At 37.9% G+C, this 60,948-nt stretch overlaps 1 long non-coding RNA gene across 1 annotated transcript; it reads left to right on the forward strand.

Moving 5' to 3' along the window:
- The first annotated feature begins 28,682 nt into the window (after positions 1 to 28,682).
- Positions 28,683 to 60,592, forward strand: LOC129209671 (uncharacterized). Its single transcript, XR_008578140.1, has 7 exons — positions 28,683 to 28,795; positions 30,452 to 31,079; positions 38,106 to 38,205; positions 41,380 to 41,440; positions 42,566 to 42,698; positions 43,135 to 43,225; positions 60,366 to 60,592. It is a non-coding gene; the product is annotated as an uncharacterized LOC129209671 (long non-coding RNA).
- The last annotated feature ends 356 nt before the right edge of the window (positions 60,593 to 60,948 follow it).

Raw genomic sequence — 60,948 nt, forward strand, 5'->3', positions numbered from 1 at the left:
CTTTCTCCCTCATTAGATTTGCCATTTGCATCCTTTACTTAATTATAAGGGTCATGTTGCACATCTATTCTGTTGTTCCTGCTTCAGTGATATTATTCATTCCTGGCATTTCTATGGAAAAAAAGAAGTCATAAATCTTTCTGACAGAAAAATTCTGGCAATTTGTTTTCAGTTACACTTCCTTCTTTTATACATACATGCTGAGCTACTTGAACCCAAATCATGGCCCATGCAGAGGCTTGCACGAGTTCCTTCTCCTTCCACAGACTCTCGTCCCCCTTCCTTGTTTGCGTTTCTCCCATTGAGGGCCACAGTGCGGGCGCAGGCGTGATGAAGGCAAAGGGAGGGGTGTGAAGATGTGGCTGGAAGCCCAGCTGTGCTTGGTAAAGCATCGACACGTGGAGCGCTGGGATCAGCTCCTCGCTGACTCCCTTTGCTCGCTGTCCTGGCGTGTTGGTACAAGGTTGTGCCTCTCCCCGGGGGAGAAGGTGGGTGAGAGGAGGCAGGAGCAAAGCCCGATTGGTGCCCTGGTGGAAGTGCCTGGCGGAAGCCTCGTGGCTGGCTTGGAGGGAGCCTCTGAGGACCCAGGGGCAGGCAAGATCTGGAGCGTGCAAGTGCGGCAGTGAAGCGTGGGCACCTTTCTCCAGCTGCCTTGCCAGGGTGACTTGGTGATAGTGCTGCTGGTGAAGGACTGAGGTTTCTTCCTTTCTATGTCCTGCTCTTTCCTTTGGCTTTGTACATTTGTGTGCAGTGCTTGACAGCCCTGGTATACAAATCAGACACATTAGCAGCTTTCAATGAACAGCACCACAGGTACGACTTGAGGACAAGAAACACCCTGTGTGCCATTACAGAGCCTCCAGCTTGGCGGAGTGACAACAGCTCCTATCGGTACTCGTATCCACACGGGAGGCAGAGCAGAAATTATGAGTCGTTCCTTGAATTTACTATAAGTAATGGATGTAGGTATGACAATAACATATGATGCTGAAAGCAGTACATTAAGGAGAAATCACTTTTTAAAGAAGGATCATGTAAACCAGCATTAAGTTCATTTATAATTAGGCAATTATTTAGAATTCATTTACCTTTTAAAATAATTAATTGCATTCAAAATAGTAGTTTGTAATGCATCATTTTAAATTACACTTATGAATTTAGATATATCATTAGAATGAAAATAAATATAGAACTTAATAGTTGTGAAATAAACCTAGGTTATATATTTGTGCCTTGTGAATATAATAGAAAACAAAGAAAAATAATTTCATATTAAAATCTAGGTAACTGCAGGGCATTTACTAAAACTAATATTATCTTAGTTAACTTTCAAATATAAAAAAGGGCTGGGTAAATAACTCTGTATGAAATCTGAAGTATAATTTATAATGAATTTGTACTAATGATATCTAATGTGCCTAGTTAAAATGAAAGCTTTATTGAGAATAAATGTTACTCATTTACTTCAAAGGGAGTTACCAGACATATGTAATTTGTTGGTAATTTAAAAAAATAGAACAATATTGGCTAATAAATGCATGATTTACAAATTCCCCTTATGAAAATGAGATGCATAGAGTATAAAATTTTATTTAATTGTGTAATATTAAAAAAAAAAAAAATCTCCACTTAGAAATTCCTGAAAACCTCTCTCTATGATAAATTCTTAAATAATAAGAACTGCTACTTAAATCAACAGATGAATAGTTTTAGTGAAACATTAAGTTAGCTGATATACTGGTAGTATGAGGTATAGCTTTCTGGAAATGTTCAAGAATTACTATTTTAAGTTCAGCTAATTTGTATGGCCAAAACATACATGGGTCCTGATTCTGTAGAGTGCTGCCAAGTAATTTAAGCATAAGCAGATTTGTGGCCCATATATGTTTTATTCCTAATTTTTAGGTATAAAACATTAATATTAGCATTAGATCTGTTTGGGTTCATTAAGAGAAAAATGCAGCAGAAAGAACCACATTTTATAAAACAGTCATTGTTTTTAATGAACGTATAATTAGTTCTACTGCAATAAAGTGAAAATCTATCCTGCAGATAGATTTTCCTCAGATTTTCTTCACAGGCGTGAAACTCCTAATTTAGTATGGCATCTTCTAAAATATTTTCCCCCGTATATCTTTTCACATTTTACAGAGGAACCATTCAATCATCCTTATGGCTTACAATATAAAGATTTGTTCCATCGTTTCAGGACTTGTAGAGACCTTTGCTCATATTACTGGTTCCGTGGGGAATGTTGGCTTTTTTTGTTTCATTTAAAGTGGAGCAATGCTTAGTGTATCATTCCTGTTTAGAATTCACAGAATGGGAGGTCTTGCAGTCTTACACAGACACACATTGTCACGTCTTCCTTAATTTACATTAAAGAATCTTTAGCCAAAGAAAAAGAAAATTCTTATCTCATACTTACCTCAATCTAATGTGTTTAATAGCAAATCCTCCCGTGCATCTACTTTTAAAGATATAAGTGTTATAACCTGGCTTCCTGGGATATTCAAGCAATTGCGTAGTCACCTCTGTAAAGTGTACTGATGTTTGCAGCCTTTGCAGATGGTGAAAGGACATTCCCGCAGGGAAGTTTCGCTGGGAAGTCCAGAATACCAGCTCACAGTATTTTGATTCCATACCCATAGTTTGTTCCTCATTTTATTCTTCTTCACTTGTTTCTCTGCTCCAAGCTAAAGGGGAAGCATGATTAGTACCTGCACTGTGTTGTATACTGTCAGCTTAGGACGGCTGCAGACCTTTTCATCTAATCAGCACTCATGTGTCAACTAATGCAAGTGTAACTCTAAACATGTTCTGATCATCCCCCAGAGAAATGACATTTCATCTCTAGATGTACGTTGTGAGAAATCCAAAATGTTTTTCTCATTGGACTGAACACTGGATGAATATCAAGAAAACCAGTTAAATTCAAAAGGTCAAATTAGACAATTCTGAGGTGAACAGATGTGACTGTATAAGGTTACAGCTAGGTACTTCATGTGCACTTTTTAGACTTGTGTTGGGATTTGCATTTCTGAAACAGTCTCATAGGTGCTGTTATGCAAATTCAAGTGTAAATCACCAGAAGACCAAAAACTAAGCAAGTCTAAAGCCTCAGTAATGCACTTATTGCACATTAGATGAGTCAAAGCCAAGCCCAAAGACATACCTTTTAGTGGAGTAAAACCCAAATTAGATTGTAAATCTAGAAAGCTATGACCTGATAAGTAATCTTGCGATTTTTTTGAATGACCTTTTTTTCAGTTAATAGCAAATTATCTGAGGAAACGCGCTCTTGGATGGCACGTTCTACTGAGTGAAATGCGAGACCGTTTCTCTAAAGAGTACGCACAGTTCTCCGAGCCATTGACCAAGGTGTACTGCCAAGCTCTGTAACGATTTGGATAAACAGAACTGTATTACAGTAAACAAAGTGCAAGGTAAAGTAATGTATTTTTATTGTGGGATTAGAAAAGGATTAGTGTAATTTGATACAGATATTGTGTGATGAGGTGAGAATGTTGTCTAAGTGAAAAATCCTGAAAGAAGGATTACATTCTCATCCCAACAGTTCAGAACGTTTCAGATAGATACGCTGTATTTTCACTAATGCTGCAGCTATAAAAAGTTCTGGGTATCCAGGTTGACTGTACTGCACATATTTTGCAAGTGTTCTTTGGATTAATGGATGCCAGTGCTTCAGTGTATGAATTCCTAACCTGCTGGATTCTGCTGCAATGCACAAAAAATTGTGGCACTTCTCATTGCTGCGCTCTGCAGTTAACAAATTCCTTGAATATATGGAATTGATCAGAGATCCCAATAAAAAAAAAAAAGTTTTTAGATTATATTAGTCTAATTTCCTAGTTCCAGCATTGGAAATAAACTCAATATGGTAGTTTGTAAGGATTAAATGCAGAGGACAAAAATTCACGTAAGTAGAAAACTAAATATAGCAAATGGTCCCATATTTATATCTCAGTAGTCAGAATACAAATAAACATCCTTGGTGAAAACACATCAGTGCTTCCAATTAAGGTAATATAATTGCATGCTTTGAAGTGGAACAATAGAAAATTCTGACAATCCATTGTATTAATATGAGGCACAGACTTCAGAGACATATAAAAATAACATTTAATCTGTATAAAGCATCTGCTACTATATACTTTTTGTAAACATTTGTGTATTTTGTGTAAACACACACATTAGATCAATAAATAGATACCTAACTAGATAAATATATATTATGTGAAATCTGGTCCAATCTTTCAATGTTTTCCACAGCTCATAGCTTTAAAAATTCTGAAGTTTTTACACATTAAATTTAAGTGCATTTTTAGTAGGCACAGGTGCTATAGTGCAAACATGTGAGGCTAAGGCCCTTTACCAAAGAAAGACTCAGCACCCTCACGGCCATAACTGCCAGAATTTTTACAAACTGAAAAGTCAGTCTTTATGTACATTTAGTCCTTGTAAATTCTTCCTGGACTACCAGCAAGGGTGAAAATTGTCCTAGTGGGTGTTCTGAAATTGATATTTTTTCTTTAGGAGTATAATGTGACCAGCAGCTTGTTGTAGACACGTACAGATACCCAACCTGTTTGCTTATAACAGGCTTTTCTGCTTGATGTACGCTGCAAAAGTCTTTTAAGATACTAGCGCAATATTGCAACTCTCTTTTGAGGTCACAAAGTGTTGCTATCCCTAGTTTGGAAATAAAGTTTCTCAAAAACAGAGGCAGAAAGCATATTATACTCTACCAAAATGCTTGAGGTTTTGCCATGAATCAGGACCTTGCCTGTGCTAGATTTTGTAAATCTATAGACTGTGGGATTATCCTAAATCCATCCATGGATCCTGTGGCAGAGAAGGAAAAAAAAAAAATCTTTTCACTGCTAGCCTTTTGCTAAGATCCCTCTTAGCAGCACCAGCTGGGTACTCCTTGGTAGTGACCAGCTTGAGTCACATTGGAGCAGGGGGCCTGCTTGTGAAAGTAGCCGTACGGGCTGATTCCATGTGTAGGCAGAGGTGGGAAATCTCACAGCCCAGGTTTGATAAATCTGACCAGACCCTAGAACGGTGGTGAGGGAGCACAGTAGCTCTGTGATACGGCAGAGCCTAGAAAGCCTGCAATAAGTTACTGATGGAAGTATTCAGTCACGCATAAAGTGAGTAATAAGATGCATGCATCTCTGTTCTACTGAAATTTCTCATTAGCAGTTGTAGTTATTTGTAAATAAAGATTATCGATGTCTCATCAATTATACTAATGGTTGAACAACATAAAAAAATTACTGGTGCTTTTTCTTGTCGTATCACATATTCTTTTTTTTTTCTTTTCTTATCTGGAAATTTGTGATAGAGCATTCTTCAGTCAGAATCACCAAAATGGGTGTTTACATTTCAGTCTGTGCTCATGGGGCTTGTTTGTCTTCGTTATAAAATTGAGATCTTACAAGTTAAACATCTCCAACTAAACCCAGCTGTTTTGTCATAAATATTTATTTACGGACAGAGGTTTACATTAGTTGTTTTTAAAAGATATGAGCTACAGTTATCTTCTTCGTGTGCACTCCCGCAATAAAGTGTTCTGGGCAGCTCGTATTGATTTGCTCGCAGTGTCTTTCCATGGGAAGGGAAGGCGGCTTCCTAACAGAAATGAGTAATTGTTGTTTACTCTGCCTCTTTAACAGTCTGACCATTGAAGCAGTTTGTGTAAAATACTGTTTGGTCACCAGTGGGGAAACTGGACCAGGATACAACTCCAGGCATGCAGATTTCACATCGGGAAGGCAGAGGGAGATAAAGCGCGTTCATCCCCAAAAGGGGTCACTTAAATCATTGATATTGCTTCTGAAGGGCACAGCACAGGTTCTTTATGCCAGTGCAGAGCAAAGGGGAAAGGGCATGTAACATACTACCTCTCCAACTTGGAAATGTTTTAGACCCTCTTAGCACTTAATGGCAGGTTACAAAAAGAGCAGGGCAGAGAATCAGAGCAATGGGTTGACATTGACACCAGGTGCCTGCAGTTGCCTCTCTTTGCTGCTCCCTGTACGTGGGATTGGAGAGCGTGGCCTTCCACCAAAGCTCCCTGCATAGCTAACCTTCTCCCGAGGGTGCAGGGAAAAGGGACACAGTGTGCTTGGTCTGGCTGTGCCAACCCCACGCTCTTCCTGTGGGTTTCTATTCCCACAGAGAGCGTTGGCGCTGTTGCCTTCCTGGCCAAGAGCCTGGAGCAAGTGTCAAAGCTGACTCTAGAAAGTCTTTGGGTGGTTTCCACGCTCCTTCCTTGAAAAGATGCTCAGAGTCAACATATTCGAGTAAACCCAGCAGTTTGTGAATGGGAATAAATGAAATGAGGATATGGTAAGCTGGGATGTAAAGTGTGAGGGATAACAACATCAGTGACTGCTATCACTGGTTGGAGGACTGCAGAACCTGCTATTGCGCTTGCTGCTGCCTCTGCCTCTGCTTTCGTGTATCACAGTTGCCATGTGCTGCCACAATTATAAGGGTTGTCCTTGCTTTACATTCTGGCTTTATTAATATAAGGGGATTTTTACTGAAGCTAGGGTGAATTTTGTTGCTGAAGTGTATGCCAGCTGTATTTTAAAGCATAATATCTCTTGCAGCACCTGAGGTGGCCTGGCCTGAAGCTACAAAGCAAAGACATTGTAATGATATAATTTTAGGAGGAACTGCTCTACATCTTCTTCTCTTTTGCACAAATTTCTGTTGCCAGATAGTTGCCCTTGATGGCTGGCATAAATTTACTCCATTTTTTTGCACATGATCTAATGCCACTGTAGCTGAAGGAAGATGCAATTGCATGGTTAGCCTGTAATTTGAGCAATATGTTCTCCTGGCCTGATGGAATCGCAGAATAATTCAGATTGGAAGGGACCTCATGAGGTCTCTAGTCCATCTGCCAGCTCAAAGGAGGGCCAGCTGGAGGTCAGACAAGACCGCTCAGGGCTTCGTTCAGCTGGTCCTTGGAAACCTTCAAGGAAGGAGATTGCAGGACCTCTTGGGTCCCTGCTCCGCTGCTTGGATGGCCTCGTGGTGCCTCCAGTAAGCAACAAACCTACCTGCACAGCGAGTCTGGTAGCAGATAGGTGCCCCTTTCCCTGCAGGAGAAGGTCTCCCACTACTGTCACCTCCTACACCCTGTTGGTGATGCTGCCCCAGATAGAGATTTCTTCCTCTGGTCTGCTACCAGGGAACTGAAACTATTTTGCAATTGCAGGTCTGCAGGTGGAGAAGGAGCCTTCTGCCTGCTGCCAGAAGTTGTAAGTCTTCGGCCTTCCCTACCTTGGGAGTGAAAACTATTGCTTTTTTGTTCTTGTAGCTTCTATGTATTTTTAAGGTATTTTTAGTGTTTGTGAAAAGGACCCAATTAAATAACCTAGTAATGAATTCCTACAGTAACAGTATCTTTGCTTTTCCCTATTGGTACTGTATTTCAATCTCAATCTTCAAAAATCTTAGTTTGCGGGTTAAGGCAGCAGTTCAGAGTCTTTGGCCCTAGGACAGCACCATCATGACAGACGCTTATCATATAGCATGTGCGTGTCAGACTTTCAGAATGTGTTTAAACACAGGCTCCTACGACAATACACAGAGAATGCCTGGGGGTGATAGTGATTGTTCACTACTCGGTATTACAGTATGGGGGTTGGGTTTTTCAGTAGCTGCTATCTGAAGAAAAAGAGAATACAGAATTTTAAATAGCAAGTGCTTATAAAGAATTTATTCCTTACAATATTTTGTCAGTGCAACATGCCATACCAAGACACTCTAAATTTAAGAAAATGAGAAATAGGGGTTTTTTCTTCTTCTTCTTCTTTTCTCCTCTGTGCACATCTCAGATGCTTAGTAACAACCTTGAGAATTAAAAACTAAGTACTGGAGTCTAAGTGTAGTTATGCTTTAAGTGTGGAGTGTCACCCCTTAAAGTTAATAGAATTACTTCACATACACTTCATTTTAAGTGCAATGATAATCTTATTTTTATCAGAAGTAATTATATGGTAATAAGCCTGTAGCTCAGAAATGAGAATGGGCTTGTGAATATGTAGCAAAATATTGGAAATATGGTAAAGTAGATCATTAGTGACAAAGTAATAATTTTCAGTGCAAAAATCTACTAAAACCCCCTTTTTTTATGATCAGGTAAAGGGAATAAATGTGAGCATGAAGGTGGCATCTTCAGCAGCTATTTCCTCTGAACACAAGGCATAATGTGAACACAGGACAGGAATTATTTTAAAGTACCTTTGCAATACCACTTGACAAAAGCTTGCAACTGGCAGTATTACTTTGCGGTTTATGGAGGCTATTTAAAATGTATGTAAAGAAAGAAGTGTTAGCAATAATAGCCAGAGCCGGCCATGTTACTGTGTAAAAGACTATATGCTGCATTGCTGTTGAATTTGGGTCATCGGGCATATTAATGTTGTTACAGAAACAAAAATACTCTATGTTCAAAGGTTTATATTTACACATTTCACTTACCTTTTAGGCCATGTTTTTATTTATACATTCCTCACAGCTTTTGATTGAAGAAACTTAATAGATTTTTATATTCTTTGGTAAATAACAGACTTCAATTAATTTTAGTTGAATTCACCTGAAAACTTCATTGAATTCTGCTAACTAAGCTGCTGTCCTTCGGACGAAAGGATACTTCTATTTTTGACTGTCAGTTGATCCATTAGTGAGGGTGAACAAAGTCCTGTTTCTCAGTTCAACCGCACAGCAAGCTCTTTTCTTTTCTTTTCTCCCCCCGCCCCCCCCCCCCAATCAGTCGTCTTACTAAGAAAACTATCTGTTAAAAATATTTAGGGAAATGAACGCACAATGGAAAAGGTCTGTGTTTGAAGGGCAGTGTGGAAGACAGCATTGTTTGTTAGAGAGGAGTTACTAGATATTAATTAAAAACAAAATGATGGAGCTTCCAAAAATAAATATTGAAGTACTTGACATTTTGTTTCTTGTCTCCTCCTGAGGTATTTTTGTACCACTTCCTTTCCTTCTCGAATAATATAATCTTTGTTTCCTTTACAAAATACTTTCATTGTTTTCCACTGTACTTAATTTTCAGAATGGAAACATGACCTAAGAAGAGTATTGTTGTCTGTCAAGATAAAACACAATGCATTCCTGTGCTATCTTTCCCTTGTTCTGTCCCTATTGCTAGGCAGTTATTTGTGGTCCTTTCCAGCTCTGTAAGTAGTGGGGCACTGGAGGAAGAACAAACCCGCCAAATTTTAGCTGCGGGGAATAAATACCTTGAATGTGGTCACAAGTGGAATCAAAGGTGGCAACAGTTTCACCATCAATAATTAAAAAGAAATGAAGGAAAACAGAAATACACCAAATGAACAGGCTGGACCAGAAAATAGGGAAAATTCCAACTATTTCTCTCGCTGGTATTAAGGTCAAGCAGACAACTTGTGTTTTAATACTCCATCTTCTCTTGGTCAGAACTTGCTCCACCTACTTTTATTAGGTACCGGTTAAGTTCATTCTTCATTTTATTAACTCATCCTTATGCTAAACTGCTAAGCTTGGCTCCCAGTGAACTTTTGTGCGAACCCTGCCAAAGTTCAGGGCCTGAAGTCAGAGATATTTCTTATTCTTTTCCACGGACTGTCCCTACACTTTGTAGGGTGTACTTAGAGAAAGTCTGTCAGCAGTAATCTCATATTACCTCCTCTAGATTTTTTTTAATTTCCTCGCTGTCTTTGCTTTTCATTGTGGTCAGTCCACATATGTCTGTAGCAGTATTTGTCAGGACGGTTGGGCTAGTTGCATCCTGATAAACGTGCAGGGAGTACACAGAGGTCAGCCACAGGCGTGTTTTGCAGTGCAAGCAGCACAGGGCCAGATTGCTGTACAGACAGAGGATTAACTATGTGAAAATACAGTTCAGACAAGACCCTTGACAAATTTTATGAAAATGATCTGCAATGAAGAATTTGAGGAGGCACTCAGAGCTGCAGTCAGCACTAAATCCCTTGTATTTTACAACCCAATAATCAACCCTCTGCTGTGATTATCAGAGTGGAAGAGGAAGAGTGGTGAGAGTAAGTGGCTGTTGGTATGGTGCCCAGACCTACCAGGGCCCTGAAGCAGCTCCAGCAGGAAGCTATCCCCATTTGACATCCTTGCAGTATAAGCAGACAATGAAGATTTGGGGAAGAGGAGATGCATGTAGAAGGTCTTAATTCAGTTGCCTTTGTCCTATGTTTGTTCTGATCGGAATCCTTTCTTCCCTCTTTTGTCTACTGTCCTAAAGCCAATGAAAAGATAATAATGCAAGGAGACATAGTAGAACTTTGTCATCTGAGAAAAACGTCATCTAACAGTCTGCAGCTTTACCAGCATTGATTTATTCTCCCAGACACAATTGTCACCAACTACTAGGGCTGCCAACAGTTTCAGTAAAATATCTTTAAGAAAATGTCTTAGTTTTTCTTTTCTTTTCCCTTCCTTTCTTTTCTTTAGAAAAAGTCCCATTTCTCCCCAGCAGGAGACAAAGTTTTCTGGCAGATTAAAAGGTCTGCATCTGTAAAACCAGCTACGATAGCAAACTTGGGTGAAAATATGACTGAACTGGCTTCTTCAATTTTAGTTAATGAATTTTTTTCCAGTTCCTTTTCAGTTTGGGAGCTCTTTGGCTTTTTTAATAAACCAGATACTCCTGGGGAGGTGTGAAATCCTACGGGTGGGAATTCATCCATTAAGAATTGCCTACGTAATTACTACACCAAGACCATGCATGAAATCTGAGACCTGCCCAGACTTCCTCATGCTTTTGGCTGTATCCTGCCTGAATTACTGTGGTCTCACGAGCCCTTATCCACTCCAAACCTGCAGAAAGGAGAGCAAGCGGTGCCCCAGAGAGCTGGCCATTACATAGCAATGGCATGAACAGTTTCCGAGCCAAACAGGATATTAAATAATACAGATATTAGGTAAGTTCACCTTGACTGTAAAAAGAGAGATGAGGACTGGAAATGTTCTTTGTCCTGTAACTGTTGTGCCACCATCCAAGTGGCAGTGTGTGATAAAGAGGTACAGCCGAGGCTAACCTGCTTTTAAGCTCCTAAGTGACTGTCTCCTTAGGATGAGGCTGAAGTTAGCAACCCAAGTCTGTCCTCTATCTTCAACCCTGTCTTCATTAGCTATTTGCGGTCTTTAATGAGCCCAGCTCAGCTGGACTACGGGATCCAATTTGGAGGGGTCACTCTTGTTGACACATGTTGCTTTTGTCCTTATCTGTTGAACTTTTTGCTCCAAGATATCACCAATCACAAATTATTGAATAAAAGCGTCCAGAAAATCACATTTCAGATGGATAAAAGTAAAGACGGTTACTGTAGGCAACTTTCAAGGTTATAAAGGTTAGACGTGCTCTTTCAATGGCACAGAACTAGGGGAGTGGACGAAAGATAAATATGTTCAAAGGACAGGCTACTCTGCACACAACATGGAATTCCAGCATTTCCTTTTGAGTTATCTAATGCAGCCTTTCAGCGGCAGGAGAGTGGTTTGTTTATAATGAAATTCAGCTTCTCAGATTCTAGGAAAAGTTGAACACTTGCTGTTCAGTGACTTCGAAAAGATTTAAGGATCACTGATCAATTGCCATGCTTTCTGGTACATGAGGGGGAGGATATCTGATTAATGACCTATGACATAAGCTTCACCTGTCCAAAGGAAACTGCATACCAGCTGAATACTAAGATGACAAATTAGCAAAGCGTTTTATACAGTCTTTATTGAAAAAGCATATGTGGTCTGGAGGTCAGTTTAGCAAGTGCAAATACATGGTTATTTTTAATTTCACATAAGCTTTTCTTATCCTCTGGAACAGCACAGAGGATTGGGAGGGAGTCTTGCCACCAAGTTTGGAGTGTGGACACGCTTGTTCTTGTTTCTTTTATTAGTCTGAATATTTTCCCAATGTTAATCCTTTTAGAACTCAACACTAGAGCTTTTTTTTTTATTTCTGCTTTTAAAAAAAAAAAAAAAAAAAGAATGTGCTACAACTGACTCCTTGTTTATAAGCTTGAATCTAGTCTTTTGTTTAGTGAGGACAGACAGATTAGACACACATCTGAATGACCTATTATGCATTGTAAGGGCTGTGTTTAATTAGAAAAAAAATAACAGCTGCTTAATTTATGGATATGCACAACAGGACAAACAATTTCAACATGGCAAGCAGAACACTCATCATTCATAGAGTTGGCATCATTTCCTCATGCGTCGCAGTTGCAACAGGAATCTCTTTCTTTCAGAGTTAATATTTAGTGCTTTTGAAAGGTGCCGGATGGTAACCCTGGAGACTGCGCCCTGTGCTGGGTGCTGGAACAGGTGCAGTGCAGGCAGCGCAGGCAGCACGGCAGCGATGGGGCAGCCTCTGCTCCGGCACCAGCACTGTCTTGCTCACCGCGCTAGGAGGGAAAATCATCAAAGGAGAGAAAGCGAGGGTGCCAGTGTCCCATGGCCTCTGTTCTGAGGTCTTCAGCAGTGGTGTCAGTTTGGAGATAGACAGCTGACTACCAGGAACTGGGCTCTTCTCAAAAGGATGATACTGAACACTCAGTAGATAGAAATGAAGCTTTTGTCACTACACTGGCACCTTCTCTTTTATGAGGAATTTGCTCATTAAAGGAATAATGTCCCTTTTAAGCCATAGATTTGATATGTGCAGGAAGAAAACAACTAAATTACTGGAAACACGACTACACGGTCAGGTAGTCCACGCTCTCAGTTCTATACAGGCGTTGTGCTGCACTCATTAATCTTGTGTGAGTGCCTTTCAGTAGGTTATTAGGAAACATCTGTTTAATTTTTATTATTGTGTTTCCTTATTGCATTTTCTTTTTTATTTTCAAAATATTCTCCCTAGGGGCAAGAAAGCATGTGTAGTGGAGGCTATGTGTTTGACAGTATTATTGTTGGTGTTGATTGTTCTATTTTGTTTTCTATTTTTCCTTTCCTTTTTTTTTTTTGTTTTTTAATAACAATATGTATTTGGTAAAGATTCTAAGATCACAGAAACGCGCATTGAATTAATTTCTGTCGTCTTTTGTTGAGGATGTTCTGTCTTCTAGGTAGACGAGTTGTAGCTCTCTTTCTGAGCATTGTAATACTGAAAGGGTGAAGCTGTATTTTAAGGTTGTGGATCTCAGAATTCTATTTAGTCTTCTAAAAATCTTGGGCCCAGACTATTGTTTATCTGAAAAGTACTAACTGAGAATTTTTCTTGATTTAAGAGTCAATAAGAAGTCACTGAGAGAGAGGATAGATTTGCTCAGGGCAGCTCATGTATTACAGCATTTTGTACTAATTGGAGTTTCCTAAGGTGTGATGGCTTCGTGCCCAGGAACCACATGGCTGTTATATAGCTGAGAGGTGACACATGTAAATAAGCAAAGGCTGGGCTTCATCTGCCAAGATAGGATGGAGCCTTGTAGCAATCAGTGACAATAGAAACTGCTACTTAGGGATAGTGCTATGTAACTTAGATGCATCAAGGAATCCACATATCCTCAGGCTATGTATTGAACTGGCTAATTTGGGGCCAACAGTTTCAATCAAAGAAGAATGCACCTTCCTGCAAATTCCTCCTAGTGCCCCTCAGCTCTCTGTCTTTTTTACATTCAAATGCAGGCAGGTGTTTTATAAATGAACTCATCTTATCTAAACACTTCGTATACTGGAGAGGTGATAAAACATAGAAAGAGCTGAATATCATCATTGTTTTATTGACACATAGGTCTAGATAATCTGACAAATTCACCTTGGTGATTGCAAGTAATATAGAAAAGGACTGGAAAGAATTTATTCTTGTGGGATCCCACAAATGAATGAAGCAAAACTTCTCATTATTACTGTTTCAGAAGGATGGAAATCCAGATACACTTGTCTCCTCTTTCAAAACATGCCAAGACAACTTCTGACAAACTGTTGAATGCATTTGTAAATTAAGGGTGGATATCTTCCACCTATTTACAATTATCCATCACTATTTCTTAGCTGTTTCAATTTCATCACTAAGTTTTACTCTAGGTTGTTTCAGGTCTAGAATATTAGCAACCCTTTAATTCATTTAGAGTTAAATTTTGTCTGTCTCATTTTTGACCCTTTTAAAGTATATATAGATTACCACTAGACTATAGTTGGACGTGCAGGGTGGTCCCAGTTTATATTGCTGACTGATTTGAACTCTTATACCAGTAATCAAAGGGGTTTCTGTCACCTTTAACCATCCACCCACAGCTCTGCCACTCCCTGGTGTGCAATACGGTCCCTTAGTCTCTCTGGCCCATCAGCCCCACTACCATTGCACTGCTTGAATTCTTCACTATGATGATAGTCCTTGTTATAATGATACATTCATTACTTTAGTCAGGAATGTCCTAAGGTTGGGATTTTTTCTGTTTTTCTTAAGCTAGGAAAGATACAGGCTGAATTCAGAAGTGTTACAATGCAGGATGTGATGAATGTGATGAAAAGCCAGGACGGAAGGCATACAGAAGAGCTCAGCAACTCTGGGCAGAGCAGCCCATGGGATTTGGGAAGGCTTTCCAGTGGATGTCATCTTTAAGTATAACAAGGTGATAAGGGTGACTCAAGTGCTTGCCATTACTGAGTGGTCTGTTTCAAACAAATCTTTACTATAATCAATAATGTCTGAATAACAACATCTGGTATTGCAGAATTTCAAGGGTATCTTGTAAGCTTAGAAAATGAGAATCAACCATGGAGCTAATTATATAAGCTGCTCTCTTGGTACATCTCATCTGGATAGAAGTAGACAGTACTGGGTATTTTTTAAAAGCCTGGTCTCACAAGATTTCTAGCTTCGTTGGGGAGGTCCATTAAGTATTTAAAAGTTAAGGAAGTTACTGAACCTACCAGCCCTCTGAGACTAACTCTTCACCAGCTGCAGAGACCATTAAATATCTGTATCATATGCTGCATTTTATGAGAAAATAGCTAAAGCTTTTTTTGCAGTCTGAGGGCACTTAACCTCTGAGCAGGATAACGTAGCCTGTGAATTGGGATGCCGAGGCAGTATACCCGTTCTTTCCCAGTCTTTAGTTTTCAGGCAAAGCCTATGTATCCACTACTCCAGGTCAGTGTGTGTATTATTGTTACAAAATCTGATGTGCAAGTCTTGGGCTTCATTGAGGTGAACTGCAAAACTTCCTTTGATTTCAGTGGCAGATCCTCCTTATACTTAGATGGAGACAGTAGGCTAAAACTCATAAAAAGATTTAATCAAATTTCCTGTATTGTTAAGTATACCCTAAATGATTAAACTGATGGAATTTTCTAAATGCAATTTATTTTTCACCACCTATTGCTGCTGGTTCAACAATTGAACTTCCTGTTCAATTTGGACAAAAAGAAAGGACTGATTCTTTTTTTTTCTGAACTGCATAGTATTGTACCATTGGGGTTCACATATAATGCAAAGGAATGTTAAAAACCTAACAAATATTGTTTTAACAGGTGTCATTACCTGTGATCCTATAGTTTTTGCACATTGATGAGCATAAATCATAAATACCATCATAATCTTAAATAGCTTGATCAGCCTTAGCACATTTCTTTCTGTGGGAAATTCCCTATTACGTAGTGGACAGCACTACCTGTTAACATGCACATATTCTGCTTGCCTTACTCTTAGAAGTGAATTTCTTGTTGTAAAGAAGGAATAGTGCCATGAAATATGCTCTCGAACTTCAATAGAAGGGAAAAATGATTAAAAAAATCTCACTAAGATACAGACCTGATTATGATCTTTGGACATAATCCATTGGGAGTTTTTCATTATTATTTTTTAAAGTTTAAAAAATGAAGTTTAAAATATGGTCTGAAAAAAATGAATATAGAGGACATGCTTATGCAGTACTGCATTGTAGAAAAAAAATGAAGAGAATGGAAGTCTTCAGCATAATAATATCTGATAAACCAGAAAAACTGCATATATCAAGCAAACTGCAGTTTACAAGAGGCAGACTTCTTTATGTGTGTGCATAAGGAACTAAGAACAGACTCATGCTTGAACATAAATGAGAATTTAGTTGACAACCCCCACAATTATCTGTGTAACAATGCAGTCACATAATTAGTATTAAAATAAATGTGCAAGCCAAAGAGTAGTATAGAAAATGCAGTTTTACTGCAACAAAGACTAGTGACAGGAAGATACTAAACTACAGAAATGTCCTTAGAGTCTCTTCTTTAATCATTCTCACAAGATATTAATTTTACTCATAGTGAAATCCAAGTGTTTTGTTTCAGCAGCGTTAGCGTGGGAAAAGCAGTAGCTGAAGGGTGCTTCTTGGAAATGGTCACTAACATGATAATAATTGTGTAAGCAACCAAATGTCTTATCCTAATATGAAGAGTAGATGAACACAGTATGTACTGCAAAGATACCACTTTTCTCAACTTTGGCTGTACTGCATCTCAGATAGCAGTCTGCCAATGCAACCAGAATAATTGGCAGCCAAACTTGCCTGTTCGCATAAGGCTCTCCTGTTTCCCAGTTCTTAATTCATTTCTACCCCTATGACATACACTAATGCTATTGGAAATAACTATATATCCACCTGCCAGTCTCATTGAGAAGAAACTTCTGCCAGTCTAATTGAGAAGGAACTTCTTGGCTTAATTATAGGAAGGAAAGAACCTGGTTATTTTAAGATCAGTCCAGAAATTGTCATCTTGCTGCTAATTTCTACTCTCCAAATAATTGGTATTATAATGCTTCCATTTTGTGAGGCCTTGCAATGGTCCTGAAGCTATCATCCATCATTAAGGTAAAAGTTAGTAGGATACAGTTTTAGAGGAGATAAAAATTAATCCCTCATCTATAAAGATGTGTGCTACATAGTTCTAACATAAGTATTTTTAAATGTTCACTGTCTAAACTCACACCTTATATCACTTTATCACTGATGGCCCTTATATCTAGATCAGTTATACTTGCAATAAGTAAAGTCACCACCTATGTGACTGCTACTCTCCTCAAGCCAAGTGAAACATTCCAGGGAATGGCTATCCCTATAAAGTCTGGGTGAAAAAAATGGGATTTCATAAAGATGCCACTGTTTACTGTTCCTAGGTTTTGTACTTTTGCTTACTGTGTTCCCACTTACTTATTTCTTGACCTTTCCTTTTGTTTCTTTTGCATACCAGTATGTTGTTAGGATATTGAAGTTTGAATCAAGAACCTTTAGCACATCATCACTGGAGACGCGAGATGCCAGGGAAGAGGAGGATAAGACAAGGCTTCTGAACAATGCAGTAGTAATTCCATATTAAATGTTCAGATGTTACCCACAAAATTTTATTTTCTAAACACTGAGCCAAAAATACTGTGTTTTTCAAAGGACAAAGATATTCTTCCTACTCCCAGCAAAGCTGATCCCTCCTCCTTCTGTCTTTTTTAAAGGAAGTGGAGCACCTGCCATAGAACTGAAATTAACTGAAGCTAACAGAAATTGCGTGGGAAAAACACATTTTAAATTTTGAAGGATATCTTGAAGACAAACAATCTCAGAGGTAAAACATTAGAATGGTTTCAGTGTTCCACTGGAAACATTCCTCTGTTTCATCTAAATTCTTTTGTAAACCAGAAGACTTTTCGCTGACGTTCTGCCAAATGCGTATTTTGCCTTTTGAGGGATCTGGAGCAGACAACTGATCCGGTTCCTGTCTTGAAGGCCATGGGGATATGTTGTTGGCTCTAGTCAGCTACTTGAAGGATATTCTGGGTTTCACCTTATCTTCAGTAACTCTGCAATCAGCTGCATGGAGGAGGGTAATCAGCCACTGAGTCTGCTGGACTTAGAGAGACTTGGAAAACCATCCCAGGGTTTGGTATTCGGAGGAAGGGCTTTTTACTCATCAAAGGAAAATGGAAGTTCCTTTTTCCAGCTGGGAGATCTGGTAAAGATATTTGTCCTATGTAATGCAGGATTTTTCACCTGATGGTGTCTCTTTAGTAGTTTTTGTTTAAACAAAAAGCTTTCCTTGCAGTAAGGGAGTTATTTTTAACCTCCAAAGCCAGAAGAAAATCTTCCTCCTTAAACAACATACATAGTATACAATTGTGCAAAGCTTTTGCTAATTGTAAAGCTATTTAATTCGTTTTAATATTTCTTTTTTCTTTCATTTTGCTTTTGCAATTGGTCTTTATGCTAAAGAAGAAGAAGAAACCTTGAGAAAATAAAAGGCAACTGCTGTTTTCTGTAAGTGGTTTTAATTCATTAGATTTCTTTATCCCTTGCTCACCCCCTTCCTCCCCCATTACAACAGCTTCTATCTTATGCCACAAGCAAATATAATTTCTGTTGTTGCTTCTTCGCAAAATCCAATTTGTTATGATGTATTATGCATGCCAGTATAATTGCAGAGGAGGAGTTAAACTGAATGACAGTTTAAAGAAGTGCATTCCTTTGGCTGTGTCACTCACAAAGAGCAGCAAAAAGAAAAGTGGGACAAATTGATGCCCTGATGAAAGTATTAATCTGCTAAGATTTCAGATGAAACAATGGGACTGTCCTAATCAAGCCATATCCTCTAGAGAACAAAATGATGGCAGGGACTTCTGATACAGAGAAGATTACTATAGCCTCAGCAGCAATATCAGTTATAATATCTACCATATTCTTTGTGTACACATTACTAGCAATTAAAAAAGTGCTTGTCAGTACCAATCTTAGCATAAACCATTTTTCCAAGAAATGTGAGAGCTTTATGAGAGCCTATATAATGAGTTAGTCTTTTGCCATTTATTTTCTTAGAAAGAATAGAATAAAATATGTAATAATAATAATAATAATAAATAAGAGCAAAATAGCAAGGTAGGTAAGTATTCCAAGTCAAATCTCTTTAAAGAAAATGTGTAAGATTTTCACTGCAAATGAGGATAGAGGTTATAAATACAACAAATTACACCTTTGTAATTCTGATGCCGGGGAACATGATGTATCCATTAAAATAATGGTAAAGTGTTTTATACTTTTTATTTTCTTCAACAAATTGTGGTGGTAAAAAAACAGCTTTTAAAGTCAAGTTGTGTTTTGTTTTCTTTTACTCTCTTACACCACCGAGCTACAATTCCTTTGTTTTAGAGATAACTGTTCCGAATATGTTTGTGTCATTTATTTCTGCACTATTTCCTGTGTCTGACCCAGACACCCAGATCAGATGGTAACAGATGTGTGGGACAGGAAGATTTAAGCAGTAACCTTTCATGCACTGGAGACTTCTTCATGCTTGAAACTTTCAAGGTTACTCACCACTGCCTACTGTGGGAAAGGACCCTGCAATCCAGGATGATTCTTCCTCCCCTACAGGCTCTCGTTATCTTGCCCCAGGTCTTCAAAAATATTTAAAGAGCTCCTCATGGTCCACGCATGAATTTATGTTGGTCTAAAGTAGTTACACTGGTCTCTACAATACAAAGTTCTGCATGCAACAGGAAAGTAAGATGGACCTTTCATAGTCTTTAATCTAGGAATTGGATTAGATAAACCAACTCTTCAAATGAACAAACAGAAGTTTTGATGGTTGAGTTGAGTGGGAATGGGCAGCAGAATGGCCAGTTGTAGCATCATATCGGCTCTCTTCTTCAAGGGCACTTTAGAATAAGAAGTCCTGTCCATTTCTACTGAGCATCGTTAACTTGCCTGTTACTCCTGGAGTCTCTGCTATTAATTATCTAAATATTTGTATGTGCAAATCACCAATTTGCTCATTCAGTCGTGTTAACCTATTATTTGTGGAAGCTTGGGCTTCCTGTAATTGTGGAAATTATGCCCCCAATCTCTTCACCATGTCTCAGTACCTAAATTCTACAATCCTTATAAAGGACAATGTGACATCTGAGAAAAGTAAGTATGCCAGATCCTCCTTCCTCGATAAGCTGGTTAGGTGTGAATACTACCAGATGAGAAACCAGTCTGACATTGTAGGTGCAACATTATGAGATCTCCCCAAGAATCCTGAAATGGAGGAAACAATAATTTGTTTTCTTTAAACTTTTATTTTTTAATGGAAATGTCAGTATACTGCCATCACCTACTGTTCCAAGAAACATATTGAATTTTTCTCCTTAGATCTGTGTTCAGACAGAATCAAGTCCCTGCATACCTATGGACTGAGCAGGATCCTATGATAATAGTTTTATCCAAGTGAATATCAATTCAAAGAAAAAGACCTCACTCATAAAAGCCTTTTCTGAGTGCTAGTTAGCAAGTCCATTATAAATAGAATGTGTTTATTATTTCCTTAGAGTTGTCTTATCAAATCCTCATAGAAAAGAGATCTATCTAAAAGTGTCTTTAGAAATTGCAAACAGACATACAAATTGAAGCAAAGTGTTGCTATTCATGAAAATAATCTTTTTACAGGATATTTTTGTACAAAGAGGAATATTATGTTTGGTAATTTCTTTTCAAAGAGACACTTTAGGCTTCTGTAATAAATACTACTGTTATCAACACACATGCACAAAAGTCAAGTGACTACAAATTCTTACAGAAGTGTCATGTACTTTAGTAAATATTTCTTACAGTCACAGAGTTGAATGGTCCTGAATAGAATGGAAGTACTCAGAAAACAAAACACAACCCTTCCAAGTTTTAAGCCTTTTTTGTGCCTCCTACCCCAGCTGGTGAAAAAGTAATGTACCAGTATAAGTATTGCATATGTTTTCAAATCTGATGACCTACATTTTTAGAACACTCATCTTTCCCACTGCCTTCAGTGGGTATGTGGGTGCCAAGTGCTTGGAACAGTCAAGCCACCAGCTCAGGCGAGAGCAGTCTAGCCCAGGCAGCCTCACAAAAAGCATCACTCCCAAAGAAAAGGTGAAAGAATCGGTACACTGATGCATTTCAGAAATATTCAGCTGCTGAAAGGACTGTATGAGCCTGCGAAGATAGTCCTGGCATCTGTGTGGCCACCAGCCTCAGGATCATGGATCCACAGAATGGAGATTGCCAAGGCACAGTATTTCACAGCTGAGAGAAGCATAGTTCTCTCTCTGAAGTTCAGGTACTAAATGTAAAGCTGAAAACAAAAAAAAGTTGACTTAACTTTTCCTTTCCATTTAATAGCAGATGAGACACTGCTCATAAAAATCGGCACTGACTTCTGATATGGAAATCTTGGTGCATATATTCATTGAGTAAAGAATGTAATTGATTTTAGAAATCAATAGTGAAATTAATAGAAATCAGTCAGTGGTCAATTAGTCCCAATTTAACAACAGTATTATCTCTGGGTATTTTTATTTTTCTGTTCTTTTGTTAGAATGTCTTTTTAGACAAAGTAGTTATTACAGATTTCTCTATAAAGGTCACCCATTTGACCTCACTGGGTGAAACACTTTTGGTCAGATAGTTCATTACACATAGAAACAGGCAGATGTGAAAGAAGTTTGGGAAACCTTTGAGCAAGACCTATAAAATTTGACTCAGGCAAGCTTTTCTACAGTGAAGAATAACTTTGTTCTTAAAGTCCAGTTCAGAAAACAAAGCACTGCCATTTCATGATGACTTCTGTACCTGGAGTCAAAATACTTTCAGTGCAACAGGAGTGGAAGGTGGGTCTAATCCTCCCAGCCCAGCCCACGCGGCTTTAGACTCTTCATGCTGCTCTGAATGATTTCTGGTAACCAGTTGTCCAAAGAAACCATACAGGCTAGATGGGATCACAAGTTTATCAATACAATGAACTTCAGTGTTCTTTAGGAAGATTCCTTTTCTGGAAGATGGAAGGAAAGAAAAAATGATACAGCAGCCTTGCACTGGGTTATCCATAGAATAATCCCTACAATTGAGTTAAGCCATTTCACAGGTGATTTCTGCTACCTTGTAAGTATGGCATAACAAGAAGAGGCTCCACACATTATTATAGGAAAGTGAATTATTCACCGTACGGTGCCTTTCCCTTATTGCTCTACATGTTATAGCTCAAAGAAGAACAAAAAGCACCTTTCTTTCAAAGGTATTGTATTCCAGTTGGTATTTAGAGTAGGTCATCTGAAAATAGCTGTTGGCATTGTTTTTTCATCTGGTACTTGGATGGATAGGTGTCAGTTTGAAAAGGCTTCCTTCCCTGGCTCTTAAATATAAGCCAGAAGTGTAGTATCAACCCCCCTTTTGTAATCCTTTTATGCATATCATATCATGCTTTATCTATAAGTGAGCATGATTATAAATAGGGTCTTGAGATATATTAATCACAGGTTAAAAAAAAAAAAGTCAGTATCAAGAATTACAGAAGTTAGTCTGGAGTATTTAATACAGAAAACTCATTTCTTGTTTTAGAAGCAGCTGGTAGAATTCTTTACATTTTTAAGTACCAGAACTTCCCAAACAAGTTCAGTTTTTATCATCTTGTACTATAGACTATAAATGTCTATGGAAATAGCAGGATCACAGCTATTAGAGATTTTAAAAGACCTCTTCAGTCATTAAGTCATCCCTCTTTCAACCAAAACTATGTTGTTTTCTGTAGAACAGGTACTAATGCCTTATCATGGGAGACTTCTACAATAGGGCACTGCCTGTTACAGAAAAAAACAGATAAAATATGAGAATGAATACTTGGCCTCTGCACTTTCCTCCTAAGTCTGTGCATTATTCAGTTGCATAAGGGAATGACCCTGTATATATGGCAACTTCTTCAGAAATGCCTCTCCTTGCTGTACAGTGTGTATTCCACTGGCAAGGTTTAAATCTGCACCTGCTATGACATCGATACAGTTTCACAGAACAGCCCTGGCAACAATATGTTAAAGATGTTCAGAAGTCAAATATGGGTTTCAGTGAATCACAGCTTCTTTCCTAGACTTTGACCTGGAATCACCCCACACGAAGGCGAGAGCAGACAAGGACAGAGTGGTCCCATTGCTGTCACTCGCAGGTGTTCCGTGCAACTGGTGCAACTTGGCGTAGTCTTGAATGTGCCGTGATTTTTATACAGGCCTTTAGGTCATCTTCTGGCCTGTGTAATCCCGAGCAAAGAGGGAGATCCAAGGGTGGGCGGCCCTGGATGGCGGGCGGCCCTGGATGGCGGGCGGCCGCAGCGACTCACGCGGTTTGCTCACGCTCGTGCTCTTGGCCCAGTGTTAGCACTCTGAGCAGTGAGTGGCGTAAGGACGTTAAGTTCTCTGGGGCGATGGTTCAGCAAGAAAATTAAACATGAATCCAACTTGAAGCTCTGCCATGCGTCATGCAGAATCGGGGCCTGATTCAAGACTAAAGACTTATTCTTCTATTTTCTGTGCCTTTATGATTCATCTGAGTTTATTTCTTTGTTCTGAAATTTATTAAAAGAAAAAGTGCATATCAAAAGGGAAACAGGTTTCACAATGTTAGCTTTGAAGCCTGTAATCTCCCACAGAAACCCGACAGAAACTTCCAACATGGTTTGCCCCACAGAGAGCAGGTGAAAACATGATTTGGAACAGCGTGACAATAGCTCTCAGCTCAAAATGCATCAATTAAAAAGAAAATCCTTCTGCCCACAAATTCTGTCTGTGTTCAATTAGAATGAAAATGTAACAGAAAACTAGATGGATTAAAGAGTACTTGTTTTTCTTTCTCTCCAGTAGCCTAAATTCAATATAATGCAACTTTGTTGTTTTGTTTGTACAGATCTAGTCGCTTGCTTGGTCAGGCGTTTCTGTCCCAGCCTTCTTCAGCTACTAAAGCTGCTAGTGCCGCTTGCATTCTTTTCATATTGTGTATACAATAAATTTGTATTCTCTATTGTTTGTTCTAAACTTCTGACTTTATTTTGCCAAGGCTATCTGTTTTTAAATTAGTAATTTTCACTCCCTCATGCAATTCTTCTAAATTACTTTTTGGAGTACTGGCTATTAATATTTTAGGTAGCTTTGATGTTTTACTTTATAGTCTTCAATTTTATTTTACATTTCACAGGTTCCTAGTTGCAAATAATCCTACAGGCAATTTTCTCACATTGCAACTATTCCTTGAAAGATATGCTAATGTAGCAAGGCACTTGCAATACTGGGGGTTAAGTTAATCACCCAAAATGAGCCGTATTACTGTCAGTGGTATATAAAGACATCCCATAGTGAATTACTAGGCAGACTAGCATTAAAGCTCCTTTATAAAATACCAGAACCTGAAGGTGTGCAGAAATAAGCATTCATTTCAGAAACTATTCAGCTAAGGAATCTGGGTTTTGTTATTTCTGGACTTGAAGGTACCAAACAAATACAACGTTTGTCTTTCCTTTACAAAATCTGCAATATTGTTTGAAAAGCCTTTGTGAATCAAAAAAAGGAGAAAAAAAAAATAGTAATTACTGCCTTTATGTTAATATATTTGCACAGAAAAGGGAGTTGCCTGCTCTCTGTTGAAGCTAAGCAGGGCACTCAAATAATAAATTGATAGATTAGATTACATCATTTTAAATAAAAATTGGAACAATTCTCATAGCCTTAGACTTATTTGCAAATAGCCAGAAGATATGCGCAATAGACATATATGATAATTTATCCCTTATATAGCATAATTCACAATATATGTTTAAATAGTTCTTCGAAGACACAAAATTTTAGGTTCCTACATAGTAAATGTCTGCCAGATATTTCTGCACGTCCCTAGAATTCCCAATGAAGTAAACTTCAGCTAGGATCCATTGGGATGTGAATGATGAATCTGTTGTCCAGAAAAATTGAACACTGCGCTGGAAATGTACCCCCTTGCACCTAGAACTAACCAGATGCTATCAAACGAGGTGCTCCTCTGCTCCACCTGAGCACAAAGAAACATTTAGCTATGCAGGCTGAAGACCACAGTTAGGATCTTCTGCCAGGTCTGATTTTTTGTTGGTTGCATCATGTGCCATGTCACAGTGCCGTTCTGTATGGACAGTAGATTAAGGAGTTTTGGATGGCCTTAATCTGTTCTGTCAGAAGGGTACTTTTCTCAGCACACTCGCTACTTAGAGCGAGGCAGAGGTACAGTTCAGGGCTGCATTTTAAAACAGCGGTACAGCAGTACTTGTAATGATCGAGATTTCTGTTTCTTGTCTGGAAAAAAATTGAAATAAGATTTAGTTACATTGTAGTGATATGCATTTTTATGAGAACAAATATATTTCAAAGCAGAAAAGACAGGGAGTGTGCAGGAAAGGTTTACGTGGAACACAGTATTTATTTGCCATGCATATTTGATATGCGTTCATTAAATACGCAATAGAAATGTCAACATAAAGTGCTGTTTAGATCCTCCTATAAAAACAAACTGCATTGGTATTAAAATTGGAATGCACTAATCTTTAGTTAAATACAAGCCTTATTTGCCATCCAGCAAAGAAATGTTTGGTTGGGTGTTGTTAAATAACCATATATTTAACCTAATTTAATTTGCCCTTCATTTATAAAGTCTGATAGAGTGATACTGTGTCAGTGTAACCAGCACTTTCACATGCCATCATCTGCCATTTTATGGGGTTTTTCCCCCAGTCTCGCCCATTGACATTCAATCACTAACAATTATCATCAGCCCATGCCTAACTCAAAAGTATTTTTGCAGTCTCGCTGAACCATGGCCAATCCTTCTTACAAAGAGGAAAAAGCATCCATCTCTTCAAATAATATTTTTGTGTGACATACAGTCATCTGACATAACCACAACAGATAAATCGTTTCACTAGTAAAGTAACATTTGAGATAGATGGCTGCATTTGTGAGTTGGAATTTAGAACTAAATGCTAAACATATCTAAGTTAGGGTATTTTGGTTTGGGTTGTTTTGAGGGCTTTTTGCTGGTATATCCTGGCTGACTTAAAAAGTTATTCCTTTCACTGGATTGGACTCAGGCTTTTAAATAGTGTTTATAACGATGGCTTACATATACTGAAAAGATTCTTCTACAGCAATCACTGGAAAGGTACTTTTAATCAGAATATCCAATTAGGAATATAAAATACACCATACAGGATTGTCATCCAAACCTTATGGGGCCCAGCATTTTATAGGGAGCTTTAAATTGGGGTTTATGCCCTGTGGCATAATAATATCTCTTCCTCATAGGCTTTGCAATTATTTTGTTCTCTGTAATGCAATCAGGAATGTTCCTACTGCCTATGTATCTAGTATTTTGGGAGGAGTCTTACCGCACTATACTATTAACTTAATAATACTTTTAGAAGGAGTTCCATAGGTGTACAATTTATCTAAAAACTTTCTAAAGTCTTTCGGCAGGCTTACCCAGCAATCATTCAAGTGCCTGCAGTGTAATGCAGAGGAACCTGAGCTAGATTTTAATTCAAACACCGGTAACAATCTAACCAAGGCAGCACTGAGCTCAGCACAGCCAATTTACTTTGCGGAGAAGCTGGGTAAATTAGCTCACGCTGAGCTCTGGGCTGCCGCAGCTGACTGCTGGCAGTACCCGGGCTCACTAGTTTAAAGCTGGTGTGGGTATCTCTCTGGCGTACTGCAGTCATTGCTGAGGTACTCTCGCAGTACAGTGTACTCATACGCTTAAATCATTGCTTTTCTGTTTCAATGGGCAGCTTTGGGTTGGGTATGTTCCATGTAAGAATTTCCTAATTTTCTTGCTCTGCCGTTATTGTTATAATTTGTATCATATCCCCTGTTCTGTATCTTTTTCAAAAAAGCAACAGCAGTTCAATTTTTAATTGTTTTTGCCTTTGGTCTCTTTCCAGTCCTGCCACGTGTATTGAGTTGGAGTGACCAGAGTAAGAAGCATGGTACCTCCTTCCACGTGCTTCATACTGCTGTCTCTATCTGCCACGTGTGAATGTCTTTTGTCTAAAATAAGTATCAATATGGTGCCCCCCAGACTTGAGGGAGATTTGTTCACGTAATGCCATCATGATTGCTTCCTCTCCCCAGTGTGTTTGGGACCAGCGTCCCAAGGATTGTACACAGCAGGTTTACTGCAGCCCAGTACACCCTGAAGGATGTACATACCACACATGGTCCAGAACTACAAAGGAGTTACAATGTGCATGAGATGTGCTGGCAAAAATTAAATTGACGAGGGTAATCAGAAATAAACTTTGAAAAAATGAAAAGTATCAAGAATAACTGATGTTCAATCATTTTTATATTCCCTCTCCAAATGTTGGTATGCCTTTTTCTCTCTCCTCTTCCTTCCCATTTCTTTGTCCTTTTCCACTCCGTCCACTGTAAGTCTGACTCTTTAAAAATATGCTTTGGTTGATACAGCATCCTCTCAGCTCATTAAAAGCACAGAAGGGTTATACATTGCTTGTGATAGAATAATTCACCATGTGTCTTGGTACATGAGAAATACAAAGGAAAAGTAAGACAAAATTTGTCTTATTCAACAGGTTTATTTATATAGTTACTTATTTTTTTAAATAGCTGGTAAAATAAATACTACCATGAGGGGAGCCAGGCAGGTAGACAAACATGCAAGGAGGTCTCTGTACTTTGTTTTAGAGGATTGATGAAAAATTATCATCTTTGGCAAAAATTCTAAACTTTATGAAAGGAGAAAGCCACAGAAAAAAAGTGGTACTGTATTTAGGGACTCATTACATCCTTCATTAAAGATCAGAATCAAACCCCAGGATTTTAATAATGAGGTATAATTCAAAATAATTAGACAATTAGAATAAATGCCTCATTAAAATAATGAGATTTGTGTGCTATATTACGATGCTTGGTTTTTTCCCTCATTCCAAAATATGAAAGCTTTGGTCACTATGTTGAACTCCCAGCAACGCTGTTCTGCTGAGGGTGGCTTTTATCATAGTCCTGAGCAGGGACTAGCCCGGACCGCGTGGCGTTGGTGAGCACTGCGAGCTCTCGCCGCTCAGAGGGACACAGCACGTCCTTCAGATCGGCAGGGACCATACCCCTTAGCTGTCCTGAATGTTTTTTGGAAATAATGATGTGAATTTTGTCACTTTAAAAATGATCTTTTTGGGGAAATAGCTGACATTAAAATGGGTGTTAGAATGACAGGAACATCCTGCCCTCCAGGCTTTTTCATGAAAGAAAAGTATTTCATTGCCATTTGAAACAACCAGAGACATATATTTGTTTGCATTCTCGTATCACAAACACCTAATCAAAATGGCATGAAGAGACAGGGAAAGCCATTACCAAGCTGAGCCCAAATATGCCAGGTTTCAGCCTGAGAGAAATTTGTAGCCTGAAGTTATAAGCCACTGAAAATAGGTGTTTATAATGGAAGTGCCATCTTAACCTTATCTGTAGTGGCACTACTGCTTTGCTATAATATCTCCTCTCCTAGCATCTGTGAAATTGTAATCTGTCCTATGGCTGGTAACTGAGGAGATGATGAAACCCAGGGATACGCTCTGAACTACCTTAATTTATCTGTACTGGTTTTTTACTGACACCTAAAAAGGGAAGGTGAGCAGGGGGTGAGGGGCTGATGTCAGACAGCTGAGTGCCTCAGACGTGCTTGGGAGACAGGGAAACAGGGCACCAGATGACTGTCTGCATTAGTCACCAGGTTATCTTTTTATACCTCAATATTTTTTCTTTCTTTGCAGCAAACATGGAACAAAATTGTTCATGATGTTTGAAGGTTTCATCTCTAATATTTGTTTTTCAGCCTAGTGGACCTAAAAGCAAGTCAGTGTAGGACAGCATAGTCCTGCTAATGAAGATGTTATCTCTGGAAACTTTCTGCGTTACTCAGCGTTAATGCCATCCAGCTGCCAAATAGTGGTATGTGCTACACTGATTCTTTGTAATTAAAATAGCTCTTCCGTTACTGCCTCTATCATGTAGGCATGATGAGAAAGCCCTGTAATGCTATCTTAAAAAAAAAAAGGTCATGGTAAATATTTTTGTTGTATAACCACACAGCTATTTTTGTTTCCTAAACCATTTGTTGCCTTACCTGACTTCCTTGTAAATTGGCCAACTGTAACCTTACTCACGCAAATTGTCTTTAATGGTCCAACAAATTAACTTATTTTTGAGACTGTTATGTTTCTACCCATTGGCTCACAGTAATGTTCAAGGATGCAGGATTTGAGTCCTTGGAAGTTTTCTTACAAAGTTAACCATTTTCCCATTTGAACAAGAACACTTAAATATTGGGGGTACAAGTGATGTGAGCCTTGAAAGAAGTCAGGATTTTAACCTTTGATGGAGAAAGCTTTGCTTATAACTCAAGTAGCATCTCATGTCTTTACCTGGGATGAGGACCAAACAAGGCAGAACTTCAGTCCTGCTATCCGCCTGCAGGGCTGTTCAGACAGATCTGGTGAAGCTTTGGATTTGATTCTCTACTGCAGAAAGAAATTGGCAGAAATTTCTGTTATCCAAAAATCACTAAGTTTGAACTACTCCACTTAGAATGCCTTTCTGTAGCCAGCTTTCATTTATTTCATATGCATAGCACAGAACTGCTAGAATGAAGGGCCAGAGGGGGTCTCTTTTGGGCACTATGCAATGCAGCATGTACCTAGCCCTCTGGCCTCATTCTCTCAGAAACGCCCCTTGTTAATACTCTGCTTTATCCTCGCATTACCTTCTGATACTCTTGCAGCTGTGTGAGGGCTCTTATTCTGGCTCACATGGATACACAAGAGTCATCAACGATTTCTCAGCACTTCACATTATTCAGACTTCTGCTAATTCTGGGAACTATTTGACTACAAGGGACTAAATTTGCCTGAGGGTGTAGAGTTTGTTAGTGACCCCGGGGACAGCCAGTGTAGGCAGAGTTGGAGAGGCAATTCGTGTGTGTGCACACACATGTGTTCAAGACTTGGAACACAGAGCTCTCAGCTTATGTGAAAAGAACAGTCATATTTCCCAAAAACAGATGACGTTTATAATATTCTTTTCAAATACACTATTCTCATATATTTTTTTTTCTGAAATAAGAGCATAGAAGGTTACAAAGAGCAATATAAAATAGTAGATATTTTGGAAAACAAGGGAAATCCTAAAACAGAGAGGGCCATACATATAAAATGCTTTCATCTCTAGGCCAAATCTAATTGTCAGGAACATTCAACACCAAGGCTGCAATTCGTTACTTTCACAAGGACGTGTACAGACTCTTTCCCGTATTGTATCTTGTAACAATGTTTGCCTAATTATCAGAAGACCGTTTCAAACTGTTTTGGTTTTCTTCTTCCTAGTGAAATACATTTTTTTTAAATCGGCATTACAATTTCAGATGTCTTCCTGCAAAAAATGTGATTGCTGTGTAAGTAATGTTCAGATAAACAAGTTGCTTATCTGAAATGTCAGTTTTTCAAATACTTGTTAGGATGCGTTAGAGTAGTTCCAATCCAAAATTGCCGTAACTCTTTTCCCATCCTATTTTCTGCATATCCTGACACTCTCATTCTGTCCGATATCCAGATGTCCTTCATTACCAAGATAATTCTCTGAACAGCTGCAACAGTGCTGGGAAATGCCACCTGAAATTGGAAGACAAAATCAAGTTTTGAGAAGAGATAATTTTTTATTTTATTAGTTTACAATAAGCTGTACCCTCTTTGGTAACAAACAAATGAACTCAGAGACTGTTATCGGCCTTTTGGCTGGCCTATCGATGTGTTTGCATGCCTAGTTTTGCAATTAGGGTCACGTTTCCCAACAGGTAAGTACAGAACCGCAAGCGAACAGAAATGTGCTTCCGGGGAGCGCTTTTAAACGTACTTGCTGCCTTTAGGTACTCTGGACTTTTAAAGTAAAATAAAATAAAGAATTTTAACAGTACCAGTACCATCTGTAAGATAGAAATGGAGACTTCAATAGTGCTAATTCTGTGCAGACAAACTGACAAAATATCCTGCTAAATGAACAAGTAGGTGTCCACCTCAGTGACTGAGCAGTTCATTATCTTCATCACAATCGGGTAATTGCACACATGTATTTGTGTCGTACTGTAAGACCATGTTTCACGCATAACAACCGGGCCTAAATATCTTCCCTGTTTGCTTTCCAAGATCTTGATAGAGACTGCAGCCACATCCAGCAGCACTGGGTAAGTGCTCTGATTCTAGTCCCTCTCTCCCTTCCATGTCAGAGTCTCTTTGCAGAAATTTTCGTTTGAAAGGATCCGGGTGGCTATTGCTTAACTGTCTGTCTCATGTATCATAGTTTCAAGCTATTCGTTGAGAAGGTGCCAGAGCTAGAGGGGTCTGCTACAGTAAAAATGTAACCAAGTTCACTTCAGTTGATGTCCATCTCAAACAAAGAAATAAACCCACCAGAGATTCAAGCAGGACAATCCTAAGAGCCTTCAAAGTAAAACTTTTTGCTCTATCTGGTTAGACATAAAAATGCCTGAGATACTGAGTCTTGGTTTCTGATTAAATTCTGTAGCATTTGGTAAAATAAATCTATCCTTTTAAAGTTAGAATATATATGTATATAAAATTATATGTAAATCAAACAGTTTTGCCTTAGTGAAGCTAGGTTAAAAACATTCTCTAGAAGCATAAACCTCAGGAACAGAAGCTGAAAAAAGCATTCATTGAAATTCATGCCTCCAGAATTTATACATTTATATAACAAGTGTGTTGTGCTCTTTCAAACTGGTGAGCTAAAGTCTTTACTTTGCAAAGATGATCCACTGCCTTCCCCCCCCCCGCCCCCCCTTACAACCCTTAATTTCAAGTAAAAACCATCTGCTTCTCTGTAGTGGTTACTTTTTAATTACCTTGAGTGCCCTAACTCTGTTGTTAAAAAAGCTTGAGGTTTCCAAGTCCACTTGTATATTGAAAAATTGCTAGTTTGTGAGCTAGAACTGAAGTCAGAGCTCAGGTATTGATCTCAGAAAAAAATTACTGAGGATTGTGGGGATTTTGCTCTGACAAGAAAGAATGACTTTTAAGGCCTCCAAAGATGCAAAATTCTTTCGGTGACATGCATTAGTGATAATCAGCGTGTGTTGCTATGGTTCAGTAGAAGTCGGCACCGAACTTCACAAAACTCTTTCAACCTTTCCTCTCTAACTGTATAAATGTGAAAGTAACAATAAATCTTGTTGACAATTACTTCCACATCTATTGGCAGTCAGTCAGCTGCAATGTGAACAGCATTGTGCACAATATGTGCAGCACAGCCAACACCCATTAACTATCTCCCTAGTTTCTCCTGTGACTTAGAGAACATGTTATTTTTCCCTAGTGAGCAGCCCTTTCAAATGGTGAATTAGTAATATTAGCAGCAAATACTACTAATTTGTCAGCCAGGCTGTGTTTTTCCAGAGTGTGCACAATGGGGTCTGATAACTGCTTTGTAGTGCAGTAGAGCAAAGATGAAAATTCAAAAACTTTTCTAAATCATTTGTATGAGACATAAAGAAGTGGTGTAAAATTAATTTTTTTTTTTTACCATTAGAATAGTCAGTATGTATCTAAAAAAAAAAAGAGTGGAATTTCAACCCTATTCAGCTACAAACGCATAATATGGAAGCATATACGTAAGTTCTTTAAAGAAACTGAGCTAGAAACAATTTACCAATGTGAAATACTTGTTCAAAGAGGGTATTGTCAGGACCTCTATATTTTCAGATTTTAGTGGCTATGTCACCGAAATTCGGGAATGAAAGAAAACTCCTTAACACCAATTTAGCATTAAGAGGCAGGCATTTCCTTTATTGCAGCGCTGGGTGTCAGGAGGAGAGTTCCTCTAATCAGGCACACCTAATGCTGGTTCTCTTGTCATATTTATACAGAAATGTTACAAAGATTACAAAATGGTACACTCCCCGTTACAATAATTGGTTCATATTTCTTCGCCTAGTATGCAAACTAGAACGCATGCTCAGTTCCTTTCTCCGCCTCTATCTTTTGAGTAGGTGGGATAATTTGGGTAGGGGGCTTATGAGTCGGTGGTCGTGGGGACCCTGGCCCAAATTACCTTTCCCCTAGTTTCTCAATATTTCGGTGTTGGTAATTGTTTGCTATACGCCTCAGCAAGATAAGGATGCTGCTGGAGGTAATTAATGTCCTCCCTTTCTGAAAAGTATGTACATAAGGACCTAGAAGTGTCTTGTAGCTCCTCCTTTTTCTCATGATGTGTAGCAGGTGCTCATTCTAAGAATCATTAGCCTTCTACCTAAAGTAATAATGAAGAGTTTCTTATCACCTATAATACAAGTAGGCCTTCATTACAGGCCTTTCTTCTTGGCTACATTTTCTTATTATGTATAATATAAGCAGGCCTTCGTTACAGGCCTTTCTTTTTGGCTACAGCTAACTTAAATAATATTTATGAAGAAGAAAAGAAACCTCTCTGCTATAAATAACAAATTTCTATTGTATATCACGCATTCACTGCTTGCATACAGTTTTCATTGACATCAGTAGGAAATCTGAGCAAATAATTGTGTAGCATATGAAACTGAAAAGCACAAATGGATCAGGGTTGATAGTCTTATTTTTCTAATCAGTTTTCCTATGCAATTCTTACAGGCAAAGGCACATACATACTTATATGTGAATTCATACACATATAGATAGATAGACCTGTATCTAATTTTCATAAATACATCGCTATCTACCATCAGTAAAAACATGACATTCAATAGACAACACAGATTTACTGTGGACATCTGAAAAATTAATTCAGCTTCTTTTCTTTCATGAAATTGTTTATTTTCAATTCATACTTAGTCAAATATGGCATATGAATGATATATAAGTAGGGGTTGTTACAGCTAAAGCTCTCCATAGTTTTCCCCATTGCTAGATTCACAACAGGTCAGCATTAAGCTGACTGATTTAGTAGAAGGAGGGAAAGGAAATCACTTTGGTGGCTGGGGAAGATGTATAGGAAGTCTTTGCCAGAATAGCCTAAAAGTTGGAAGGAAGCTTGTGAATTATGTGTGATTATCCAAGGAGTTTTGTCCACATCTGTATAGCACTACTTTTTAAAGAGGGGGGATGTAATCTAACTGAAGGCTGGATGGCGTTATAAGAATACTGACTGCAGGGAGAGCACGCGTTACCGAGTGGCTCTGCTGTCCTGCGCTCCCTGGGAGGTTCCTCACTTCCAGGACTGGAGAGCCAGCTGCCGCCACAGCGCCAGAGACTGGATGCTGTCTTCTGTGACTGCCACTCATTTCTCAACTGGACTAATGAATCAGTTCCAGTTTCTAAAGGGGTCAGAGAAATCCACAGAGTCTCTCTTGTCTGCAACTTGAATGTCCTTCCCAGGTTTTCAGCTGAATCATTTGTGGATTTTGATACAATTTTAGGATTACCTTCTGTGTTGCTTTTCTGTGTTCTGAAAGTTGTATTAGAGGAAAACTTATAATGCGGGAAAAACTGTATTTCATTCCTGGTGTATCAACGTTGAATAAAAATTAAAAAAAAAAAAAAGAAAAGAAAAAATACACTAGGAGTGAGGACTGTGGGGTAAATTCTGTTCTGGGAGTTATCACTGATTTACTTGACTCTATGCCAATCACTGGCAAACAGTTTCAGTGCTACATAAACTGGATATCAAAATCCATTTTAGACAACTGGCCTGATTAACACCCACAGCTCTCCCCAAAATAGTGACTCAGGCAGTTCCTTACAGATTTGATAATTTCAAGAGAAGAACATTGCCCAGGGATTCGGGAAATAAAATAAATTTCATTACTCTCTAAAATGCATTCTAGGGTTGCTTAACTTCTAGTTCCCAGTTTTGTCATTAACCTTCCTGGACCCATTGTGTACATTGTGGAACTAACACAATTTTGGCTTATGGTTTTTTGGCATGGTTAGCCAATATTTGTAAAACACTATAAGATCCTTCCATGGAAATTTCTACATAACAGAAATGTACTGCCCATTGCAGAATATATTAGATACTACCTCTTTCTTTTATTTTACTTGAATTTGGATAAAAAGAGTTAATGGAATTATGCAGCACTAGCAGAGCTGAAGCAATGATATTGGTTGTAAAAACTGCCCCTGTGCAAGCATGTTATTTTTTTTATTGAAGTGAGTCTTCTGTTTTATGCTCAGCAATTGCCCTGTGTTTTAATTCCCTCATAAGGATCGCAAAAAAAAAAAAAAAAAGGAGGAAAAAAAGGAAAATATAAGGGTATATGCTGTAAATGTTATGTTCACATATTTTTTCCCCACAAAGGAAACTGCTAGAAATGTTGATTTTTTTTTTATTTTTTTTTAAAACCTTTCAACAATTGGAGATTATTGAAATACTAAATTACTGGCACACAAGAGAACTAGATGATTGTTGTTCCACATTTCCAACACAAACCAAATGATGGCTTGGAAAAAACAACAGCAGCAAATATTTTGAGTCTTAATTATAAGGCTTAAAAAGGCTGATGAACAAAAGAGAGGAGGAGGGGGATGTGTGGAATAGCGAACAGAAAGACAAACATGTTAAAAAGATTTTTTTAAAGCCTTTGTCAGACTCAAAAAGAGAAACAGACTTTATTATTATTTTCTCTTCATTCCATTTTGGGAGCTTTATCTGAAACTATAACTTACAAAGAGCAATTATAAACAAATGGCACCCAGCATGAATACTTCTCTGAGGTTTGATTGTCTCATCCTTGGCTCTTACATCAGCACAATGATGTGTTGCCCATTGGAAACCAGCATGACTAGGAGTGCAGAAGAGAAGCCGTGCAGTGATTTAAACCTATAGCTTCATTTATCTGCTCCATATGGAATTGCAACCTGGACAATAGTATCAATCCATTAAAATGAAGGGCTTATTCCAATGGAACCTGGCTAGATTAGTTAAAGTATTCTGCAATTCATGGAGAACAGCAGAGAATATGGAAATAATTTGCTAGAATAATCCAGAGAATTACTTTATGCTTCTGATATAGATCGCTGGGGAAATAATTTAAAAGCATTTTTAAATATCTTCCATTTTCTATTATGAGCCTTTGGATTTCCACAGTTTGAGAGAAGTGAGACATTGTGGCTTAGAAAACTAATTACAAAACATAAAAATGCTCAAGTCTAATGGAACAAATCAGACAGAAAAAAGATTTCCATACAGAAAGATCAATGTTGGAATGGAAGCTACAGCTTTTACGTGTGTGTCTTCCTCTCAACTTCTTTGTTATACATTCTCTTTGTTCCTGTTAGCTTACTAATTAGCTGTGATTTTTTTTAATGCCCCTTACACTGGGTTAATTTTGTCTAACTCAACAGCAGGGGTTTGTGTAATAATAATTCACATAGCAATGTCAATGATTAAAATCCTTTCATTAACATGGTACCTTAAAGATAATGAATGTGAAGCTTTTAGCTAACCCAATCTCTAGGCTCAGAAAGGCAGTTTTTGCAGAAAATAATAAAAAAATGCTTGTACAGATTAGCTTTTGCCAGCAGAACAAATGAGATCTTTGTTTGGGTGTATTACAAACACAAAGTCATACAAATCAAAGAGCATTTATTATGAATACAATGATGTAGCATGCTTCTTTTGACAAAAGAATTCTAATAATGTACTTGAAGAATGCAAAACAGGCATTCAGAAGTGCTAATTTTCTGGCATTTTTTGTAGACAGCACTGTCAAGGCACAGATAATCAACTGAGGGGTCAGAGTGCCTTGAGCTGAATGTTGTCAGAGATGTGGCGGAAGGTGCTTTGGGCTGGATACGTCATTTCTCTTCAGCCTCTTCAAGAATTTTAAACAGGTTTATCTGTCAGGATACAAGAAGTGTGGTTCAGTAATTAGGGACACAAGATGAAATACCATTTTGGAAAGTTTTAATAAGTGCTAGAACAACCATTCAACTGAACTTGCTGTCTTTTCTAAAAAATACCTTTCCACCTACATTCTAATGGTTCTTACATTTCATTTTTACTAAGTGCAGAAGATGTTTGCTGGATGAATTCATCCACACACAAATAGTATAACTAATAAAGAAAGGTGCCTTAGCAACAGCAGCAGGGTAACAACATTGAGAAGACCAGTAACTCTCATTCAAATCAGCCACAGCATTCTGCCCTTAATATACCATGCTTTCACTTCTATGAGTCAAATCCTGGTTTTGAAAACTAATATATATATTGCATCTGTATTTTCTACCATCCCATTGTACTATGTATCTGGATTTTTTAAAAGTCAAATATCATTTGTACAATAGCCAACTAATTTACATTAATAAGTTCTGGCTTTAACAGTTTTATTTAAAAACTAGCAAAAATATTGTTCTTGACACCATCTTTCCTAGTTAAGATTGTAGGATTTTTGTACATTTTAAACTATTTTTTCCCAGTGCAATAGAAACTTCTAAATTTCAAGTTAAGGGATCATGCTTCAAAGACTCAAGCAAATCTGAGGTTTATTTATGTAGATGCTGTCCTTGAAGTCAGCCGTGTGCTTGTTAAGCCTTTACTGTATCAAGGTTTTTAGCAATTGATCAACATGAGCAGAATTCCTCAACAAACGAGCTCAGCTGACATTTTCAGTGGGGTGATGGCCAAATGGGTCTTTCAGATTGTCTCTCTGCTGTGTCATTCACTCAAGTAAGTAATTCAAGGAGGAGGTCAGTGAATGGGTAGTTAGTGGGAACACTTACTGCAGCTGTAGCTTCTCTGTAATTTTCCTGTGGATAATTTCATATATTTTTGTCTTTAGTGCATCGCTGTTCCCATTGCTCTCATAAGCACAAATAATTGCTTCCATTTTTTAAAGGAAAGAAAGCAGAAGATATCCCCCTAGAAAGCTGAGTCACTAAGCTGGCTACTAAAATTAATATAAATATGACTAAGTAAAAGTTTCATCTGATAAAGGCGTTAATATGAAAGCTGAAATAAATGCTTTTGTATAAGAGACTGTCAAGAAAAAGCTTCAGGGTTTGATTTGCCAAGGAAGATGCAGAACCTGTGAAAATTCTTAATCTCATATATGTAAACAGAAACGGGCTGTATCTCGTTATTTTTCCTCATATTTTGGCTTGCAGGCAATAATAGCCTGGTAAATTTGGTTCAGCTGAGCAGAGTTCTACACACTATGTATCTTGCCACACTCTCCTCTCAAAAAATCCTGCACTGATCTGTATGGATTCTTATTTCCCAGAATGCCTCGCAGCCTGAAAAAGTGAGAAGAAAAACTTTGTTCTCCAAATAAAACCATGCTGCAAAATATGGAGCACCTCCGGTTTCTTTGAGCTCCACAGGTGAGGTCTGTTGCTAACTGGATGCTTTCAGGCCTATGACAAAATAGAGCATGACGCTAGGACTTGCATAGTATATGGTATCAGGTTGGGACCAGAGAAAAGTTTTAAAAGGTACAAGAAAAATGTAGAGGGACGTGGGGACTGAAGAGGGAGTGTGGTGCATAGAGCGGTCACAGTTTTAATGGAGTTACAACCAGGTAGTGCTTATACATTGGAAAATATCCCTTTTTACCCACTTAGAATGGAGACAGCTCAAAGGTGACACAAGACCAGCTTTCCCTTCTGCCACACTTTCATGTTCACTCGTGGTACATCTCTGTGTTCCACACCCGAACATACTTTAACCTGTTACACAATCTGAACAATTTTGTATAATTCTTTGGATTTTATTGGCAAAACTCCATGAGTTCTTCCTGAAGAAGTAGCATATTAAGTTCATGATTATAATTATTTATATATCTTTATTATAATTATTTATGCTCTCATAGCAAATACTTCCTAGACTCTTAATAATGTTAAATACCACAAAAGGAATTCATTGGCCCTGGTAGTATCATAGAATGGTTTGGGTTGAAAGGGACCTTAACGACCATCTAGTTCCAACCTCCCGGCCATGGGCAGGGACACCCTCCACTAGACCACGTTGCCCAAAGCCCCATCCAACCTGGCCTTGAACACTTCCAGGGAGGGGGCAGCCACAAATCAAATCAGTATTTCTGTTTCAGCAGAGACAATGAAAAGGCTAACCCCAGACCCTCAGAAATTCTCCTGGCAGTGTACTTTTAAAATGCCAATTGGTATCTGTTTAGTACTGAAGTAATATGTTCTGATTGAATATTGAAATAATATTTTCAGTTTGTTTTTATTTTAATATTTTTGGACCTCTTGAGTAGTCATGGAAAAAGAAGTGCTTGACAGACTCCTTGCTCTTTTTTCAGGGATGTCCTCTCAGCTCTGTACTTCACTAATTTCCTCTGCCTCTTTTCCATTCTGACTTGCAATACTCCCTCACACTTGCAAATAATAATAAACTATTCGTAACAATAAACCTATTCCTAAAAGATTGGGCTCAAATGGATCAACACCCTGACCTCTGCCTCTCTGTCCTGGATGAGCTGTGCTCAACTGAGACATAGATAGTTACCTATCAGGAGATACCTGCTTCGGTATCTCTTTTATATCATGCTATGCCAATCATATATTATTGAATTGAAAAAAGCTTATCTTAAAAGAGTTATTCTCTTCTCAGCCTGCAGATGTGTAAGAGTGTATCTTCAGTAAAGACTACTAATAAAAGAACCAGACCTATTATTCCTATACATGTTTTGCCATATTCTGATAGACATTTCAACTTCTATGGCAGGTGGAACAGCATACATGATAAAAGAGAGAGGAAATCAAGTGAAAATGAATATATACAATTGCACAGTAGATGAAGGAGATATTTTTCCCCTAGAAAATATTTTGAAGTAGCTTATTCCTGTATGAATGGGGACCATCCTCCAATTACTAGAAAGGCATTGGGAACAACTTAATTTTTTTTTTTTTTTTTGATACCTGACTGGTCTGATTGCTAAAGGAAAAATAGTGAAATAAGTAAAGAAAAATAGCTTCAGAGATTGAAACAATTGTTGCTAATTTTTTTTCTTTTTCCTGAAATGTCTGGTTGGGGTTCTAAGTGTATTGAGCTTTTGTGGCTATGTCTCATTGTGGAGTTTATAAGAGGCCCCATTGCAACTAGCGTAGCACTGTCAGTGTCCTTTATTGTCTGGGCTGGGATTTAATTTCAGTACATTACTTGCAATCAAGACAACCTTGGTGTTACGGTTTGTTGCACTTCTTTATGAGCTCTATCTCACTAAAGTGCATTCTCCCCAGCCTACAGGCAGAGCCTGTGCTGGTCTTGGCTGGGATAGAGTTAATTCTCTTCATAGTAGCTGGTATGGGGCTGTGTTTCGGATTTGTGCTGAAAACAGTGTTGATAACACCGGGATGTTTTCGTTACTGCTGAGCAGTGCTTACACAGAGTCAAGGCCTTTTCTGCTTCTCACCCCACCCCACCAGTGAGTAGGCTGGGGGTGCACAAGGAGTTGGGAGGGGACACAGCCAGGACAGCTGACCCCAGCTGACCAAAGGGATAGTCCGTACCATATGACGTCATGCTCAGCATATAAAACTGGAGGAGGAAGGTGGAGGGCATGTTTGGAGTGGTGGTGTTTGTGTTCCCAAGTAACTGTTACATGTGATGGACCCCTGCTGTCCTGGAGATGGCTGAACAGCTGCCTGCCAATGCGAAGTGGTGAATGAATTCCTTGTCTTGCTTTGCTTGTGTGTGTGTGGCTTTTGCTTTACCTATTAAACTGCCTTTATCTCAACCCACAAGTTTTCTCACTTTCACTCTTCTGATTGTCTCCCCCATCTTGCTGGGGAGGGAGTGAGCGAATGGCTGGGTGGAGCTCAGTTGCTGGCTGGGGTTAAACCACAATAGCCTACTAGTCTGGAATAAAACTCTTGCACATAATGAGAAAAGTAAAATCATACCAGAGAAAAATAATGGCCAGTCCTTTTTACTGGCTTTGTAAAGACTATGACCTCAGCAAAGCTGAGTCAGTGTTCATGCTGCTACTTCTGCCTGGAGCTGTGCAAAATTTCACACTGCTATAAATTTGGTCCAGGGGAAACATATTTATGCAGCCAAAAGCCAATAGATGTGTAGGTCAGGATTTGGTCTCATAGGTCTTAAGAATAACAGTATATTCTTAGCCTGTATGTGATATAAGTAGGTGCTCTGCAAACTACAGTTTGTATCTTGTCCTTGTGGTAGACCTTGCCCCCAGTGAATCTTGTTGACCTCTTTCACCTGTGGTATGGTGGTTGAGGCTCAGCTTGTCATCTAGATGTACCGTAAATCCAAACAGAGATTATTGCCCCATTCTGACGGGCTTTCAAGCAGCCTAAGGCAAGTGCTGAGAAGGAAAGGAAGAGAGATTTATAATACAGGGATTAGCACAGTTAGAGTAAAAGTGTTCTGGATTCTCTAACCAAAAGGTTGTGAGGCTTTCTGCTTTGTGGAACAGAAACACAGGACAGACTATAATTTCTTAGAGTAACCATTCTGACATGTAACTCTTTCTGAAATATAACTCTGAAACAACTCTTTGCTGTCTCCAATAGGGACAATGGTTGCATATAAGAGAAAGGTCAGATTCCAAGATTGAAAACCACCACTCTCCAAGTAAGACAACTCTGAAAATGTTTCAGAAGGATTGTTTAATTTCTGTGGCTTTACCTTTAAGAGAAAATATCAAATGTATGGAATTCCTCTAAAAAAAAAATTTTTTTTATTGCAAATGCTAACTGTCACTTCAATAATTACTTGAAAATGGCATAGTCTTACTAGTTTTGACAGGAGTTCAGATTTTGTGTTTGCGACCTGTCTTTACTGTAGGTGTTGTTTTATTGTCCATTGTTCAGAAAATCTCCATGTGGTGAAGGAAGTGGAAGCAGAGATGACTGGCAAAAGTTAATAAACAGTCAATACAGCCTTGCGCTGCTACCTGTGCTCCTTTCCTTACTATTCCTGAAATAATGAGATACTTAAGGTGTAGCAGAGTAATACAGTATGGTTTAAATCATAGAAGCATGTTCCTCTGATCATCAGGTGATGATTTTCTGTCTTCATCTTGGACTGGAAACTAAACAGGAGTCCATAATTAACTGATCATTGCAGAATTAGATGGCATTAAACTGAGTTTATTTTAATAAGCTGTACTAGTTGCCCAAATGAAAGGCTCAGTGCTCTGAAGGACCTCCTGAAAAGAACAGGGAATAAGCTCTTTACAACCAATATCTTTTCTGTTAATATAAGTTACTGATGTAATTATCTATGGTTAAAGAATGAGAGAAATGTAGCTGAGCCAAATATGTCTTTTAAAACATAGAGTAATGGTAATTGCTGCATATCAGAATAGGAAAAAGGAGAAGGAAAGATGAAAATATGCTATAGGAAAGAAGTTAAATTATAAAGAAGAAGAGAGTATAAGCATACTTGGTAGAATTTTTAAGGTTCAAAAGCTTATTTCAATGTGAAATTCACCATTGGTCGTTACAAACACTAGAAATGCACATGCTAATACTTTACAGTCTTGTTAACAGAAGATTGGTGAGCAAGGAGTTTAGCCTGCAGTGTCTTGAATTCACTGCTACACCCATTCTCCATCTCCCCCCCTCACCCCTCAATTCATGTTCGTCTTGACTTCACATGGGTAGAACAATTTTTGGAGTTCATTTATGCTGCTTTTAATTTGTCTAGATGAGTCACCACTGAATGACGTGGACGATGTGTTTCCGCCTTTTTCAGCACTTCCAGCTCTTTGTGGTCCCATATCATGACGAACTCTAAGTTGACCTAAGTCTCTCCCACAAAACATTGCAGAAAACTAATCCACTGTAACTTACAAACCACTTTAAGAAAAGGAACAAATTCCGAGGCAGTAAGTTATGCTACTTGAACTCAGAATTACATAGATTACTCATACTGACACTCATGAGTACAAAATGGGCACATACATTTGTGCAAGTGAGATGGAATAAGGCATAGGAAAGATATAAATATGAAATGATCTGCTTTTAGCATATATCCTGTTAGTAACTGCTTTATTGGTTCTACTCCTCTCAGTAATTTTCAACATCAGTAGGTCAAATTCAGTAGCAATGTTTCAATTACATGCTGATAAATGATCCTATGATAAATCTTAGGGACTCCCGTGGAAGAAAGTTAAAAATTATATCAACTAAGAGCTCTTTCTAAATGCATTTAGATGCATCTCTGAATTTGATGTTATCTGTGGTCATGTCAATACAGATCACAGTATATGATTTTATTGCAACATACGTTACTCTGAAACAGAATTATCTCATATTCACTAGGTGGTATCACAGTGGTCGTTGCTTTGCTGCAATTAGACGGTGGTGATGGTGTGATGACGGACATCAACACAGTGACAGAGAAAAGGGACACGTAAGTCATTCTGAGTGTAACAAATGCTTGAGAATTTGACAATAACAATTTGAGAGTCAACAGGGAAGCTTGGCACGATGGAGTGCGGTGAATCAGGATGATCAAATGATTTTATTAGTTTGCTTTTATTAGTCAGATCTATTTCCATTTTTTTAATATGACCAGGGAAAAAAGAAGTAATTGTAATCAGTTTATCAAATACAACCCTGGCAGAGAGTATGCCACTGGTAACTTGATTTTGTTCTAACTGAACATACTATGTTTTGACTAATCTTCAGCATCCAAGATCATTCCTCTTAAAATGTCAGGAAGATGAGTTAGAGTAATAGTTTATTTGTTTTGTTTCGGTGTTTTATTTTAAATAATGTCGAAATACGTTTCAGAGCTGGCCTCGTCGTTTCTGGCAGGCATGGGACAGATGAGGCTTAAAAAACTGAAAAGCATTTCAGTTTATCTTCACACCACAGACTGGGAGTCTACCATGGGCACTCACAGTATAAGCTTTGCCAGTGTCCTTGCCCTCTCCCCTTGTCACGTGAACTTCACCTAAAATAATCACGTACTCAGTGGGAGAGAAGGGATCCTGTAACTGTGATAGCTAATGCCCAAGGCTCCCCTAAGCAATGATGAACAATTATTATAAACTATTCCAAATTATAGACAGTAGGCACTGTGATGGAGACTTTTGTAGACTGGACTGAGACAATTACCAAATGAAGGAAAATATTATTATTTTAGGAAATGTAACATTTTAATACATTGTGAAAAATGATGAGGGAATAATAAATGGAGGGCATAAAAAGAGCTAATAATAAAAAGGAGCTTGGTGAGAAATCCCGCTGTCATATTTGCATTTACCCTGAAACTAATGCCGTGCATATTTTTGAATGCAAATAATTCACAAGAGGAAGCAAAATGAGGATGTTAATAATAATTTTTCCCTTAATGAGAAGCTGTACTTTGATTGAAACGAGCTTTAAGGTGGCCTAAACTAGGCCTAACAAAGGAGCTTCTTTTTTTTTTTTTTTTGAGACTTTAAAGGAATATGCTAGAATAATATTCTGTCACTTAAAATCCCCAGTATTAACATTGTTATCACAAATCTTATTTCAAATTAAAAAAGACGTGTTAGGAAAATTATTCATTCCATATGGGATTTTCTTTTTCACTTTGGCTATTAACTTAAAATGCCTTTTCTTTTGGGAACAGCTTAAGTTTTTAGGTTTCTTTTCTTTTTTTTTTTTAAATCTCATTCACAAAATATATTGTATTGGCTCCTTATCTCAGGACTTCCACACCAAGGCTCTAGGCTACCTTCCTCATTCTTTGACCTAGTGAAGGCTTGTTAGTCCCAGATGGCTTAGATGGAAACTGGGCTCCTGAATTGACTGGTGTGTCCAACTTCTTACTGCTGCTTAGAAACACTCATGTATTTCATATAAAAAATACTTTAATGAATTAAAACTAGGTTAATTCAAGTTTGAAAACACCATTTCCAAATATTAAGAATATGGAAATTACATTAGATTAGACTGGAGACACCTTGCCAGTGTTGGCCAGCACCTTTTTATCCACTCAAGGCAAATCCTAAGTGGATATAATTCTATTAAATTAAACACCTTCTATTAAAAGGAGATGAACCAGATTGATTTGTCCCTGTTTGGCCTGAATCCTATCATTCTCTCCAACAGAGGAGTATAGTATAATTCTCTGTGAGTCGTCATCAACACACTGAAGAGGTAATCAAACATCCTTCCCTGTCATCTCATGTATGCTGTAAGACAGTGGTCATGTTTTATGCGAGGAATTCCAGGAAATGGGGTTTGATTTCTTTTTGTGTATTTGTTTTCACTAGGTATTTTGAAAACAGCCTGTGGGTTATGTGTGCTCTGCTCTGCATGTGGTGTGTGGCTGATCACTGATGTGTCATGTGATGCACTTTCTCTTTGATTGCACCTATTTTAAATAGAAAAATGTAAAATGAATATGATGAAGCAAATAATAAAATAGGAGTCGTGTAAGGACTCTGATCCTCAAAACGAGAGGTGAGAAGTGCCCCGCCCCCTGCAGGCAGTCACATGGGCTGCCTGTGCGAGAAGCCCTGCCCCTTTTCTGGTCACATGGTATAGGAAGCCGGAAGTCCCTCCCCACTGTATACATGGGGGTAGCCGTTCTGTTTTGGTCGCCATTTTGTGGCAGGGAGCCTTATGCTCAGGTATCAAACATACACATTTACAAGTATAAAATTCCTCACGCAGCTCTGTGAGCTAAAACCATTAATTTGAGTGTTTAGATGGACGCGAAGAGGGTAAATACAATTTAATTGAACTGTGGCTCACAAAATCAGAATAAATTGCCACTAATTTTTTTTTTTTTGCGGTGACCATTGAGCTATAGTGTGTATTTGCAGAGCATAATTAATATTGCCTGTCATTAAGATGCACCATCTTTCCTATATTGCCCTTAATTACTTTGATTTGATGCTTCTCATTACTCATCAGCTGGTAATGGCATGGCAGGATAGATGCATTTTTAAAAGCAAATGGTGACTTAGGGATCGTTGCTAGCATTTTATAGAATTAGTTTCTTTGTGAACTGAGCTAGGTAATTGTCTTGGCCCCTGCAAGACTGAAAATAAGCAGGACCAAAGTTCACTGAGATTTGTTCTGTATGCCAACCTTAAACACTTAAGTAATTTTCTGTTCCATGTTTATAGGTTTTTAAGGCATTATGATACCTCCAATATTGGCATGGTTGATTCTCCCAAACAATGCATGAAAATAGTTTGATGATAACAATGACTAAAGATTTTAACACTTTTTAATTAAAGAAACATTTCTTTGGTTCTTCCCCTGAGGTTTTTTCAGGCTCCTCATTAATGTTGCAGCATGATTATACCTTCAGGTTGATCAACCAAAAATTGTCATCTCTAATGGTGCAATGCTGCCATTTTTCTCATGTTGTGTAGCATTAACTCCACAAGTAATCAAATTCAAATGCACTCAGTTGGATTACTCAATTAAATCTTAGCCAACATTGAGGATGGGTGAGTATCAATATCAGGAACAGCTTCCCAATCATCTGAGCAAGCACTTATTTAGGATCTGATCCTGTAACAGCTAATCTGTCTTGAACTACATGTGTAAGATTCATCCATGAGTTTGTGTGCATAAACACGTGCATAAATCTTTGCTTGATGAAGGCCTTACACAGTGTAACTAGTGAAGTAAAATGAAATGATTTCTCCTCTTTTAGGTTCATGGGTATTTATTTCTCTTAACAAGTATCTGTGATTTTTATGGGCTAGTTTCTGATTATGTGTTAGACTTAGAAAAATATTATTTCATGTGGCTATGAAACTGTGCTCAGTAACTCTTTTCAGTTTTATTTTCTTAATGGTGGTATAAGATTTCTTATATTTGTGGAATGGCTTCCCCAGCATATGACAACTTTTAGCTCAAGTTTAATAGGTTTCATGTTTAATAGTTTAATTAAATTTTCTAATGTGTGTTCAGAGTGCAGCTTATATATACTAAGGTATTCATGCAAAACTATAAAAACAATCATTGTACACAACAAAGGATATTCTTTAAGTATATATGTAGATCAATTTGGAAAGTATTTTACCTGAAAAGACAATCACGTGCAATTCCTGGATTTAATTTTGAGGAAAAAAAATGCATGTAGACACTATTTTACCTTTTCTAAACATAGTTAATTGTAGCAGATACACTTTAATGATGACAGTAGTATAATTTTATATATTTATATATTTATGTATTTTCATATGTATATATGTTGTGTTAAGTTAATTGAAATATTGGTGTTATAAAATGTACCACAGCACTCAATATTGGCTAATGTTATTTAAAGCAAAGTTTTTTAAGAAAGGCAAAAATAATCCTTGGATTCCTACTAAACAAAAATTGAAATTAATTGGAGCCTCAAAAAATTGCATTCCAAAGAACTACAAGGTCTTTGGCATGTACTCTGTGTGTATGTGTTCAATATTTTCTTATCAGTGACGATTCACTGTCTTGTATTTATATTGGTATTTATTCTCACACTGATTTATTGGCTTGTCTGTTTCTATGCATACATGTGTGCACTTATTTTCAAAATTTTTTTGTCAGTGATAATTTCAACAGAAATATGCCTAGGAATCTATCATACATGGTACTTGTGTTTGGATTCTATTTTATGCCCTTTTCCACAACTTGTGACCTTTTATCCAGGCTATTTTTCTCTCTCTCACCCCCTGAGCTTTGTCCCCATAAGACTTTTGAAGTTTTATACCTTCAGATCTCCAGCAAAGAATAACACGGGAGACAGAAACAATTCTTGGATAAAATGTCACGGATATAATCTAGTTCCAGATGAGAACTCTGATTTGTGTTTACTTAGTCTTTAGTTTTCAAGTATATGTGACTGTTTGCATCTCTTCCTTTACCTTCGGCAAACACTGAATCGTTCTATATCACATTTGCTAATTGCAAATGTTGTTGCAGGTTCTGCCATCTGATAACTGATGGAAGCTTTATATTCTGAGCCAAAAGCAAATGCACATAGCAACCACAGGTGTATATGCTATTGCTATAAACTAGTATTTACACTTACCCTCTGTTGTTCCTCTGACATTAGCTGAAGAGCAGCTATCCTTTATTCTCCAAGAATACTATATTTATTTATGTAATTGTAGGACATGGCAGTATTTTCCCCTGGAAATCAGGATTTGCAAGCACTGAGGGCAATGGAGAGATTAATGGATCATTCTTTTAACCATGTTCTCTCTATATATATGTGTACACACAAAAAGATCTGGTTTCTGTGAGTATTAAAACATGCATAGACGTGGTGCTTAGGGACATGGTTTAGTGGTTGGATTTGGCAGTTAATTGTTGGACATGATCAACTTAAAGGTCTTTTCCAACTGAAATGATTCTGTGATTCTATGATTTAAATAATGTATAGCTATATTTTAACTAATGTTAGACCTAAAATTCTCTTAGGCTAAAAATACCAACAATATATTAAAAAAAGTAAACTTAATCACAGAGGTAGCCTCCTGGCTCAAAATAATTGTTTTTATGTCTGTAAAAGCCAACAAAAACTGTCTTGACATCCCTAAGATTAAAGTTTTTCTCAAGGAAGGAAAACTTTTAATCTATTAAAAAGGCTAATATGTGCTACATAAAGTTAAAATGTTTTAGCATACACTCTACACTGCATTTTCATTCTTGGAATAGAATTTCCCACCTAGACAACCTTTCATCAGATTGCATTAGGATTTTTGTTTTCCCCTTGATACCTGTCATTAGTAGAGAAGTCAGGAGACTCATCAACAAGAGACCATATAGCTACAGTTTTCCTCGAGAACATGAAATGGAATTACATGCATTAGCTGTACTAGGAATGTTTTTCTTGTAGCATTGGAGGTTGGAGACTGAATTGAGATAGGTACTGATGTAGCTTGCTTTCTCCCTGTGAGACAACATGCTGAATGCTTTGCACTGGATCCCTGTTGGGAGTGGTGGAAATCATACCTTTCATGCTACTTATGGTAGCTGCAAGATAATGACTCGGGAAGAGTCACTGATACGGTTTGGGGAGCTTTGGTGATTTTCTTATTGTTCTTTGCACAGCAGGCATTAGGGCAAATGTTTATCAGGAAGAAAAAACCTGAGGGTTAAACAGAACTGAAGAGAAATTCAAGCACGTTTAAACAGTTTTTCTCCCAGGCATTGTTCCAGTTTTTGATTTGCATACCTCTATCAAAATTAAACGGTGTTTTAAACTTAGCAATCTTTTGTATCCCTTATTTAATCCTTAACTCCTGACTTGAGAATTATTAGTAACATTAAATATTAGTTTTACAGTGTTAGCTGACTAGTAAATGGAAAAGATGTCTAAGAAGTCTTATTATTACCCTTACTGGAATCATTTCAGATACTTAAAAGGTACAAAAGACATGCTAATTTTAGAATCCTGCTAGTGGAGCTACCCAATGAAGAATAAGACTATTCAATATAATACCAATTAAAATGAGATGTAAAAAGGGATCTAATACTAATTGGTTTTATCTCTAAATTACTAAATAGTTACAGTCTAGAGGAACAAGAATCCTATTATTCCTAATTTATTCTCTAACAGATAACTGCTATGGTTTAGAGATAGACAGAGGGATTCAGTTTTAGGATTGGTAATTCCTTGCTGGCAATTTGGATTAGCTAACCAGTTAGTAAATGCAGAAATGCAAGTGACTTGACCTAACGGAATTAAAGGTGTTTAACTTAAATAATGGAGTGAATATCAGTGGGTTTTGCTTGTTAGACCTCTCTATAAAGAGTGGTTTTGAACAGATAAAGTAATGAATATTGGAGATGTCAAATGAGAAATAAATTCAGTTTCTTTTTTCATGAAAGTTTATATTCTTTCCAGACTGCACAATAGACAGTATAGTGTGCATATGGAGTGATCTGTTACTACTTTAAGTTCTGGTATCATTCTTAAAATCCTATTTGTGAATTATAAAAACTGATTAAATCTATTCTCTTGGCAGATCTTTCGCCAATAGTATCTCACAAATGAAGCTGAAAGTAAATTACAGAAATAATGGTTGTTTTTCCATGGCACTGTAATGCAGCTTCCTTTTTATCTTTGATAGTTTACTAGTTTAGGAGGAATAAGGTGAAAGGGTATAAATGTGGAGTTAGCATCTCAGTTCAGAGAGAGTATATTTAGCACTTGTAGATTTCCTTGATCACTTTGTGTTTCCTGGCACAGTGAAGAACCTTTTTCAAGGATTCAGGAAGTCATTCCTTCATGAACGTAACATGGTATATTGGCAACATCTCATTTTATGAACATGCAGTCTGCTAGCATATGTGCAACAGTGCTGTAGCTCTTCAGACCCAGAATGTTTGGGCTGTATTGACAGATCTCTCTGAATCTTATTATTTAATTAAATGTATGAGGTAGAGCTTTTGTTCAATCATGAATTATACGTCTGTTTCAAATTAATCTAAACCACACCTAATGTCTTGGCCCAAGTCTCTGTATGTAAATGAACTTCCATCACCAAGTTGTCTCTTAGGTTTTTTTAAAGCTGATTCTTAACTTTCTGAGTTTGTAAAAGAAACTGGAAAAACAGTTCCCTAGTTACTTAAATAATGTAAATATTTTATATTCAAAGAGATTCATGTACCAGTAACCAGTTACATTATGGTCATTAGATTCTCTGCTCATGGAGAGTATATCAGACTATTTTTATAATAACACATAGTGTCAGAGAAGATAGGAGACCATTTTCAAGAGGCAGCTAATCCACTCGCATGATGAATTCTGTCTGCCAGAATGGCTCTGTACTGTGAGCCATGAGCTCTCAGTGCTCTAGTGCAGGCATAAACCACAATGACCGCCACATTTTCCCCTAGATACTTAAAAAGTGTGCTAGTCAGTCTGTTCTTACAATGGAATGACAAATAGCTCCAGGATAAGTTAACTGTAGTTTTGTATAGATTTGTGTCTTCTAGTTGTTTTCCTCTCCTGTTTGCAAAAAAAGTGTTGCTCACTGACGAGCTTTTATAAGGCTCTCTTCCATCTAGTGTTATTTGTGTGTGTTGGGTTTGCGTGGCAGGGTTTTGGTGGCGGGGGGGCTACAGGGGTGGCTTCTGTGAGAAGCTGCTAGAAGCTCCCCCTGTGTCTGATAGAGCCAATGCCAGCCGGCTCCAAGACGGGCCCGCCGCTGGCCAAGGCCAAGCCAATCAGCGCCTCTGTGATAACATATTTAAGAAGAAGAAAAACACTTAGAGGGAGAGCTTTTGCAGCCGGAGAGAGGAGTGAGAAGATGTAAGAAACTCTGCAGACACCAAGGTCAGTGCAGATGGAGGGGGAGGAGGAGCTCCAGGCGCCGGAGCAGAGATCCCCCTGCAGCCCGTGGTGAAGGCCATGGTGAAGCAGGCTGTCCCCCTGCAGCCCATGGAGGAAGGATGAGAGGGTGTAGAGATTCCACCTGCAGCCCGTGGAGGACCCCACGCCAGAGCAGGTGGGGGCACCTGAAGGAGGCTGTGGCCTGTGGGAAGCCCACGCTGGAGCAAGTTCCAGGCCGGACCGGTAGACCCGTGAAGAGGGGAGCCCATGCCAGGGCAGGTTTGCTGGCAGGACTTGTGACCCCGTGGGGGACCCCAGGCTGGAGCAGTTTGCTCCTGAAGGTCTGCACCCCGTGAGAGGGACTCCATGCTGGAGCAGGGGAACGATGAGAGGAGTCCTCCCCCTGAGGATGAAGAAGCGGCAGAAACAACGTATGATGAACTGACTGTAACCCCCATTCCCCATCCCCCTGTGCCGCTGAGGGGGGGAAGGTTGAAGCCGGGAGTGAAGTTGAGCCCGGGAAGATGGGAGGGGTGGGGGGAAGTGTTTTAAGAGTTGATTTTATTTTCTCATTCCTCTACTCTGTTTTGCCTAGTAATAAATTAGATGAATTCCCTCTCTAAGTTTGGTCTGTTTTGCTCATGACGATAATTAGTGAGTGATCTCTCCCTGTCCTTATCTCGACCTGCAAGCATTTCGTTATGCCTTTTCTCCCCTGTTTGGTGAATGAGGGGAGTGAGAGAGCGGCTCTGGTGGGCACCTGGCCTCCGGCCAGGGTCAACCCACCACATTTGTGGCCATGCTGTAACATTTATAAATGTTCATTTACTACTTGGCTTGGCTGCTTTCATAAAATTTGAGGGCAGTTAATGATCTTTAGCAACTCCATCCTTCTGTCAAATTTGGTTAAAAAATTAAAAAAGTTTGGTGGACCCATGCTGAAGCAGACAGCATTTATGTGCAAGGTTATTTGCATAAGAAAGAGATACTTTGGGGGCGGGGAGCTTTACTGACTATTGCCCAAATAACTGGCATTCTATCCTCATTTTCCTCTCTTCACAGAGGGAAAGAGGTCTTTTGTCTTTTTTTTTCTTTTTTTTTGGTGTGGGGGGGGAAAGGAGTGGTGGTGTAGGCTTCTCTGTAATTGTGCACTAATTGCAATTTATTGCTCTGCATCTTTTACAGTTCTGGGTTTCTGGTTTCTCCAAAGCAGAGAAAACATGAAAAACCACAGTTTTCAGTCTTACCATGGGGGGGCCATACATTCCAGCTGGCAACACATTAGCTTCCGATTTGAAAGCCATGAGCTTTGTTCCGGCTCAGTTCTTAATTAACTGTGTCCTGAGGTTAGTTGTCTCAAATTTCATTCATATCCTCTAATGTAATGGAAAGACATTTCTGATACTACTAAATTTGGGGCTACATCCCTTACAGTTCTATTTCTGAACTCTACCTGAATTTAAAGTAGGAATTTTTTTAAAAATGAGAATGATACTTATATAAAATAGGATTATCATTTTTTGATCTTCACACGAAGAATCTTCAAAGTGCAAAGGGTATATAATAACTAATTAGGAGAATGGAAAGGTGCCATTTGTTTTGTGAATTGGAATTCCAGCTGATCTTGGGTTTAGCACAATAGATATGTTTGATGCCTGTGTATCTGCATGTGTCCACACTGAAGAAGCCAAGGATTGGCTTGTGGAGGTCCATTGACAGGAATTCAGCAGGAGTCGGGGATACGTCCTTCTGTACCTGGCTGGCCTAAAATAATTCCATTAGTTTTTCACACATGCAAGCAATTAATTCACAGCTCTACAAAACTCTGTTAATATTTTAAAGAAATGTATATTTGTAGCTGATATTTTTAAAAGAGTTCTCATTGAAATAATTTAGAAAATATTATCCTAGAAATGTGCCAAGACAAAGCAACCTTGCATTTTCTACTGTGTAAGGAGCTGACTGTGTGAATTAGAACATGCCACAGTGCTCTAATTTGCATGGCTCACGTCTGAGATATTTTCCCAATTTAAAATTAGTCTGAAATTACTTTTTGAGAATTTTATAGTGTAGTCATTTTTTGCTTAAATTACTCAAAATGTAAATTTTTTTCTTTAAAAATTTAATCTTTTGGAATCAATCTTGGAAATTTTCCAGTAATGTTTTTAACAGCTATAATTGGTTCAAGATCAAATCACTTCTTATTTTGCACCTTGGAGGTTGTTATGAACTTCTGCATTTCCATTAAATGATCCTATTTTTTTCTTCAGTAAATGCTATTTAACTATTCCAGTAATTAATAAAACCGAACAATGGTTCCTACCGTGAGTCTTGCCTATGTGCTTTTAAGTCCATGTATCACAGGTGAGGATATGCTTGTAAAGTCTGACATTTAATTAAGTTGTTTTGATCTTTTGTTCTCCTTTTTACACATATTAATTTTTATACCTATGAAGTCTAATTCAATTGTTTGATATGTGTTGATGTTTTCATAATATAACAAGGCTTTGTTTCTTGTGTACTAGAGTTATTGTGTAACTGTGATCACAAGATTCCCAGAGCTTTATAACATAGAAGAAAAATATACTCATGACCCAAGTTTACAATACTGATTATTTTCCTTGTAGGGTAAATGTCAGTAATTTGAATATGTGGATTGATTTCCCTTTTTATAGCTACATTTGATATAATGGGACTAAGTTCAAAGCTTAGAGAAGGAAACACTTTTAAAAGCAAGAATGGGGTGAGCCCTACTTTTTACTCTATATGATTTTTAACAATGAGTTTGCCCAGTTCATTTAAGCAGGATTCAGTGGAGCTCATATATGAGTACGGTCATTTGAAAGCAATGTCCATACTCTTCTATAAATAAATCTGTGTCTGAAACCTCTTTCCTATGGAGAAAGTAGTGCACTGAGTACAGTTGTAATTTGAATCTCCTGGTAGGTCTTGATTTTTTTTCCACTTCCCTACAGTAGGCCTGATCCCTCCCTGCCAGCTGTTAGTGAACCTCTTTGGAATGAATGACAGCACACATTATAAAGATCTTACTCTGACAGATGCCTCTGAAAGGGACTACAGAAAGGAAGTCTCTTATGAAACAGGAAATTTTTATCCAAATTGCTGGGAGAAGAATGCTATTGCATTAAGCAGTGGTTCCACTGAATTAAAAGATGAATTCTCACTTCACTGACCTAGCCACTATTGAAAATCATTGGATGTTTTACTGAATACTATGTAAGATGGAACCTCCTTTTGGTTGACTTGTTGGCCTTTAACAGAGTATACTATGGACTAACTAGGAAAGTACAGCAACAGGTCATAAGTCATCCTGTGGGAGATAAATTAATACAAACTGAGTAAATGACTTGAGATTTTTCTTATACTTTGATCTATATTAACTCTTTAATACCTTGCAGGTTCACAATTATGTATATATTATATTATATTTTCTCATTTGTATGCACACAGTTCTGACCTTATTTCCTAAAGCTGAAGGGAAGGACACAGGAAGTTGCACAACTGATCTGAAATGCCTATAAACCTCAAGTCCAGAGTTTGAAGCTCTGTCTAGCCTTCATGGAGTTCTGTTTCTTTCACAATGTCTTGCCTGTAAAACCAAAGGATTGTCTTTTATCTTCAACTGCTACAGCAGTTAGCTGCTCATGTCAGTCAGTATGGAACTATATCCTTTTACCTTTGCTTTATGTGTGTTACTTGATTTTTTTCAAAAATTTAGTAGGTCTTAGATGGTAGGAGTCTTAAACGTTTAAGACATTTATTTACATAATCTAGAGAATGAATGATTTTGATGAGCTAAAACTTTGGTTCTTCATTTCCTTTGATGTTTAAAAATGTTTTTTAGTCCATGTGAAGCAGTCACACTGCTGGAATTCCCTGGTTGTTCTAGTAAACTAGCCTAAACTTTTCCCAAATTTTACAAGGAATATGATTTCTAAATAATACTTTTAAAGTGGTCCTGGTGAACTCTTTGCATACTTTGAGATGTTAATGATTATAAACTCCATTAGAGTTGTTTTACTTGAAGAGAAAGGAACAGTTCACAATACCCAAAAGATCTCCAGAGCTTCGTAGGTGTCCTGAAAGATATTCCAAGATAAGAATTTTCTGAGTGGAAATCTCCACGTTCTTTGACAATATGTTCTGTATATATGTAGTTCTGCTTCCGATTCCCTTACAAGCATTATGTCCTTCATGCTTCAGAAAAGTGCCATAGGGTAGACAGGGGATATTTTCCCATTATTTAGGTAAAAATTATTGCTAACAAGGATTATTGTCTTGCTATCTTCACTAGAGTTTTAGATGATAGTTTGCTAATGAGTAGACTTACCCTTTATTGTTGATGTTATTATGCAGGTATGCCTTGAATCAAAACTCTCTGGAAGGCATTGTACGTGCCAGGGCCTTTATGCACTGTATCTTGCTCCTTTGTAGGTACATAGGCAGCAAAACCACGGTAAAAGCTCAGTGGAAAACCTTTCTGGGAGGCAGTAATGGTGAATACAGTTCTACAGAGGCAGATGTCCATTCCTTAATACCTTTGTCTATGGTGCCTTAAATATAGAACAGACAAGGATATAAAGTTTTTGATTAGAAATATATTTGCTTTTTTTTTTTACTAATAAGGTTTTTGTATCAGTTGCCTGACAAACAATTATGACCCTGTGAGTACTGAGAAAGTGAGTAATCATCTAGACAACTGATAATTGTTATTCTTATCTGAAAAAAGAAGTGAAATAACAGCAAAGATTTGTCACTAAAAATACAGTCACGGGTAGTTTTTCAATATTTTCAAATATGATCTAATCCAAGTCACAAAAGCTAAATTCCAATGCAATAAGCGATTACTAAATTGGCAATTTTTCATAATGGAGGAACAAATTGTTAAAAACAAAGAAAGGAATGACCTGCAAATTGATCCTGTATGCATGAATAATTCATGTAAATGTTAAAAAAATCTTGGAACCTTGATTATAAGGAAATAAAGATTAGTTACTCAGCTACATTAAACTGGAATTCATCTTTGGATATGCAAAGCTACATAGTGATGCTTCATTAATATTTAAAATCACTATGGACAATGTTCAGATCTTGATATCATCTCTCAAAACCATGTATCACCTATCTAGAGAGTCCTTGTTAACACAGTCCAGTGGATTTTCATACCACTAAGACTGCTTAATTTTTAGTTCTGTAATTCCACTTACTATGATATATTTACTACATGATGATACTTACTACATACCCCTCTTCATACAATAGCTATAGGAGAAAAATTTTTAATTGAAGAAAATTATTGCAAAGTTTAAACATGAAATGTGAATAAAATTAATAATTTAATTAATTTTGTAACATTTTTAGACAACAAAAAATAACATCCTATTTTGTATAAAGACACAGTTTTTCTGGAAGCTCTCCACCTCTCACCTACCAGCACAAGGGACCATGGCACACTCTCCCACATCATATGAACTGATTGCAATTGCCTGCATAGCTCTTTTTTTCCCATCCATTTCAATCAGAAATCTGCCTCAGAGTATGAGCCAACCATTGTGTTTCTATGAGATCTGCAGCAGCTATATCTGACAAATCTGTTCCCCTCAGATTGGCTTTAGCTGCTCTGTTCGGTGTGCCTGCAGACTCTTTTCATTATAAACAGTAGGGTTGTGGGGAGGAAGAGAATAAAGAAGAAACAAGTAGATTGATACGAGTGATTTGAGGAGGGAGAAAAAATCTGCACAGCAGAGTGTTTTTAAGCTTATGTTATTGCAAATTTGTGTTCCCTGTTTGTCATGAGGGAAGTGTCAAGTTTTAATAACAACACATGACAGGCTTAAGGAAAGGAAGACAGGATTTTCTTGCCTTCTCCTCAGCAGGTGTAAGCAGCTATTTGTCCTACTGGCCAATCAGTACTTGACAAAGGGTGGCTTGGAAGTGGAACAGTGTATGTGTGACAGATAATAAATGAAGCAGACCATGGAATTAACTAAAGATTTGAACGCAACTCAGCCTATTAAAATAAATGATACCTGTCAAGACCATCATCAAAACTTCCTAATGGCAAGAAAAAGCTGCATATGGTGATGTCTTAGAAAAAAACTCAACAAACATCGAATATATTCTTTTTGGACGAAGACATAGAGAAGGTAATTGAGAATTAAATCCAGCTGCACAGAGAAGGTAAATGAGAATCAACTCCAGCTGCGCCTGATTTCCATAAGTATCTGGGATTGCAGTTTAGGCTACAGGCCTAGATATAGCGCAATTTACTGGATGCTTCTTATTGCCCTTGACACCAAAAAACCCCCCAAAAAAACCAAAAAAACAAACCCCCCCCAAAAGCAAGCTTCATTTATGCTGATATCACTTCAACAATATGTTGTTGGCATGCTTACACAGTGTGACAGAGCTAAGCTAATCACATGCAAAATATTAAGATAGATGCTGAACAAATGTGTTTGCCTCCCAAAATGTAATGACTGTATGATGTTTTAAGTGGGACTGATTGTGTTGCTGTTAAGGTTGCTTAACATTTTCCACTGGAGTACTGTGTTCTGTTGTCATATCCATGCCAGACTGTAACCGTTTCATTGATTAATAGGATACATAGTCCAACCAACCAAGTAATATTATATCATTTCCATCATAATGGTGTGTATATGTACATAGTTCAGCACTGTCATAATCATTCCATCAGTGTCTTTATGTAGCTGCAATTTTGTTATGATTGTCTTCTTAGTATATTGCCATTTACATATCCCCTCCTACTCATTAAAGGTATTTATGTATTCAGTTAATGCATTTCTTTGAAGTAAAAGGCTATTTTATGGCTAAAGCGGAGAGGAGAAAAAAACCCAAAACAACAATCTACAAGTAGAACAAAATGAGACCTTTTGTGAGTAAAGGGCCTTGGAATGCCAGAGGATCCCAAATGCCTATTGTCTGGGGAAGAAAGTGATTTATAATATGTGCTGAATGAATTCAGGGTTTGAAAATGAGCAAAGGGATGAGGTTGATTGTTCCAGGACTGCTTTTATTAAGAAATCTGGCATTGTGCTCTGTATAGGGTCCATGTTTAAATGGTCCCTCTTTGTCACATAACTGGCATAGTCCCACAATGCCAGAATGTTTTGATGAAATAGTGGCAGCTGAGGAGTAACAGATAGTTGTCATCTCTGTTTGTAGGACAAGGGCTAATGGTTTTAAAATGAAAGAGGGTAGATTTAGATTAGATAAAGGAAAAAAAATTATTTACTGTGAGGGTGGAGAGACACAGGAACAGGTTGCCCAGAGAAGCTGCGGATGCCCCATCCCTGGAAGTGTTCAAGGCCAGGTTGGATGGGGCTTTGGGCAACCTGGTGTAGTGGAGGGTGTCCCTGCCCATGGCAGGGGAGTTGGAACTAGATGATCTTTGAGGTCCCTTCCAACCCAGAGCATTCTATGATTCTATGATCTAGATCAACTGTTCCACCACAGACTTTTATTTACATTTAACCAGACATGAAGAAGATTTTTTTTTGCTAGGAATTAGGTGAATACACTAGTATAATGTAAAAATAACACTTTACATTATATTTGTTTAAAAAAACCCACAACCTACTTCTGTAATTTCTTTCTAATGGAAAAAAATAATTACAGTCACACCAATCGTTAAGCTGAGGCCATTTGTTGCATGAGGAGGGCTAAACTAGCTTCTAACAGGTAAGTTAAATAGAAATTTTGACCATCCAAAAGTGGTTTTGCTCAGGAACTAAGTTTTAGGTGTCTAATCTTTGGACATCTAGTCTCTTCCACATTATCTGACTAGAACATGATAGAATTATGACCTAAGAAAAGTTATCTAAACAACTGCATGGTAAGTAGAGTCATGTGAAGCTATGTGATAAGATGTTTCAAGAAATCTGCTTTAAATTCCTCCTCTGTTTAGAGCTAAGTTGCTTGGTCTAGGGTTTTAAGGTTGAACTCTGCCTACTTGGGATCTGCAATCCCAAAGCTCCCCAGGTTATATATCTAGAACTGTTCTTTGAAAACCAGAACAATGTTAGCAGTTTTCTTTTCAAATGCACCAGTAGAGAAGAAACTTCATGGTTAAGTGTGGGGCTTTTTTTGCTGTGAGATATATGTGTAAACCCTCTCAGGATGAAAAAGGAATTGAATGCATTTCCTATTTGTAGTAAGTGCTCTCCCTCCTAGACTATTACACCATCTTTTTCTTGCATTCATTACGAAATAATATTTAGCTGTATTTTCATTGAGAATAAATTCTGTTTGTGCATTATGTATATTTTCCACCCCCCATCCTCCCTGGATTGCATCCTTCAGGATTTAAGGAATCCTCTGCATAATTTTTGGATTTCTATCAGGCTTAAGACAAAATAAATGAACTGCTAAAACTGGAATGGTTTTGAACATGCTCTAAAAGAGACCCCTAGATCCTAGAGGAATTAGACTAATTCAAACAAAGAAATACCTCTGTGGTTAGGTAGTAGTGAGGCTGGAGCTTTTTCAATCACAATTCTATACTTCTGCTCAACTGCAGTTGAATTCGAGGAGAAAGGGTGGGTTTTTTTTAAAAAAAAAAAAAAATCTCTAACCGTTAGTGTTTTTCACAGTAACACCCAAAAAATTGAAAGACATAACATGCAGCTTGGTAGAGAGACAGAACTCTTGATTGTGAAGACATTGGTGTTAGAAAAGATGGATCAAGAACTTGAAACATGTCATATTTATCCAGAAAGGAAATAAAAAACAGCTTGTATTTTTTCTCTTGGAAACTATCTCCCCCTCCCCACCACCCCTGAAAAATAACCAATTTTAGCTGTTTCTGTTCTCCTATTTATTTCAAATGTATTAGAGGGAGAAAGACAGAATACATCTATTGTCAAGGAAATTACGCATAACAGTTTCAGTCTTGGAGTAATCTTTTAAAATTGTCCATGGCCAAATTCAACAATGCAACCCAGCCCAGCCAAGTACTTCAGTATGCACATAATTTTATTCACTTACTTAAATCCCTCTGACTTCAAGAGGATTTAAGCAGTGCTTAAGTGCTTTGCTGCAACAGTGCCTTAAATTGGTAGATGGCAAATTTCAGACAGAGAAAGGAAGGCCACAGTTTTTGCAGTCTCTGCTGGTAGGTACCTAAAAAATTGGCTTGATTTTTTCGGATGATCTTGTAATTCCTACTGCCTCCAATTTTCTTTTATTCTTTTGGTGCTTTTTTTAAGAGCTATTTTTGTCTTTTTATTAGGAACCTCAGTTGTACAGCACTTCCAGCCTCATTCCAAACCTAAAAGAAGAGATGCTGTGGTCTGGCTTGGGAAAGCAATATTTCAGCAATTACAGATGACAGAGATAACTTCAAGACAAATCAGGCATATCCTAAATCAAAATGGATGGATCTTGCAAGAGCACACTTCTAACACATAACACAGTAAAAAGGGACAATTTCTAATGGGTTATTTTCAAAAGCAGTTAGGTGCTAACCCTAGTGAAGGTAAGTTATGACTTTGAAAATGTCACCTTTTACATTTTCTTTGTTTGAGTTTACATAGATATTATCTTCTTAATGTGATGACTGATCTTTAATATGATCAATTGTCATTCCACTTACTTCACTGGAAAAAGATCGCAAAGTGTTAAGATGATTAATATAACTGTCAGGTGAAATATTCATAAATTTAGCTGACCTACCTCACACACAAAGGGATAATATATTTCAGGGTTTATGCACTTCACTCACTTTGCAAAACACAGCCTCTGACTTAAGTAAATGCATGGTAAATTATACATTTGAAGAGAAGGGAAAAGAGAAAAAAGGACGCTGTTTAGGT

This window comes from Grus americana, chromosome 8, assembly GCF_028858705.1.
Source record: "Grus americana isolate bGruAme1 chromosome 8, bGruAme1.mat, whole genome shotgun sequence".
Lineage (NCBI taxonomy): Eukaryota > Metazoa > Chordata > Aves > Gruiformes > Gruidae > Grus > Grus americana.